This window comes from Acomys russatus, chromosome 18 (genome assembly GCF_903995435.1).
Source record: "Acomys russatus chromosome 18, mAcoRus1.1, whole genome shotgun sequence".
Taxonomy (NCBI): domain Eukaryota; kingdom Metazoa; phylum Chordata; class Mammalia; order Rodentia; family Muridae; genus Acomys; species Acomys russatus.
The window spans coordinates 55,014,414-55,086,502 of NC_067154.1; the positions used below are offsets into that span (position 1 = coordinate 55,014,414).

Genomic DNA, 72,089 nt, shown 5'->3' on the forward strand with positions numbered 1-72,089 from the left:
CAAGAAATATTTATGCAACCTACTAAAATACAGTCTAAACCATTTTTTCTGCATGGAAAACCATCATTATTTAAAATAGAAATTATCTACATTGTCTACTTATTACAGCATTCCTCCCATCAAATAATTGTTCCACTTACACATCTTTATTTCTCTTTCTATAAAAGTCCCAGCAAGCTAGGCACTGCCACCTTTGAACAGTTGGTGGCTCCAATGCTTTGCAACTGTCTCAGTTTGGTGATGAAGTAGGAAGGCTCTCGTCTAACTATTCAAAATGTATTTGAAAACAAAAATGCATAAGCAAATACAGTGCATTTTATCAGAAACTGAAAGGCTTATAACATATGAACTTAAAAGAAGAATTTTTGACTCTCCTAACTTCAGACTGCATGTTATAATGTGAATTCCTGTTAGTAATTTACTAAATGTACTGAAAGATCACAAATATTCTAACAATGATGTAATGTCACCCACACTTGCAGTAAACATTTCTTAGGAGTCATGCTTAACAAGAATACAGAGAAATAGTTGACCAATATTAGCAGTTTATCTTGATCATTTCAACTGATTAGTGCTCTGTGTGTGTGTGTGTGTGTGTGTGTGTGTGTGTGTGTGTGTGTGCGTGCGTGTGCGTGTGTGTGTGTGTGTCTGTCTGTCTGTCTGTCTGTCTCTCTCTCTCTCTCTCTCTCTCTCATCTCCAACATCCAATGTACAGTTTGGAGTGGGGACACTACTGGAAATTAGTGGCTAGTACCAGTAAACTCAGACTTCAAACAGTGAAGGGCAATCCTTTTACCCCGATTAGACAGAATCTATGAATTACTGGCAGAAAGTCACTTTCACTGCATGAACTTAGCTTCCAATTTTGATGAGATAAGAATGAAGTATGTACCTTAGGTAGCAGCATCTTACTACTGTGGTCTCAGCAATGTGGAGCTTTGTGGTATTAGAGTTCTTGGTTCAGTTTGGAGTCTAGAGTATCCTTTAGTATTTGACACACCAGACAATTTCTCCTATGTTTGACTTCCGAAGTCAGACTATTCTTTTTCATATTTCCACATTAAATGCATGTATTCTTTTATTTGGTATGAAGTCTACTGGCCTCAGTGTTCGCCGCCCCCTACCCATTATGGGCAGCTGTTATTACTGGGTTTAAGGGGCCTAGCCTTAGAGGCAGACTAACTCAGTTTGTTTGAGTCCTGGGTCTACCATTGATCACCTTGTGAATCGTGTAACATCTGGAAACACTGAAAATTACAATACCCAGATAATGGGCTGCAGTAATGATTAAAATGGCTATGGTAGGAGCTAGAGAAATATCTTAGTGGTTAAGAGAGGAACCAAATTCTATCCTAGTTCTCACACTGCTTGCCAGCTACTGGGGATTCAACGTCTTTCTCGGCTTCTGCAGAGGCACTGGTATATATGTGGCACTTACACATACATGCATACATACACTATACGCATATATATACATACATACACACTATACACATATACATATATACATACGCACATACATACATAGGCATGCGCACACACACACACACACATACACACACACACACACAGCTTTGGTAACACCAGGTAGCTAAAATATGGTAAACAAAATATTCACCATTCTGTCCATGTTTTTGTTCAATCAGTAGATCCAGAAAACATATCAGAATTCCTGCTTATCAGTTTTATAATACTTGTCAAAATAACTGACTTGGTGCCAAACCTTTCTTAATTTATTTTGTTTCAGAGTGAATTTACTGTTGGAAGTTGATTTTTAAATTTTTTATCTTATTTTATTTTTTTAATGTTCACAGACAACTTAGTAGAATACTCTGGGCCAGTCTTTCTCGAAGTAGGGCAGGAGCTTCTGTACACTTCACAAGGGAGATACTTAGGAAGTGCAGAGACCAAAGCTCGTGGCTGTGAGCGGCATTTAAAAAAACCTACACTTTCACAGAAAATGCATAGTTATCTCTCTCCCTTATGCCAATTATTGTTATGTAGCATCTAACCCCAACCAACCAACCAAACATCTTGCAGAATGTAGCTGGTCCATACAGATTATATCTGTACAGTATATCTACTGCATAACTATGGTGTACCTGGGACCATGCTTGTGATGCTGGGATAACAACAACAACAACAGCAGCAGCAGCAGCAACAACAAAGCATGCACTTAAAACATTTGAGTAGAGAGGATTGGCTTTTCTTTTTGTAATCTTGACACAAGCTGAAGTCATTTAGGAAGATAAAGCCCCAGTTGGGAATTGCATCCATAAGTTCCTGTGGGCAGGTCAGGGGGGGCAGTTTCTCGATTGATAATTGATGTGGGAGGGCCAAGTCCACTGTGCACCTAGCATGGATAAGAAAGCAGACAGCAAACCACAAGGAACAAGCCAGTAAGCAGCATTCTTCCATGGCCTCTGCATTAGTTCCTACCTGCAGGTTCCTGTGTTGGTGGCCTGCCCTGACTTCTCTCAGTGATGGACTGTGACATGAAAGAGTAAGACAAATAAACGCTGCCCTTCTACAGTTGCTTTTGTTCTGTACGTTTTATTACAACAACAGAAGGTAAAGCAAGACACAGAGAAAACCAGTTCTGGATCTCGCGGATATAAACTAAATTGTTCTGAAGCCAGTTAAGCAAGATTATTACCTTCCTAGTTGTAAACTGGTTTTCACACAAAGAACAGAATCTGGAACATCTGGGAAAACTAATTAATCTCCACATCTGCTATTGTCTAATTCAGGAATAATGATATGGAGATGAAAAGGAAATGAAAATATGAAATCAGTAACAATGCTTAAAAAAGAAACAGCAAAATCTCCAAAAATGCTAGAGAAATATTTGAGTAATCAGCATTTGAGATTTCTAACTGATAAGCATTTACAATGTGTAACCACATTTTCTAGGTATGCTTTTGAACAGTAAAAATTTGTAATAAATCAGAAACTAAAACACACCATGAAGAATCTATAGAATAACAAGGGAAGTTGCATAGTAATAATCCATTGCGTTCCTGTTTCAACTCTTTGTTCCACTGGAATACCAGCATGGAGATAATCCCTCCACATCCAACAATGTATAGACACCTGAGATCTTTTAACTCCCTTCTTCAGCAGATATTTGGACTTCTTGTGTTTAAACACCCCATCGGTTGGTTGAAGGGCCAGGTTTCGTGGCTGCAAATAGAGCCCTCTGTGCAGAGTGGGCCACAGGTAAGGCAAGACTGGGTTCAGCTGGATATAGGAAGTTCATGAAATGTTAATCTCAGAACATTTCTGACGGGTGGACTGGTAACATAGCAGTCGCCATTCTCCAGGCAGATGTATTCCACAATCCTCATTGGCTCCAGTATTTATGGCTATTTTCAAATTCTATTATTTAGTGTTTGTTGGCATCTTCACTAAATGCATATCAGGCTCCATGGTGGCTATAGCATTTTCAGTTTAAAGTATTTGAGAAAAACTGCCATAAAAATTTATGTTCCTTTTCTATGATTTCCAGGGTACATTTGTTCTTACAGCAAACTTCAGCACCCTCAGAGTATAATATCCTTCCTTTCCTCATTACGTTGAGAACTTTACCCATTTCACACCAGAGAAGCACTCTGTGGCTTCCATTAATCACATCCCAGTTGCAATGTCTCTATTATTGTGCTTGGGACCATGGTTAAGTAGAATGGCATTATGTGAACACAACACTCTGATTCAACAATGATGGATCTGATCACTGGGGTGGTCATTGTGTGATAGGCAGGCAAGTAAGGGATGCAGTGTGACTTAGTGGACACAAGGATGTTTAACAGCCTGGATGGAGGATAGGAGGTTTCATCATGCTAATGGGCAGGTATGTGGCTTAGCTTTATGAATTGTAGATTTCTAGAGTTATGTACTTGAGGTTTTTAGACCATAGTTGATATCAAGTAACTGAAGCGTAAAAGAGGGAGGTATCTGTGCACTGGGAGGCAGGTCCTGTATTGAGAAGTACACATCACTAGTGCCATAAGACAATGAGGTAGCTGCTGCTCAGTCCAGATCCTGCTGACAGGAGAGGCATCTTGACAGAGTGTCTCTCTTTTTCTTAGTAGTGAGCTGTAATCATTTGGAGACTAGAAAGCTGTTTGAGAGTTTGAATAGAAAGTGGAGAGGTTTCTGGAAAAGTGGGCAGGAAGGCAGTTTGAGATTAAACTGACATGTTGTGAAGTAGAAAACAAAGGCCAGGCACCAATACTGAATGAAAGTGGTTTCTGTTTGCTTTGCTTTTCATTTTGTCACAGCTACTACACTACAGAGCTCCGGGTGTGAGGGCAGGTGACTCTGCCAGCGCATTCAAAGTTCATTTGATCCCCCAGTTTCTGTTCCTAGTTAAATCTGCTGGTGGGAAAACAGTTTCAACTCTCAAAGTACTTTGTTTAGACAAATATTTTTGCTATGCTACCGCTACCATATTTATGTTGAGTATTAGGGATTAGTCAGAGAAGTAGATGCCATAAAAGCTGTACAATGACTTTTTGAAGAAAATTTAAAATTATTACATACAATATTTTGTCCACAGCATTAAGTATTGTGAGAATTAGGAGTATAAAATAGAGAACTCAGTAGGACAAGATGACTATGCACTTCATATTTCACTAACAGTAAACCAAACCCAAATGCGATCTTCTCAGATTTTTCTCTACATGACGACTTGAGATGAGTGTATGTGTCCATGCATATTATTTGTGTATTTCCACTCTTGAGAACTTACTGTAGTTTATATAACGCGCTATGGGCCTTAAAACGGAGCATTTGTTTTAGAGCATTTTTCCCTTTAAGGCAGGATTTCCTGCAGCTCAGGCTGGCCTTGACATGTCTGGTGGCTGAGGATGTCTTTGAACTTCTGGTATTCCTGCCTTCACCTCCCAGGTACTGAGATTGCAGACATTTGCCGTCATGCCTGGTTTATGTAGTACTCAGATGGAACAAAGGGCCTCACGTGCTCTAGACAAGGACTGCTAGGACAGCTGCATCCCCTGTACGGAAACTTCCTGTGTATTAGATGACAAATACTGTTCTGATGCTTTGAGGGTGTGCAGTGTGCTCTTGGTTGGCTCATTGTGTGTACAAGTTCACTTTATGATAAATCAAAACATGTGGACCATAATCCTCAGTAACGATGTGATAAAGGCCACATAAGAACAACAAATACGTTTTAGAAATTGAGGAAAGGATCATGGCACCATGAAGGCAAACTGGTATCATTTTGAGAATAAGGGTCTGGATGAACATTCTTTGGAAGAAGTACAAAGATGAGAAAAGGAAACCATTTGGTTTCTATGAAATGCCTGTAAAACAGAGCAGTAGATCTAAGAAAATGGTTCAGTTAGTCACATGCTTACCACACAGCCATGAGGACCATAATTCACACAAAAATCGATATGGAATTGTATTCAATACACAAACCAAACAAGATACCAGACACAACAGCAGCAGCAGCAACGACAACAACAAATGAAGCCGAGCTTCTTCATGCTTGTAGGTTTGCAGTCGCAGCACTTCAGTTCCTTGTGGCTAAGCCAGCTCTGCGACTGAGCGACTTCCAGGACACTGAGAGATCCTGTCACGAAACACAATGTAGATGGCTCCTGAAGAATGCATATGCATCCATGCATGCACACACACACACTATGACCACACCACCACCACCAGCAGCAGCAGCACCACCAGCACCAGCACACAATAAATAAAATGAAAATAGAGGAAACAGCAGAAACTGTTCTGATGAGCTAGGGTGGAGGCTCAGTTCAGAAGGACTCCAAAATGGAAGGCTAGACAATGGTATGTCACTGGGCAGAATAACTGTAGTTAAGAATACACTGTAGTCTGGTTCTGACACTCACTAGGTGCTAGGTAAGGTACTTAACCTCTCTGAGCCTTGGTTTCTTTCATTTGTGTAGCAGGGGTTGTAACCATCTTCCCTACAGGCAATAATGTGGGTATAGTGGGAGAAAATGAGCATTAAAATGCCAAAACTTGTGGAATGAAGTAGCTTTCTAAAAAGGCCATTGCTAGTTTCAGTATTGCTTGTTTGTACTAAAAGAAGATCTCATGTTTGCACTATAAGAAGATCTCATGTTTGCTTCTGTGCAATGGTGTTCGTTCCTTATTGCCCAAACCCTCAAACGTAACTGCTCACTGTCATTTTGTGGCAGCCTAGACTTGCTCTGTTGCTACCGACACTGTCTATCTTGCACTATATATATGGAATAGGAAGATAAAAATCAGTTATGCATATGATTACTTCAAATAAATTTTAATTAGAGAAAATAATTTGTTTTGAGTGGCTAAGCCTTTTATGCCTTCTGTTTTTCAAGAATATTTACACATCCCTTTCCTCAGTATTGCAGATTTTCATAGCTACCAAAGACATACAACCTCATTTAGTACAGCTCCTCCATAAAGTCTAGAAGACCTGAGTAGGGTATGGCTGCTTCAAGGCTCCAGATGCTAAAAATGCAGGGACGTCTTGAAATTCCACTTTTCTACTGAGCTGTTATTTCTCCCTTGTCATGATCTTACTTTTTTCTATGGGAATCTAATTAAAAATGAATTACTTTTTCTAAGATGCTTAACACACACACGTGCACACACACACACACACACACACACACACACACACACACACACACACACAAACACTGTTAGGGATGGCATGAGGAATCACTGTTGTAAAATTATAAAATAATAGGAAAATATTTTCCTTATTTATGTTAACTAGCATACAAACAATCAAAAATGTCCAGAATATTTGCCTTCTGGTCCCCTTTGGTGTTTTAAATAGTTATTAAAACTTATTGTTTGTAGTCCCACATTAGCTGTTCAGACTGGTTTTCTTTGCTGCCTGGCCCACTCTGTCAGCCAAGTGACTGGAGGGACGAGGAACGCTGAGGCCACGAGGGTCAGATCAGAGGGACATTGTGGAGCAGAAGAAACCTCAGGTGAGAAGAGCAGATGGAGACTTCATAGTTTTAATTGTCTAAACAACTAATTGAGCCTCCGAATAAGTGTTGTCCTATTATTGACAGTCTCCTGAGATTGCAGTAAGGCACATTAATTAATTTGGATATGAAGACTTATATTTACTAAAAATTTCTTGAGCCACAAAATGTTTATCCTTAAGCTTTGATGTAATATCAGAAAATCTCCAGGGCTGGAAGGTGAAGAAGTGCTAGCTGGTGTTTTGGTGCTTTTCTCTTCTTCCGTTGTTACTCTTTTGTGTTTCCTTTTCTTTCTCTGATGTTACGGGTATGTAGAGTTTCCTTGGAAGGACAATGTGAAATTTTATTTGTATTACTATTTTCAGATCATAAATGTAAATTTGGAAGATACTTGAAACCACAATAGGAAAGTAATAAACATAGATGGGTAGTTAGTACATTTCTATCTTTCCTCTCTCTACGGAACTCAGTGCAGCTGCTTCTGTGCATCCTGCACTTTCTTACTCAGCGCCCTCCCATCCAACGTTCCTGGAGAGATTTCGAGCTTGTAAAGCATACTTTTTATTGACTGCGTTCCTTTCCATCACATCGTGGGTGTGGTATGCAGATTGTTTTTATAAGTGCTATGAGTGAATAATGGGGCTTCCCAAACACTGTCTTCCAATATCCTCTCTATCTAAATGACTTATGATGAGATGCTTACATCTCATGTTTAATTTTGCTTGATTAGATTCAACTTTGCAATATTAAGGATGCATGAAAATAACGAACCTGGGGAAAGGAGCTGCTTCTTCTACATCATGCCTGGAAGCCACTGTCGCCTTCTTTGTATGCTGTGAACAGGGCAGATTTATCCCTTTATGGTACTTACTGGTTTATGTGCTGGTCTAGCCTTCTGAATTGTAAATTTTGAGGGCAGCCACCGTATTTGATTTGCCTCTTTATTCCTAGTTCTAAGCCTGGAATGAAGCCTGGCAGGTAGGTGCTTTGACATTCAAGTGAGTCATTGAGGTGATTTCAAACATTGGGGGAGTTGATATAGAGGTCAGTGCCTCAGTGCTCATTGTGCTCAGCTGTTAGCAGAGTTAGCGGAAGGCTCTGGCTCTCTTTCTCTGTTTCACACTATGAAACATCTGAGGAGTGAGAGCAGGGAATACAGAATGCAGGGAATGTGTTTGGAATCATGGTTTGTAATTTAAAACTTCTTTTTAATTTTCTTCTAAGAGAAGGATAAGGCTATTAAGGAAGGTGAAGGAGCAGTTTAAAGATGTTGTTCCATTGTTGTGGAGAAGGTTCCTATGTTATCGCCTGTGCTTCCACATGGATTAAAAACATAGAGATTGGCACAGTGTGTGCTTGTAAGTATTTCTCTAAAGATTGTTTTCCTCTTCAAATAATATAGCAATACAAATTAATTTGTATTTAATTTCTATGACTAATATATTATGGACCCACATGAATGCAGCGATTTATGATTAAAACATGGTAATGTATTTTGATGTGGCCTTCATTTTAAATTGTACCTTAATTGGTATAATAATTATTTGATGAGATTGTTAGTTAAATTTTTTAATATTCAATGGTTATTAGGCTAGTAGATATTATGATTTGAAGTTGCGGTTTACTTACGTTCAAATTCTGAGAAGCAAACAAGATACTTGGTAATATTAGAGTTCTCATCAGCCAACCTTCACAGATGTATTCAAGCTACATGAAGAGGAATATGTGGACTCATCCCCATTCATTTATTTTCTTTTTTAAAATAAAAATTTTTTATAATTTTATTTATCTTCATCATCATCATTGTGTGTGTGTTTATGTACATGGTGTGTGTGTGTGTGTGTGTGTGTGTGTGTGTGTGTGTTTGTTTCTCTCCTACTTTTATGTGAACTCCAGGCTTTTGTGGCAAGCTCCTTTACCAGCTGAGCTATCTTGCCAGATTCCCCTATTAATTTATTTTCTAAGGAGGGGTTATGTATCCTAGTCTGCTAGGGTCATTGTTAATCCTTTCAAGGTTCTATCCCAACTTGTTCTTTGATGGATTCATTCAATAAATTTATGAGAGGTATAAGTGGGCTATATTATGGGGGAAGCTTAAGAGTTCCTTAGGGAAACATAATGTTATGATAACCTAAACAACAACACATTATTAATCAGCTAATAAATGACTGACAAAATACTACTCTTGAGATGGAAAATATAATGTGAAATGTATGATAAAACATCTTCAGGAAGAATCAGAACTGAGAGACATAGGAGGAAGGAATTTTAGACTTAACTGTTGTTTAAATGTATAATTGACCAAGACATATTGTAGAGAAAAAAAGATAGGAAAAGTGGGTTTACGTCCAAATAATAGAAGCTCACTATATTTGAATGTTGAGCTTTTATAAACCTTTAAAGGGAATTAGTATGAATCCCAAATGAAGAATACAGTTTTGTGTATGACCCAGAAATTGGTGTTCTAATACCCTGGCAAATGTTACGGGCATTCATTGGGCTGTACTGAAGAAACACAAGGATACAGGCTAAGGTGTGACAAGGGCTGCTGCTATGACTTAGACCAGAGAGGGACTTATGGTTAACATCGCTTTCTGGGAACTAATGGAGCTCACTGGGACCTCGATAAGAAAGACTAAGGAAGTGGGAATGAAAACAATGAGTATAAAAGACAGATGGACAAAGTGTCAAGTCATAACTTATATCACATACACTCATGAAAGAATAGAGGGCAAAAAAATTTCTAGGCTCGTAAAGAATGTTTTTATTAATGAAAAGAACAGAGCTCAGACTGTGTTTGTCAAATTAGCAAATTAATCAATGGGTGAGAGATTATGGGCTAGAGTGTAAATATTGTAAAATCTTCCTTGTATAAACAGAGTTCATAGCCATATATGGTGGTTTATACCAGTAATTCCACCACTCCAAAAGATAAGTGACAAAGGGGTTCTTTTTTTCTTTCGTCCTTCCTTTCTTTCTCTCTCTCTCTCTTTCTTTCTTTCTTTCTCTCTCTCTCTCTCTCTTTCTTCCTTCCTTTCTTTCTTTCTAAGTCTGGGATGGTGACAGGATACTGACATTAAAAAGAAGAAGGGATAAATGAGGAGGTCGTTGTGAAGGAGAATCTGTATGAGTATTTAGTGCAGAGGACACAAGTAAAGGCAAAAGCAGCAAGAACCTCAGCAGTAGTTTCCCTACAGTGCCCAGAATGCCAGTGGCATGTCATAGAAATGCATCCTTTGTTGGTGCAGGTGTTAAACAGTCTGCCTCTCTTTGCAGCCAGGACAGAGCCATTCCAGCTTTCCCTCTTGGCTTTAAGCGAATGTCAGCAACCACTGCTAATCCTGAGTTGTAGGAGAATCACCCAACTGTGCCTCTGTCTTCACATCGTCTTCTTCATTGCTTCCCTGTTATTTCTTATTAGCTACCATGGCTCACACTAGGTTCAAGTGATGTCTTTAAGTGCATCTGCAAAGACTTATTTTCCAAAACCATCACATTTTGATGTTTAAAATTCAAGAGTGAACATGATTTGGGGAGAGGGCAGTATTCAACTCAACAACATCCCAAGTAATAGTTTGAAGAAGAAGAAGAGGAAGAGGAAGAGGGGGAGGGAGGAGGAGGAGAAAGAAGGAAACTCTGATGTGTGAGGAAAGAGGCGAACAGGCAAAATAGTAAAGGAAATGTGACCAGAAAGCTTGGAGAGTTAGCACTGGCAAGAAAGCTGAAGAAGGGAGGGACTCTGGGAAACAGGGAGTGTGAGGTGCCAGGCTCAGCAGACCCAAAACAGCTCTGGCCAGTGCTTTAATTATTGATTATGGGCAATAGTAGAATAGTTATGAGATCATGGAGATAATGGCAGTAAAAGGAGAGTCATGACAAGCTAGGATGCTATGCAGAGCTCAGGTAGAGGAAGGAGGTAGGGGAGTATTACTGTCCACTCGGGGCCAACTGTTGGCAGTGAGGTACAGTGCCAGAGAGAAAACTATTCTCTCTCCTCACAAAGTTTGGATCAAGAAGAGAATTCAGAAGTGGCCAGAACAAGAGATTTCTCTTTTTAGCTCAGGAGCATGAACTGCTTGTACCTTTTCATATGCAAATATAAAAAAAACCAGGCTGAATGCTAATGTGCAAAGCCACTTGTAAAGTAATATTACTTTTTCAGATGGTTATTAAGGATACTACATGGACCTTATTTATACGTAGTAAAGATTAAACATATGATAAGAAGAATATTTACATGAGGCAATTAACGATCAATTATGACAATGGTATATAGCAGTGAAGCCTCTGGAAGAACTTCCTTTTCTTTAATCAGAGATAATTATCAATTATGAGGCTTAATCATTACTAGACTCTCTATATTTTGCATTTTAAAAAACCGAAGATAATTAGTCTCCAGCTATTGCTCCAAGTGCTCATTATGTTTGGAGAGGAATGACTTTTCCTTTTAGAAGTGACTTTTAGCTTGTAACCTTGAGCAATTTAAGAGTGCCTTGTACCAACAATGAACTTAGATGGGATGCTCAAATTTTTCCTGTTATTCAAAACAACTTACCAACTTATTTGAAAACTGCATATATACTAAATAAAATAAAAATTTATGGCTTTTAAAAATAGTTGTTGTTGTTATTATTATTATTATACAGAGATCTGCCTGCTACCTCTGTCATTAGGAGGAGAAAGTTTACTGTATTTATGGCATTACTTATAAGCATGGATTACTGTTAGATATTTTTTCAGTGGAGAACAATAATGTCTATTTACTGAGTGAACCTGTGAACCAGTATAAACTCCATACATATCTTACTCTATTTAAACCCATGCAAAATGTTACCTCATGAACATTGTATTCCTGCCTCATTGCCTACAGTAATGAAAACAGGTATTAGAGTGTCCTTAAACACTTGACCAAAGTAGTACAGATAGCAAGCAACCATTCTAGGGTATATTTTATAACTAGTATTAACATTAATTTTACCCAAACATATTAATATCCGAGCTATTATAATGTCTGTTGTGAGAAAATTTAGTAGTGTTATTAATGTTTCAAGATACCTAATTTATACTTTTCCTTATATTTATACTTTTCCTCTAAATATAAATGAGAAGTGAGAGAGAAAGTCAGTGAAAGTGAAGTACCACGTGAGGCATTGACCTATAATACCCTTAGCTGAGAAATGACAACCTGATTTTTAAAGTGTTTATTGAATTATTTCATCAGATGGTAATCTGTAAAATCCACAGATTAAGTTAAATGTAAAAGGTGGACTCCTAGTTAAGTAATAAAAACCCAATAACCCCCCTCAAAAAATAAGATACACAAGAATTTGACATATAGGAACTAAATCCATTCAATATATCTCCCCAGTCCCTGAACAAAGGATAAAGATGGCTAGAACAGGTCATCTGATCTCCTAGGCTTTTATGGGCCCTTACTTCTTATATTTCATGATCAGCTCAAACAGTATAAACTATTCATATTTTTGCATAATTTCTGGAAAACATTTAATTTAAGAAAAATATTTTTGCTGATGTGAGTAACAAATTTATTCTTTTTGTGTGTGAAAATATTGGAAAAATTGCAATTAATTAGGGTATTGGATCTCAGGTGTGAATTGATTCGTGTAAAAACTTAAAAAACTAAAATAAATAAATAGGCTTAATAACAGTTGGTGCCAAATGTACAAATGAAAGGGAAAGAAATTTATACTGTATTAATTTCTGTTATAACATATTTTTGCTTCAGTAATTACCTGGTGGAGAGGTGAAGTCAGAAGCTTGAAGACTGGGGGGGATAGAACTGGCACATCTGATAAGGGATCGGTCAACAGGGATCCCTTCTTCCTGGGTGAGGAGCCAGTGACAATAGCATGAGAACTCATGCTTTGTATCAGGGACTTTGTATGGCTTAAATATGACAAAAATGTGGTCATAGTTCACTTGAGGTGCTGTTGGGCCACAGCTAGACACTCTGTATGACTCCGAGATGTCATAAGAGAGAGAGGCACAGCTGGCTTTTCATTGATACCAACAAGCACTAGGCCTCTGGTCATCCGTGAGTGAATACAAGGCACTGCAACTTTACTGTCTAGCTCAATAGTAGCAGAGACGTGCTGTTAAGGAATAGAGAGATTATTCTGACTGGTTTGGCTTGTATTTGGACACCATTCATGTTTGTGTCTTGTAGAAAATTTTTAATCATTTCCTTCCTTTCTTCTTTCCTTCCTTCCTCCTTCCCTTCCTCCCTCCCTCCTTTCCCTGCACCGCCCCCCCCCATCTCTTTCAAGTTTGGTTAGTAGGGTAATAACAACTGTCATGGGTTGGTTGAAGTGTTTATTACAAGAGATGATAACTGTAATCCTTTAAAGTTAGTATTGTTACTTTTAGAGCAACAGTGTTAGCATATCAATCATTGTTACCATATCAATGTTAGCTATTATCATTTACTGAGTCTAGAGGTTACTCCAACTAACTTCTGAGCATGTTTTAGTTTTATTTATTCTGTTATTATAAACTGTCTGACAAAAAGCAATTTAGGGAAGAAGAAAGGGTTTATTTGGCTTACAGTTCCAGGTTATAATCTGTTATATCAAGCAAGTCAAGGAAGGAACTTAAAGTACCATACCCATAGCCAAGAGTAGAGAGGATAAACACACGAATCCTTGCTTGCTTCCGGCTCAGTTCTCAGCTAGCTGCCTCTACTCTTATACAGCACAGGATCTCCTGCCTAGGGAACAATGTTGCCCACAATGGGCTGGGTCAATTAACAGTCAAGACAAGCCCTCACATTCATACACTTCAGGCAAATCAGGCCTGGGCAGTTCCTCAATTATGACTCCTGTTTCTGGTGATTCCTAGTTGTTAACAGTTAAAATCAACCAGTACAGAGTGTGAGCTCTTCAGTGGTCCATTTTGGCCTAGGGAAACATGTAGGGTGAAGACTCTGTGATCATTTCATTTCACCAGTGCACATTATTTACTCTTACAGCGCCCTGCCAATTTGTATGTTTCTTTACAAGATCTTGTGTTGACAAACCATGAATGGTTACTGAAAAGTACTAGGGCTGCTTCTCATTTAGAGATTACTAAAGTTAAGTTGTAAGTGATGGCCCTTTAAAGATTTTTCCTATATAAGGACACTGATATTTGAAAGTAAAGCACAGGCTCTATTCTACAAAGTGCTGATTGAATAGCTTTCAAACGTGGGGCATTATAAACATCAAAGCATTGGCATCTTCTCTTGCTTCGTTTGTAGTATCTATGAATAAATTGACCCAAAGACCAGTGATAATTCAGTGTCTATAGATTGTTCTAGGAATGTCTATGTAAAAAGCATGGTGGTATTGTATTCTGGTTGGAAGATAGGAACTTGTCTTGAATGTTCTCAGAATGGAAATTGAGCTATTTGTTTGGGTGGCATAAAAATACTGAGAAGAAAAGCAGCCTTCCAAAAACACTTGTTAACTTGTTCACTATGGCAACAGGAGGGGACAAAGGTATCAGCAAAATGTGTCTTTTATTTATGAATGTGGACCATTTGTTTAGGCTAAGGATATTTATTTTCTCATTAGAACCCATTCAATTTCTGTGTATGCTTTCCCCAACTGTTTTGTTGAAAGTATACAACTACTGAGAACTTGCTTGTAAGTTTCTTTAGGCCTAGTTAAGTTTTATTGGAACTTTTAATATCATATGTCCAATCAATATTTGCTCCTCAAACCACCACTATGTCTTAGTTGTATGTGTGATTTTATTCTTTGGAGAAAGTATTTTGGAGACTAGAGTTGAAGGGATCAGACTGGACAGTGTGACTGCTTTTAATTCTATGGTCTATGATGATCAGCTCTAACATGGGGAAATTATAGTGGAACTAAGGAAGTTTGGGGGAGACTTAGAATTTCATTTTATATCAACATATGAAAGGATATGAAAGAACAGATATATTTCTATTTTTTAAAAGTCTGATGGATTAATAAATAGTCTTTAATCTTACTCAGTGTAACTGCATAGGTGGTTAAGTGGAGCATGTTTCTATTTTCCTAGGGAGAAACTCCCCTGAGCACTAAGAGAATAAGATGGACTTCACCTTCATTGTGATATAAAGAACGCGATAGTCTTTCAGAAAAGTCATAGTTAATGTTACCAAAAAAAAAAAAAAAAAAAAAAAAAAAAAAAAAAAAAAAAACTCCAAAGCACTAAAAGCATAAAGCTTTTTACCAAATTTTGTAATTTAAAAACATAAAGCATTTAAAAATAACTTCTTCAGGATGCTTTGAAACCTACGTGTTATTAGGTCTCTCAAAACCAGCTTTTGTGTTTCCTCTTTTTGCCGCGGTCCATTTTGGGAAATTTGAATACAAATTCCTATGCATAGAGAACCTTGATTAGTAGAGAAATATTTCATCTCATTTCCAATCCATGTTTCTCATCTCCTGCCTTTTCTAATTCTCTTTATACACACTTTCTTTTCAGCAGGTGAATGTTTTCTAAAATGAACCGGGAGGAAGAAGATGAGGATCCTTTCAATTAATTTGGTTCTTCTCTGAGGTCGCCAAGCCCGGCTGCAGCTAGGCTCCGCAGGATCTGGGTTGAGGCGGAGCCGGCGGCCTGCGGGCGGTGTGGCTAGGGGCGTGGCCTGTTGGAGGGGCCGGCGAGTGGTGCTCAGCCCAGCTCCACAGGCCGACACATCCCAGGTTAGTGGCTGCAAGCCGAGCCCACGGTGGCAGCAGCGCTAGTGGCCGGTGCCGGATGCTCGCCGGTTCTCTGCTTCTTCCGGGCTTGTGTTCTTCTCGCGCAGTGCCAACCCGCCCTCGTTCGGGCCGGACCCCGGCGATGCTGAGCATGAGAAGTCCAGCGTCTCAGCCTCGGAGCTTCAGAGGAGAAAGTGAAGCTCTTGCAGGTGAAGCCTCGGTCCGTTCGCGTTTCGAACCCCAGCCAACCTCCGCCACGCACCTTCCTTCGGCGCCGCCGGCGCTGGGCACACGGCAGAGTAGGGACCACAGCGGGAAAGACGCGACCCGAACACCGAGAATGGATGCCCGCACCTGGCGTCTGGGCTGGCGCTGTCTCCTCCTCCTTGCTCTCCTTGGATCTACCCGGAGCGAGGGCGTGGAGAGCTGCGAAGAAGTTCGGAAACTTTTCCAGTGGCGGCTTGGGGGAGCTGTCAAGGGGCTGCCGGATGCGCCGCGGGCAGGTAAGAGCGGCTGCTTGGCCCGGCAGTGTGCGGGCCTCGGCCGGAGACCTGTAGGCTTGGGACCGCGTACTTCTAAGCATTCAGAGGTGATCCTGGTGAGAAGATGACCTTTGGGATCCTCCACCACCACTAAGTGATACCAGTGCTTGCGGCAATAGGGCAGCTTCAAGGGGGCTCCTTAACTGTATCTAGGGTTCCTCGGAGCTCTGGAGCATTTGCTTCCTGAAGGAAGTCTCCAGTGATGTGTTTAAAGGACTAGTAAAGAGGAGGCTTGTTGACCCTGTGGCAACTCCGCGGATCTGTTCCCAGAGAATGTCACCAGGGTTCCTGGTTTTTCTGTTTCCTCACAACCACAAAGGAGTTGTGTTGGTTGCCGCAAGTTTGTTGATAAAATCATAAACCTTTTTATATTCCTTTGCTGCACAGGCACAGCCGATGTGTTCTGTAATGAGCACCCGACCCAGTGCACTCAGACATGACCTTTAGTTGCCCCTCCGCACCCTCGCACCAAACCTTCCTACAGGAATTAGAACCTCTCTCAGTGTGTCTCCCACACCCAGAAGTAGTTTCAAGCCTGAAAAGCTTTAGGGCAACAGGCGATCAAACCCTGTATTTTGGGGGCACTGAGCACTGATGAGGTATACCATAGATTCACAGAGAAAGACTTAACGTGGCAGGTGGAGACCATGCTTTCTATAAGCCCCCTTTGCTTGCATTCATCCTTTGTGTGCTATCCTAGCACTCAAACTCCTGGCTGCTGGTGTGAGAGCAAGTACACATTCTATCTGGAAGGGCAGGTGTTAGTGAGCCAATGCAGTGTCTGCAGCTAAGTTAGATCACAGTGGAGAACCCTCGCTGTTGCTGGAGACAACAGAGAGGGATGGATTTGAGGAGGTTGTTGCACAAAGAATTTGCAAAGGATGGCTGAGTACAAAATACATCCTTTTTCCAATCCAAGGAGGCTTGCCTTTAGCACTCCCCAGTGGTAGCACATTTGCTTGATTGCTTATCTGGCAGTTAACTCAATTCTTACTATCCCTCCTGGGTGTCTGGGCACATGAAACCCATCAGCCGGCACTTATATAAGCCCTCTGAAATACACCAATGTTTATTTGAATACCTATTCAGTAGGACACTAGACACTCTTTCCACATTTGACACACATAGTTGAAACTTCCAGCTTAGGGCAATTCTTGTTTCCTAAAAAAACAACACACACACACACACATACACACACACACACACACACACACACACACACACACACACACACACACACATCCCCCAAAACCTAAGTGTATACTTATTTCAGTGTATTTTTCTCAAGAAAGACTTCTCATTTAGCTGCTTATTAAACTAATTGGTTTGTGTGCAGCAGGTATTGAGCTGTGAAACCCTAATACATATTATGAGACCTTGTCTTCTGAATGCCATAGCTTTGTGTGTAGTTGACAGCTCCTCAGTAAGGCTTTGATTCCAACACCTTCTCACACTCAGTGTTTCCAGTGCCTCCTGAAGACAACACATTGTGAAAAGGTGTTGAGTTTTGTTTCTAGAGCCTGTATATGTCATCTCTTTTGACGAGGACCATTTTAGAGCATGGCCACTGTGAGAGCATTTTACCGTGATAGAAGGGAGTGTTGAAGTTCTACCCTACAGAAAAGCAAACGCTTGTCATCATTTGCATTGGGTACACATGGCACAGCTGAAGTGCCAGGAGGGCATACACCTTCTTCTTAAAGTCCTTCTGGGTTGTTTCCCTATCGCAAACACCTTTCCTATCTGTGGCTTAAGGTAAAGGAGCAATCAGAGCAGCTCCCACTAAACCAGCTGGGCCAGTTATGCTCTTGGAGACATCAGTGGTGCTCCTGGAAGAACTGCTAAATTCCTTGGATATTAAGACAAACCTAGTAAACTCATTCATGTAAACATTTGGTATAAAACTGAAATTAGCTTGTGTCATTCATTGATTTGAATGATTCAGTCAAATGCTTTGACATTGATTTATCTTTTTTCCCTGCTAAAAAAAAAAAATCTCCTTTTCAATTTGCATAAATCACATATAGCTAATGCTTAACAGTTTTATTCTTTTTTTTTTTTTTTTTTTTTTTTTTTTTTTTTTTTTGTCTGGGCAAAATGGCTTTATTAGAGTGCCAGGATCACAGTGGGACTTAGGAATTAGCATTGGGGCCCTTCTTCTTGCCAAAGGTGGGCACGACATTGACAAAGCGACGGTTGTACTGCATTCGCCGCTTGGCCCGGCCTGTCTTCTTCTTCTTCTTCTCCTGTTTGGCCACCTTGGGAGTTTGACCTCTCACTTTTCCAGCACGAGCCAGGGAACCATGGACTTTACCTCCCAGCATGCGGCCAGCCACTTCCAGAGTGGTCAGGGCCTCTACACCACACTGGCCTAGGGTGGCCTCATCCTCCAGCGGCGAGCCTGCCAGAAGCATGACTTGCTCTTCGGGGGCAATGCCTTCCAGTGAGGCCACATGAGCTTTGATCTGGGCGACCGTCTCCTGGCCGGTTACCTCGAGGGTGTGTAGTTCCTGGGCGCGGACAAAGAGCTGCATGTTGGCGACTAACCCGCGGACGGCGATGCTGCTACCGCGAAGATGGAGTCAAGAAAGAGGCTATTCTTTTATATTTATATAACAGTTATATTTCCTAACTATATTTATAATAGTTAACATGATAAAACCAGTGGGTGGCTACTTAATTTTCTAAAAATACACCAGTCCCAGAAGAGTGTACACTTAGCATTTAGGTAGTCATTTCCAAATGAGAATATAAATAGTGGCATTTTTAAACATTCCTGAGCTTATTTAATATATAGTCTTCCATTGGCTAAAATAATAAATTTAGTTTAGTACTTTTTAGAAGTTTATTATTTTATCATTTTAAAAATTTCTTGTCCACAGTGCTTAATTCCTTCAGTGTCTAGTTAAAATGCAATTTTTGTAACATAAAGGAGATAGAATAACTTTCTGCAGTTTCTTCTTACACTTCTGATTTTTATATCTTCTGCAAAATCTTATCCGATTTGGAGTTATTAAAATGGTGTGGACAGCCTTTTAAGCTGTCTCCCAGATTTCTCCACGTTTGTTCTTTGCACTGCTCCAGTTCCTTTAAGCCCATTGAGCTCCTAAGAATGTTTGGATGAGAAATGTGAAAAAAGAGAGAAGGAGCAGATGTGATTAGAATTACAGATTTCCCTGTGTTCCACTTTTATTTCCTAAGTAGTAGTCAAGGTGCCCTTTGCTCTTGTTTATTTTATTCAGGGAAGAACTGTTAATGGGACATCTTTAAAAGGCCCTTTTATTTTATTTTACTCATTGGGGAGGGAAGATAATAATTTATTCACATACATGTGCCTTCTTTCAGAGGATGGTTAAAAGATTTATTTAAAAATCAGCTATCAGATAATTAGTATATAACTAATTTTAATGGGCGCTTATCTATCCTAAATATATACTTTTAATAGCAAAGTTTGTGGAAGATAAGTGTTAGTCAGCTTTTTATGAAGCAATTATGTTGCAGAGAGATGAGATTTGCTTGGGTTTATGGTTTAGGGGGCTCCCTGCATGCTTCCAACTTGGGCTTCTGTTGAAACAACTTAGGTGGTTGTAGGTAGGTAGGCGCTGCAGATTACACACTTCATGAACCAAGGCAAAAAGGCCAGGGTGCAGCAGCCCCTTTGAAGCCATAACTCCAATGATCTAATGCTCTCCCACTAGATTTTATGTCTGAAAGCTTCCACTGCACCTCCCAAGACTGACACTCCTGGAACCAGAGTTTTCATATAAGACCTTTGTGGGGCGCTTAGCGCCACAGGTGTAGTAATCATTTTCACCTGGTAGGTTTTAGCTAGAAATAGAATGGTAATCAATTTGATGTGGCAAATCCCAGAATTTTAATACTATGTAAAACTTTAAAATAGAACTCTGCATAGTAGTTTTGGCTCTTGGGTTGCTTTAAAATACTTTGGCTCATTCATATCGTAAAAGGTCAGTTTGTCTTATTGTAATATGCAGGAACAGCAGTTGACCTTATAGACCTGGGCCTCAGAGTTGTGTGTCCACAGACCTGTGTGGGGAGAGTATGTGCCAGGGTGCATTTATAGATTTGGGGCTCAGAATTGTGTGCCCGCAAGCTTGTGTGGTGAGAATACGTGCCAGGGTGCACTGGAAGTAAGAGTAGACTTTTGGGAGTGGCTTCTGTCATTACATCATGAGGTCGAAGGGCTTGAAGTCAGGTGGTCAGGCACACAGGGCAAGCATTTTCACTCACAGTCACCTTGCCACCCAGAGAGTCATCTTTGAACCTCTCTTTAAATTCTTGTCATTACAAGAATTTTAATACCTTTACTTAATACCTTGTTTTAAAATTACTTGATTTTTTTTCAGGATGACATGTCATTGTCTTATCTCTACACATCAGAGACTTTAAAAATAATAATTGACTTTTTCATCCTCAAATAGTTTTAAAATTAGGAAATGTGTCTGAAATGACATTATTTGCTTATTGTAGTTAATATGTGTCTTATGAATTACTATACATCTAAGAAACAAAGTTGTTCTCCTGCTGGCTACAATGCACAGAGCCACAGGTCTGTATCAGCGTGGCAAATGCTATAGGGCCAACTATAAGTACGCTATCAACTATAAGTATGTGTGCTTCATTGTCCCTGGTCCCTCTAAGCATCATGGTGACTTTTTAACCTGGTGTCACAGTCTTCTGTTTGTATGATAGATTCAGGATGGTTAGAATTTGGAAGCTAAGAGGAACATCTGTGCTCACATCCTGTGTTCCATTTGCTAGACTGAAGCCAGTTCAGAATTTCTGGAATGTTAGTTTGCTAGCCCATGATGTGTGTGTGTGTGTGTGTGTGTGTGTGTGTGTGTGTGTGTGTGTGTGTGTGTAATATAAATTATCTAGATTTCTAACTAGATATCTGTGACTATATCATTGATATATTCCACTAAGTCACAATAGCAATTAGTTTGAATGGGAACTCACACACATGTGAGTGGAGACAAAAAAAAAGAAAGATTGAATAGCTGACTTATTTGCATGCTTCAAATTTCAGCTAAAATTAACATGTACTACACTAAAACATACCAATTACTATTGGAGAATGCATTTTCTTTTGTACATGGCACTTATTACACACTCCTTTTCTCTCAGCTCTACATCTTTCTCCATGAGATTGTGTGCGTAATGAAAACAGAGAACATATCTTCTGGGGACAGTGCTATAATCAGTGGTCAATCTATACAGTAACAAGACAGAAGCCCACATTCAGAAGGATCTCATGCCTATTTTAATGTACTCTTGGCACCATATTGAAATTTGAACACTGGGCTTCCATCTGCTTCTGGCTTGGGGTTCTGAAAGTCATACAGATGATTGGGCCTGATTTGTATCTTGTTTTTTGAATATGGTTTGGTGCATAGAATAGGGCTTGATACAAAATAAGAGTTGCAGTATTTTATTTAGTTAAGCTGAAGGAAGCTTGTTGGTATATATTTTGGCTCTCTTTGATTCTTAAACCATAGAAGGAAGTCTTGAGTACTGAGTTCTAAGACACTGCTATCTATAAGCTGTGACTATGAATGTTTTAATTGTTAAATACATGGCTCTGAGCTAGACACTTGCCTTGGTTCTTTTTTTTTTTTTTTTTTAACAGATGACTGGAACCATTACAGCAAAGCCCAACATGGTCTAACTGAAAGCTTTAGACATATAGTTGCTTTAAATGTAGCTCTGAGAAAGGTAATTCTAGCCACTTCCAAGTTGATACTTCACATATACCACAAACTTTACTGACATCGAATGGCAGAGTTTCAGGAAGATGGCTCAGTGGTTGAGAACAGTGGGTGCTCATCCCGAGATTCTGAGTTCAATTCCCAGCACCCACGTGCATTTTACATCCATCTAATAACTGTGGTCCAATGGGAACTGATAACTTCTTCTGGTTCACAGATTTACATGTATACAAAGCATCCATATCCACCAAAGAAATAAGTCTTAGAAAAACATAAAAAACAAAACAAAACAAAACAAAACAAAACAAAACAAAACCAACCCAGCAACAACAACAAAAAAAAGAAATCCCTAGGCCTATTGTGTGGTCGCTCTTTGAGAACTCAGAACTTCCTATCTGATTGTCACCATCTAGATACAAGAGAGTTCCCTCTCCAATTCTTATTTTTAAAAGAGGTATGTATGCTTACACACACACACACACACACACACACACACACACACTTGTATGTGAGGAGGCCAGAAGAGGGCGCTGAGTCCCTTGGAGATTGAGTGTTTGGAGTCTTAGGAACTGGACGCATGTCCTCTAGAAGATCAACATCATGTGCCTTAACACCCAAGTGTCTTTGTCACTTCATATCTCCGGTTTTGTGGTGGCCTTGCACACTGTCCTGGGAAGGACTTCCCCTGCGAGGCAGATTGCCCCAGCTGTGAGCAGGTAAGACACAGGTGTGCTGCTTCCTGCTTACGCATGTGTCTTTCATGCTATCACCCCTGAAGTTTCCCACTCACCCACCGTCCATGGGCCAGTACTTGGTGATTTATAGCACAGTGACCCACGTTAAATGTATTTCCATTCTTTAGCATAATATATCAGGAGAGAAGAATCTGTAATTGATTTTTCACAGATCAGCACTCATACATAGACTTTGATAAATAAATTATTTTTTTATTTTATTTTTTATTAATAGTCACCTAATACTCTATTTGTTGTAATTTGAAGAAGGTAGACAGCATAGTTGTTTAGATGGTCTGTGCTTGGCTCTGTTGCAAGTAAATTGTTTCCTCAGAGCTAACATTTTCTTGTGTAACTTTGGCACAGATTCTATAAAGTGACCCAATCTTACTTGTAATGATTCAAAAATATAAGATGATAAGATAATACGATGCCATGCAACAGATAGTATATTATATGAGGTTTATTAAGTGAGTATGGAGAGAGAAGGAAATAAGGGAGGGGTACAGGGAGAGAGAGAAAGAGAGAGAAAGAGAGTGAGAGAAAAAGAGTAAGAGGGAGGGGTGAGGTAGGACTGTCCTTTTATATAGCCCTGGACAGGGCCACGCTCCTGTGGCAGGTAAGCAATGAAATCACATGTAGGCAGACTGAAGCAGAATTCTAACACCATTAATTTTAAATTTAAAGGATTTAAATGTAAGGTTGTTTCATCTAGGAATTTTGAAATGGAGTAAGTGGACAGCTAGAGAAGTATCTGCAAGAGTGTGCTCTCTGCTGTTCTTCAGGAACAGGAGAAGTATTTGACAGGGTTTATTTGCACCCTGCCATCATGTGATCTCACAGCTTTATTGACTCGTAAAGAATGGAAAGAGAATGGAACAAAATACAATTTGCATTTGGCCCTGTATTTAATTGGCTTATATTTTATTTGGGTCTAATTTTTTCAAAATGGAATTTCTTCCATGAAGAAATTACTAGTAATGACCTGTGAAGTGAATCCTCTTTTATTCTTCCACCCTGTTAATTCCTTGCTGAGAGTGACATTCTGAATGACATTAATCATCTATGGAATAGCTCCTGTATTTGTTGAAGAGTACTGTAATGGTAGTATTGATGGTCAGCATGACAGGAAGTAGAATCACCTAAGACATACATCTCTCTATAGGTCTAGACTGGATTGGCTAAGGTGTGAAGACCTACCTCAGGTGTGAGTGGCTTGGCTAAGGTGTGAAGGCCTACCTCAGGTGTGAGTGGCTTGGTTAAGATGTGAAGGCCTACCTCAGATGTGAGTGGCATGGTTCTACAGGCTGGTGTCCTGGACTGGATGAAAAGAAGGCAAGTGAGGCCTCAGCATTTGTCTCTGTGCTTTCTCATTGCACATGCAATGTGACTGACCAGCTGTGGCAATGCCTTCCCTGCCACGATGATCTGTGCCAATCTATGACCCCAAAATGAGTTCTTCCTTAAATCTCATTTGTCTGGCATTTTGTCACAGTGAGAAAAGGAGTCAGTGGAGGTTAGGACAGCAGGTGGACATAGCAGAGTTACCTCAGACTTTGAGGATGAAAATAATTGTTAGTAAATCACAAACCATGCTGTATTGTAGCAAGCATGTGGAATCTGTAAAGTATTTCCAATAAAGACTTTTTTTTTTTAAATTTTCTTTTCTCTTTTTTTTCCTGAGACAACATTTCTCTGTGTAGACCAGGCTGGCTTTGAATTCACTGAGTTCTCTGCCTCTGCCTCCCAAGTTATGGGATTAACAACATGTGCTATCATGGCTCAAATCGGTTTATTTTAAATTACTGACATGAAATTGTTTATATTTATTATTTAGAACTTAATTTTTCACTATACATACTGAAAATGTAACTAGTATATACACATAATGCATGCATGTGGTAAAGTGGCTAATACTAGCTAAATAATATACATGTGATCTCACAATGGATCATTCTTGGTGGCAAAAAATCTTAAAAGTCAGTTACTTCATTTCCGAAGAATGAGTGTACTAGTACTGTACTTATTAGTTCATTGTACAACAGCTCTGTTGAACTTAGTTCTTTCTAACTATAATTTTGTATTTTGTGATGAGATCTTGGATTAGCTGAGCCTGTAGTAAACACCGCTTTACTCTCTGTTGTTACAAAATCAACCTTTTAGATCATGTAGTATTTTTCTCTTTGTACCTTACCTTTATTATTCAAGATGGCATCTGCAACATTCATCCTATGGCTGCAAATGACAGTACCTTATTTCTTATAGACAAGTCATATTCTATTGTGTGTCCACACCACAGTTTTCTCTATTCATCTATTGATCGATGGACACTGAGGCTTATCAAGTCTTTAAGACCTCTTTACAATGAAAATTTGTATTTTTTCTGCATATATGACGTATGTGCCATAATTTGTTCACACATCTTATAAGAAGCATGAAAAATTTCCCTAAACAGAAGAATTATTGTGTCAGTGCTAATGAAACGCACATGTATATTTTGATTTTGCTCAGCTCTTCACTTAAATATGTTTAAAAATAGTCATGATCTAAAAGCTAGTAAGCATTCCTTAGTACATGATTAAATTTTTATTACTCATTAGGATAAGGAGTTTGAATTACTATTTCTTTTCCTTCAATGATATGCTAAAATTTAACTTAGTTTTCATAATTCTGTATAAGCAACATAATTAATCTCTGAAGCTGAATTCTTAGAACTCATATTCTGCTGCCTTTTCACTCATGTTAGGAAAGGATGAAATCTTAGTAAGGAGTTGGTCTGAAAGCACAGCAAGAGTGTGCCTGCATTGATCAAATAAAATGAAGGAGGAAAAATTACACGGGGATATCCTGTCCATTGCATATAGATTCTTTAAGTGGAAATTTGTCAATATTAAATTACCAGTTCAAATTTATTTGCTTTTTGAGTAACTCTGTTATTCAGTAAGGTTAGACTAAGTTACATTTGGCTCATTTTCTTTAGATCATTGAGATGTCTGTGCTTAACGAACTGAGACTGAAGCAGGTCAATAAAAGGAAGACATTAATAGTCCATTCTCACCAGGCTTGGAGCACATTTCACTCTGGGTTTAAAAACAAAACAAAAATCCAACAAACCCAACTCATATTTTTGAAAAAAAAAAAAAAGGTTTTGATCAACTTAAAAGGTAAGGGAAGTAGAAATAACACAGTGAGATGCACACAGAAGAAATCAATGACCTTCTTTAGCTTCTGAGTATCGGGTGGACCTGTGTGGATCTATGCCTGCTCAGCTAGGAGCTTTAGTCTGAAACATAAAGCTAAGTTTTCTTTTTTTCCCCCTTGGAAGCTCACTTGTGGAAAAAAAAATGCTGCAGGTCATCAAATATTTAACATTTAATTCATCTATGCAAATGTCTTGTAGTCATAATGAGAAAAAATAAGTCTGACAAAGCATTAAAATGTTGTTTTGGGATGAATGAATGAAAAAATGAGACATATTATCACAATTTGTCAAATGTTATAGTGTAGAGAAATGGATTTATAGTTTTGAATTGGCTTAGTTTGCCATTCCGTTTATTAGATGTGTGACATTTAGCAAATGACTCAACTTCTCAGATGTTTTGCTTTCTTCTATACAGATACTGTATATACAGGTTTCTTGTCTCCTCTGGTGTGTTTTCAGAACCATGTTATGCTGATACTGCTTGAACACATCTCCACAGATATGCTTGTGTATTGTATAGTTTTATGTGAACTTGACACAAGGTAGAGCTATTTAAGAGGAGGGAATGTCAATAGAAAAAAGATCTGGCTGCAACGCATTTTCTTAATTAGTGATTGATGGAGAAACCACCCAGTCCATTGGTGCCATCCCTGGGCTGGTGATCCTGGGTTCTATAAAGAAACAGGAGCAAGCCATGAGGAACAAGGCAGTAAGCAGCATCCCTCCATGGGTTCCTGCCTCCAGGTTCCTGTCCTGCTGGAGTGAGTTCCTGCCCTGACTTCCTTCAGCGATGGGTTGTAATGTGGAAGTGTAAACCAAGTAAACCCTTTCCTCCCCAAATTTCTTTCTTTGGTCATGGTGTTTCATAACCCAACAAAGACTTTCAGTATCAGTTACAGTTACTTCTTGTGACAAAGTCAACTTAAGGAAGGGTGATCTTACTCTTAGAGTTTGCAGTATGGTCGGTCTATTACAGAAGGGAAGACATGGAAACAGGAGCCTGAGACAACTGGTCACCTTGGGTCTGCAGTCAGGAACTACAGAGATGAATGTTGGGGTTCCTCTCAATTGCTTCTTTTTATTGAATTCTGGGCCCAGCCTATAGGACTAAACTTCCCTCTGTGTGGATTTAGAATTGTTTTTTTTTTCTATTGCACACCAACCTTCTGCACATGTCAGAAATGCAGCTGTGTCGTTTCTCACAAAAAAGGAACTAAAGCAGTTCTCTGGTTTCAAATTTAAAACTTTCCGAAAGTTGATCCTTTATAAAAAATTTCTGTCACTGCTGCCAACTACAAGGGTGTGGGGAATAGGTGGTCCCAGGAAATCTGTGCAAGGCATCATTACCAATCCTGTGGTGCTTGCTAGGCAGCTGAGAAGAGACATCGACATTCCCCAGAGGTCATGTGGAAGCTTAAGTTCCTACATTTGTTGTTGCATAGTGGATCATCTTTTGGGTGTGTGTCCAGGAGTGGTATAGCTGGGTCTTCAAGTAGAACTATTCCTAATTTTCTGAGAAACTGCTGTATTGATTCCCAAAATGGCTGTACAAGTTTGTACTCCCACCAGCAACGGAAAAGTGTTCCCCTTGCTCCACACCCTCCCCAGCATGTGCTGTCACTTGAGTTATTAATCTTAGCTAGCCTGTGACAGGTGTAAGATGGAATGTCAGAGTCCTTTTGATTTGCATCTCCCTGATAGCTAAGGTTGCTGAACATTTCTTTAAGTGCTTCCTGTCCATTTTAAGTTTCTCTGTTGAGAATCCTCTTTTAGGTCTGTACCTCATTTTTAATTGAGTTATTTGGTTTGTTGGTGTCTAGTTGCTTGAGTTCTTTATATATTTTGGATACAAGCAAGCCCTCTGTTAGATGTGGAGTTGGGGAAGACCTTTTCCCATTCTGTGGGCTGCCATTTCTTCCTTTTGAGTGTGTTCTTTGCCTTACAGAAGCTTTTCAGTTTCATGGGGTGCCATTTATTAATTCTTAATCCAAGTACCTGAGCTGTTAGTGTTCTGTTAAGGAAGTTGTCTCCTGTTACATTTTCTCTTCTATCAGGTTCAGTGTATCCAGTTTTATGTTGAGGTCTTTGATCCGCTTGGACTTAAGTTTTGGGCAGGGCGATAGATGTGGATCTGTTTACATTCTTCTACATGCCGACATTCAGTGAGACAAACACCATTTGCTGAAGATGCTTTCTTCTTCTTTTCATTGTATATTTCTGGCTTCTTTATGAAAAATCAATAGGTATGTTGATTTTCTTAATAGTCTTTGATTCCATTGATCATCTTGTCTGTTTCTATGGAGTTTTTATTACTATTGCTCTGTAGTAAAGTTTGGAATCAGGACTGATGATACCCCCAGAAGTTCTTTTATTGTGCAGGATTGTTTTAGCTATCCCGGGCCTTTTCTTTTTCAGTATGAAGTTGAGTATTGTTTTCTAAACGTTTTTTTTTTTTTTTTTTTTTTTTTTTTAAAGAATTATGTTGGAGTTTGATAGGAATTGTGTTGAATGTGTAGATTGCTTTTGGTAAGATAGCATTTTTACTATGTTAATCCTACAGACCCATGAGCATGGGAGATTTTTCCGTCTTCTGATGTCTTCTCCATTTTTTTTTCTTCAAAGACTTGAAGTTCTTGTCTGATAGATCTTTCACTTGCTTGATTAGAGTTACCCCAAAATATCCGATATTATTTGTGAAGAGTGTAGTTTCCTTAATCTTTTTTCTCAGACCTTTTGTCATTTGTATACAAGAGTGCTGCTGATTTTTTTAAAATTAATCTTGTATCCAGCCACTTTGCTTAAGGTATTTATCAGCTGTAGCAGTTCCCTGGTAAATTTTTTGTATGCTATCATCTGTGAATAGAGAGATACTTTAACTTTTTCTTTCCAATTTGTATTCTCTTGATTTCCTTTAGTTGTCTTATTGCTCCAGCTAAACCTTCAAGTACTATATTGGATAAATATGGAGAGAATGGACAACCTTGTTTTGTCCCTGATTTTAGTAGGATTGCTTTATTTTTCTATCTAATTTGATGGTAGCTGTCTGCTTGCTGTATATTACCTTTCTTATATTTAGGTTTGTATCTTGTATCCCTGATATGTCCAAAAGTTTTATCATGAAAGAGTGTTGGATTTTGTCAAAAGCATTTTCAGCATCTAATGAGATGATCATGTGGTCTTTTTCTTTCAGTTTGTTTATGTGGTGGATTATGTTGATGGATTTTCCTATGTTGAACCATCCCTGCATTGCTGGGATGAAGCTTACTTGATCGTAATGAATAATGTTTTTTGTTGAGTTCTTGGATTCAGTTTGTGTATATTTTATTGACTATTTTTGCATCAATGTTCATGAGAGAAATTGGTCTGAAATTGTCTTTATTTCTTGAGTCTTTGTGTGGCTTAGTTATCAGGATGACTATGGTGTCATAAAATGAATTTGGCAATGTGTCTTCTGTTTCTATTTTGTGAAATAATTTGAGGAGTATTGGTATTAGCTCCTCTTTGAAATTCTGGTAGAATTCTGTACTAAAACCATCTGGCTCTGGGCTATTTCCCCCTTTGGTTGGGAGAATGTTAATGACTGCTTCTATTTCCTTAAAGGTTAGGGGTCTATTGAAATTGTTTGTGTTGATTTAACTTTAGTAAGTGGAATCTATAGAGAAAAATGTCCATTTCTTTTAGATTTTCCAATTTTTGGAGTACAGGTCTTTGAAGAAAGAACTAATACTCTTTGGATTTTCTCAGTGTCTATTGTTATGTCCCCCTTTTCATTTTTGATTTAGTTAATTTGGATATTCTTTCTCTGCCTTTTAGTTATTTGGGGTAAGCATTTGTCAATATTGTCGATTTTCTCAAAGAACCATGTCTTTGTTTTATTGATTCTTTCTATTGTTCTGTTTGTTTCTATTTCATTATTTCAGCCCTGGGTTAGGTTATTTCCTCCTCTTGTGTGCTTCTTTTTGTTGTAGAGATTTCAGATATGGTGTTAAATCACTAGTATGAGAACGCACAAATCTCTTTGTGAAAGCATTTAGAGCTATGAACTTTTTGCTGAGTACTGCTCTCATTGTGTCCCATTGGCTATGTTGTGCATTCATTTTCATTGAATTCTACACAGTTTTTAATTTTTTAAAAATTTCTTCCTTGACATTATTGTTGATGAGAAGAAATTTGTTCAGTTTTCTTCAGCCTTTAGGCTTTCTGTTGTTTCTGTTGTCCAATTTTAACCCATAGTGGTCTGATAAGATACAGGGGTTATGCTGGGTGGTGGTTGCATACGTTTTTAATCCCAGCACTTGGGAGGCAGAGGCAGGTGGATCACTGTGAGTTCAAGGCTAACCTGGTCTATAAAGTGAGTCCAGGACAGCCAAGACTACATAGAGAAACTCAGTCTCCGAAAACAAAACAAAACAAAAAGATACAGGGGTTATTTAAATTTTCTTTGTATCTGTTGAGACTTGCTTAGTGACTGAGTATACAGTCATTTTGGAGCAGGTTTCCTGATGAGAAGAAGTGATATTTGTTATGATTGAATGAAATGTTTTGTAGGTATCTATTACTTCCATTTGAGTCATAACGTCTGTTCCATTATTTCTTTGTTTAGTTTCTATCTGGATGATCTATCTATTGGTGAGAATGAGGTGTTTTGAAGTCTCCACTATCAATGTGTGAGTTTGTTGTGTGATGTAAACTTTAGTAATGTTTCTTTTTCTTTTTTTTTTTGAAGGAAAATTTTTTATTTATTTGTATTTATTTATTTATTTTAATTTTTACATATACATTAATTTTATTATATATATATGTATGTATAATAGACTACCTATAGCAAGAAGAACCATGGCACAATCAGGAATTATATAAATATTGCATTCTTAGTGTTTTGGCTATTTGCATTTAACAGCCTTGAAGAAAACATCTTTCCTATCTTGGTGCATCTAAAATTTGAATGTAAATCAATCTCTATCAAATATTGTCATTATCAACTTAAAACATCTATCTAGACCTAAAAACATCTTAACCCCTAAACAACTAAGCGTCATTGTAAAACTAAGTTACCTGGTCTTCAACTCCATCAGAGACTTGAGAGGGAATAAACTTGATTACCTCAGTATGCCAGAAGTGCAGGATTGTGGCTTTCTAAATGAGAAGATGACAGAGACAGTTTGCTACTTGAATAGTCACCCAAAATTCTCTATAATGTTGGAGTATCTTCTTCAGCCTTCTGGCCCAATATATCTGACAGACATATTTGTGAGGACTTGTGTAGGCAGGCTACAAACCCTGTGTAGGCAGAGTTTGGCCATTGACTCTGCCTGCATCCAAGCTTGCCCTTTTCTTAGGCAGAATTCTGTCTGTGGTAGTAATAAGGATATTTTGCCAAGTGGCTTGTTTGCCACATTTGAAGCCATCTCCATAAGGAGGTTTTTTGATGCTCATCATCCTCTTTGAGTAAGGTTGGGTGTTGCCAGGAGTTAACCTGTCTCACTGTCAGTGAATCTTTAAAATAATAATTAAAAAAACATTTAAAATGTCATATCCTGCATGCCTCTGATGCTTTTGAAGATCTCATCTAACCCTCCTACTTTATCTTAGTAATATTTCTTTAATGAATGTGTGTGCCTTTGCATTTCAGGCATAGATGTTCAGAATTGAAACATATTTTTGGTGGATTTCTCCTTTGATGAGTATGAAGTGTCCTTCCCTATCTCTTTTGTTTGATTTGGTTGAACGTCTATTTTGTTAGAGATTAAAGTGGCTACACTAGCGTGCTTATTGGGTCCATTTGCTTGGAAAATCTTTTTCCAGCCATTTACTCTGTGGTAGTGGTTTTTTATTTATTTTCTTATTTTATGTTGAGGTATGTTTCTTGTGTGCAGCAGAATGATGGATCCTGTTTTCACATCCACTTTGTTAACCTATGTCTTTTAATTGGGGATTTGAGTCCATTATGTTGAGAGATATTAATACCAATGATTATTAATTCCTGTTAATTTGGTGTTGTAGTCACTGTGTGTGTGTGTGTGTGTGTGTATGTATGTATGTATGTATGTATGTATGTATGTATGTACGTGTTTCTGTGTTTTCTCTTCTTTTGCTTTTGCTGGTGTGAAATTACATATTTCCTGTATTTTATTGGGTGTGGTTAACCTCCTTGGGTTGGAGTTTTCCTTTTAGTATCTTTCGTAGGGCTGGATAGATATTGTTTGAATTTGGTTTTGTCATGGAATATCTTGTTTTTTCTATGGAAATTTAAAGTTTTGCTGGGAGTAGTAGTCTCAGCTTACATTTGTAGTGTCTTAGAGTCTGGAAGACATCTGCCCAGCCTTTTGTGGATTTTAGAGTCTCTCTTGAGTAGTTGAGTGTACTTCTAATAGATTTGCCTTTTTATGTTACTTGTCCTTTTCCCCTTGCATCCTTTAAAATTTTTCTTTGTTATGTACGTTTAATGTTTTGATTATTATGTGGTAGGGGAAACTTTCTTTTTTAAAATTTTATTTAATTATTTATTCATTTTACATCCTTATTTAGCCCCTCTCCCAGCCCCTTCCCCTATATCCTTTTATGATTTTGTTGCAAATATTTTCTGGACGTTTGAGCTGGGAGTCTTCTTCTATTTCTATTATTCTTAGGTTTGGTCTTTTCATAGTATCACAGATTTCTGGGATGTTTTGTGTCAGGATCTTTTTCGATTTAACATTTTCTTTGACCACTGAATCTATTTCTTCTGTCATATCTTCAACCTCTGAGATTCTTTCTTCCATCTCATTTATTCTCTTGGCAATTCTTGCATCTGTAGTTCCTGTTTGTGTACCTAGATTTTCCATTTCCAGAGTTCTCTCAGTTTATGCTTTCTTTATTGCTTCTATATTTCAATTTTCAGGTCTTGAAAGTTTCCTTCACCTGTTTGCTTTTTAATTGGGTTTCTTGGCATTCTTTATGGGATTTATTAATTTCTCCATTTTTTTTCATTTGTCTTTTCCTTTGCTTCTTTAGGGATTTTTTCCCATTTCTTCTTTAAAGATTTCTATCATCTTCATAAAGTTGATTTTATGGTTGCTTTCTTGTCTTCAGCTGCATTGGAATACTCAGGTCTTGCTGTCATAGGATACCTGGGCTCTGAAGGTGCCAAATTGTCCTGGCTCTTGTTGGTTGTGTTCCTATGCTGGCATTCAAGCCTCTATGTTTGGGGTGATTATAGTTCAGGGTGCTGATTTCTGAGTTTGTATTTGTTGAATGGGTGTTTTCTTCCTTTGCTTCTATGTCTTCTTGGGCCTTTTGGCCAGGATGTCTGTCAGCCTGCTTAATATCTGAGCCACTAAGGAATGTCTTATCAGGTTGGGTTTTGACTTCTGGCAACTTGTTTGGCCTTTCATGCAGCAGGGGGTCTCTTCTTATGACTGGTGTGGCCTGTGTCTGAGAAGCTAGAGTCTCTTCTAACTGTTGTGGCCTGCACCTGAGCAGCTGGAGTCTGCGGGAATGAGGGGAGGGAGTCCTGGTGACCGATGTTCTATTCACACTACTTACCGTGCTTCATATGCTAGCTAATTTCATGCCTACTTGACACAAACTAGAGTTGCTAGAGAGGAGGGAGTCGCAGTTGAGAAAATGCTTCATGAGGTAGGATTGTAGGCAACCATGTTGGGTATTTTTCTTAATTAGTGATTGATGGGAGAGGGCCAGCCCTGGGATGTTGGTTTTGGATGTTATAAGAAAGCAGGCTGAGAAAACCAGAGGGAGTGAGCCAGTAAGCCACACCCCTCCATGGTCACTGCATCTCTTCCTGCCTCCAGATTCCTGCCTGTTTGAGTTCCTGTCCCTGTCTTCCTTCAATGGTAGACTGAGATGTAGAATTATAAATTCTTTCCTCCCTAACCTGTTTTTGGTTATGGTGTTTCACCACAGCAATAGAAATTCTTACTGGGACAGAAATTGGTACTAGGTATGGGGTATTGCTGTGACAGACCTGACCACATTGTTTTGAGGAGTGTTGTAGAAAGACTTAGGAACTTTGGGCTAGAAATCCATTGAGTGTTGAGAGCTCAATGAGATGTTCTATAGGATCTGGGAAGATAAGAATGTTGAAGGCAATGCAGGCAATGGAGGGCTGGCTTGTAACATTTCAGCAGGATGTTTATGACTCTATCAGAGCCATTTGTTGTTTGAATTAAGATTCTGTGGTTCTGGACAGTGGATGTGGAAGAGTCAGTGGTGATTAACAAGAGACCAGCACCATTAAAATGAAACCTTTGCATTGCTGTGACAATTAATCCTTGTCAGTTGGAGCTGAGAAATTAGCAGTGATTAAGAAGAGGTCAATATCTTTGAGGTAAAACGTTCTGGGAAACTTCTTTCTCCTCTAGGTTGCAGCCTCTAGCATTAACAAGAGAGGAGGTGCCTAGTCTTACTACAACTTGATATGCCATGGATGGTTGATATCCATGGGAGGCCTGCCATTTTCTGAAGAGAAACAGAGGAGTGGATGGGGGCGGGGGGAGGAGAGAGGGGAAGTAAGGGAGGGACTGGGAGAAGGGGAGGGAGGTGAAACTGGTCAAGATGTTAAAAAATGACTAAAAAGAAAAAAGAAAAATATATTCTAGGGAGTGTTTCTCCTGACTTAGGACATATAAGCTGTGTTTGAGAGACTACCAAGGTTGTACCTCATACTGGCAGCCAAAATTGGTAGTGTAAGAGTCATTCAGGTGGTACTGGTTTTGAAGTCATGAAGGGATCATGGATAGCAGCTGAGGCTTGTCACTAGGAAAGACCAGGAGAGGCCACTGGTGAAGGTGAAGGTGACACCTCAGTAGCAATTAAAGTCCCAGTATTAAGTTGGTCATAGAGAGAAGTTGAGGCTTAGCACCATGAAGAAAGCCTAGGAAAATATATTGGTGAAAGTACACCCAGTTCCAGCAGAAACCTAAGCATTTTGAAGATGCCAGTACCATGGAGCACCTGCCAAGCACAACAGTCATAGAGTGGAGCTGGCCTGAGGTTTGAAGACAATCTATGTGGGTGTCAGAAAATGGAGCTTGAGAAGTTAAGTACTTTGGAGGAGCCCAGAAGATGGTGAGTGGATCCAATACCTTGGACACTGAATTATTTGTACATTGGAGTTTAGTTTTGCTTTGTTAAGATTGTAATTATGTCCTGTTTTTTTTCCCTCTTGAAGTAAGAAAGTATTTAGTTTATTTTATAGGCACCCACAGTAGAGAGACTTTGGATTTTTTAGCGGCTGTTCTTGTTTAATGTTTGAACTTGTAAGACTGTGAGACTTTTAAAGTTTGTACAATGTTTTATACTGTGATGCTAACATTAATGTGTGGTCTTGAGGATAAACAAGAAAGGAAAGGTTGCGACTTAACAGGGGTTTGTTGCTATGTCCAGTTGACAAGGGGTCAGTTGTGCTGGATAGTTTTATGACAACTTGACTCAAGTTAGAGTCTTTGGAGAGGAGGGAGTCTTAAGTGAGAAGATGCCTCCATAGCATGGGGCTGCTGGCAAGCCAGAAGGACATTTTCTTAATTAGTGCTTGATGTGGAAGGACCATCCTTGGGCTGGTGGTTGTGGGTGCTATAAGGGAGGAGCCTGAGCATATCAGAGGGAGCAAACCAGTGAGCAGCACCCACCATGGCCTCTGCATCTGTTCCTGCCTCCAAGTTCCTGCCCTGTTTGTGTTCCTGTCCTGCCTACTTTTAGTGCTGGACGACAGTGTGAAAGTATAATTTGAATAAACCTTTTCCTCCCCAGCTTGTTGTAGTCATGTGCTTCATTACAGTAATAGAAACCCTAACTAGGGCTCTTGAGTCTCCAGTCTACTCCCAGACTCCAGTTGTGGAATCCCCCAGAGCAATCACAGTTCCAACAGTATTCTCAGTCTGCAGGCCTGCATAGACCCAGCAATTCATCCTAGGTGCATTCTAACCCATTTGTTGTCCTTATGGAAGGTACTCTTCTTTCTTCTCATTATTTATGTCTTACCATATTTGTTCCTCTTTATATCAGTTTTATGGTTTGAGAGCAGTTTAACTACAGTGAAACCATTTTTTTCTCTTATTGAGTAAAAATATTTTCTACCTTGTAAATACTTCACTGTTTATTCAAAGAAGCTATTCAAGTGGCTTCTCAAAGACTTTTCTGGCTATTCCTCTTTGTTTCTCCAAGAAGATACAGTTTCTCGATGCTCCCAGAAACTTTAGTGCATCTTTCATGACATCTTATCACATTAAGATTTTGCAAAAGTGTCTCTTCATTATCTGAGCCCTGGAGGGAAAATTATATTTGATCCTCCTTGTTAGCCTCAATAACTACACAATGTCTTGCACAGAACAGGTGCTTAATCAATATTTGATGAATTCATTTGACTTATTAATCAAACTGAAGAACAAGAGATTACTCTGCAATTTAGTGCAGGTGAGAGGAAGCCATGGCAGTTCCTGAGAAGGGTGATGGAGGGTCACTCATGCTCTGGGCCCCCATTCCTGCCCAAATATAAGGACGGCAGCTTGTTAGTCCTGATGTCATTCCTGAGAATTCTGCTTGAGTTGGCCCCAGGAGGACAAGCAGCAGAACCCAAGCTTTGTGGTTCATGCCTCATGCGTTTCACGCTGCTGCTTAGTGGGTCTGGGCAAGTGCTGCTCACTATACATGTTCTCATATAAAGAGCTGCTACTTGAGAAGTTTAAGATTTGTGTCATTGAGAGAGCCAGTATATTTGCACAGGAAAGAGTTTTCTGACTTACCTCAGCTTCTGGCATCTATCTATCTATCTATCTATCTATCTATCTATCTATCTATCTATCTATCATCTGTCTTCTAATTAAGTTTTACCAGTTAGAGATACACTTGTATAAAAAGTGAATGCATCAAATGAAGGTCTTTACAAGGCGGAATTCTTAGGATTTCTGAGGGAGAAGCAAGTTTCATATATGATTGCCGGGATTTAGTAGATTTTAGGTACTACAAGTCCTCTTTGGAAAGGAATGACAACAGCAACAACCTAGATGCTAATGTCGATGCTCCTGCACACGTGGTTGAGACATCTGCACAGAGAGGTGCAGTGTCCAAGCAGAGGGGGTAGGAAAGGAGGGAGGGATGCAGTGTGAGTGAGTACAGACAAAGATTGGCAAGCCATTGGGTGTGAGAAGAGGGAAGAATTTTGAGACTTGCTGAGTATGTACTTCATAAAGAGGTTAGGGTAACTGGATATGGCATCTACAAACTATGGCACAGCTAATATTTAACTTTTGGATTAACTTACAAGTGAAATGGAGATGTGGAATTCAGTTAACACATTCACAAAGTTTAATTCTATAGAAACAACTCTATTGTCTGGGTTGTAATCCTTGCATTTGTTACCTTTGCACAGGGCACACTTGCTGACTGGGTGGATGAGGAACAGGCTAAGAAATTGATGAGGCAGGCAGCAATCAGAGACTGGGCTTCTTGCTTTCCCTGGACAGACTTTCCAGCACAGTAGCACCATCAAATTTGCATTTAAAATTTTTTTCTGGCCTATAGTGTGTCCATTTGACTTCTTTTTCTAGGCGTGAGAGAAGAATGGCATTAATACAGTTCAAAAAAGTCAGTTTAAAATGGGTTTACGAGGCTAATAATGCCTGTGTGATTTCTTTCTTCTGATTACTTACAGAAGGGATGTGATAGGAACTCCCCATGCAATTCTTGCTGTACGTCTAACTGAACTTATAGAAAACAAAGAGTGACGTGTTTTCCTTGAATTTATGACCATGGTAAGGCTTTGGTTATAAAGCCTCTTCTGTTGTACATACTTCTTCATATGACATGTGCTTCTCTGCATAATTAATGCAGGATTACACTGTAGGCCCTTCCTGTCACCTGTGCATGATTTACTGACTTTTTAAAGTGCTCATAGTAAAAGCTAGAAGGAATAAAGCAATTCAGTTCCACATGTTAACTGTAAATCGTTGTTTTTACACATATATTTGTATTTTCAGCTATTTTAATATTTTAAAACAAAATTGAAGGGGAAGTAAACCTATGTCTGTTTTGATCCCAAGTGTGGCATAGAGAAGAGGGCAGGATGTTTACCACTTAGATGTGAGAAAGCAGGATGTTTTTACACTTAGAAGTTGAACTGCTTTGTCGGGGAGCTTGGTGAGAAACATCCTTGAACAGACTGAGAGGATATTTAAATAACTTACTTTTTTTCCCCAAATTAAAATAAAAATAATTTAAAAATAAATTGTATATATTGTGTATATTTTATTGAAAAGTATAGTGGAATAACAACCAATGCCAAAGGAGTTGATAAATTTCTACACAATAAAGTTCTTGGAAGGCAGACTTGTACAAGAAAGTTTGTTCTAGAAATAGCAGACATTCCCCTCAAACACCGAGTCATTTATTCTGTCAAGTCCCCAGGCAGCAAGGGCCACAGGCTAGTAGATAGCAGGGAAAATATTGACAGCATTGATGCTTGTTCAGGTGGAATTCACAAAGCCATACTCTACGAGGGCTGCCACGTGGCACTAATCAAATTCTTGATAAAGTTGTCCCAGTGAAGGCAGGGACACTGTTTAGAGAAGAACGGTTACCATGGAGACCACAGAGAACAGGGCAGAGCCTTGGCAGCTCCCCTTTCTTAGTATCTTCCTGAGGCTGATAGTTTCCTTTCCAAGATCGATTCCTGAGACTATCAGATCTAAAGAAACATTGCATAAAACATTTAACATTATTTTCTGGGCCAGGAAATTGATAACAATCCTAGGAGTTCTGACAAACTGGAATTCATCCTCTAATACTTAAAAAAGATAACTTCTTGAACTTATTGATCTAGATTATTTAGGAAAGGTAGTTAAAAAAACAATAGACTATGGACTACACGACTTGAGTTTGGTCCTCAGAAGCCAAGTCAAAAAGTCTGCAAATGGTGGCATGTGCTTGTGGTCTTAGCACTGGGGAGGCAGTAGGGTCCCTGAGGTTTGCTGGTGATCCATCCTAATCTGATTTGTGCGCTTTAGCTTAATGAGACATGCTGTCTCAAAGCAGGTGGATGGCTATTCTGAGGAGATGCCTTTCATTGTCCTCTGTCCTACACATCACATACCCAGCTCACACTCAAATATTTACTGCACACATACCTACATAAAATGTAGAATAATAGGGCTTTTGCCATGGTATAGTTATCTATTTCCTAGATAAGAGAAGCATGGGAGAATGGCAAAGTTGAAGGATCCAGAGGATCCTAGAAACCTACAATAAGAACATTATGATAGGCAGATTTGGGCCCAGGGGTCCCTCTTAAACTATGGCACCAGCCAAGGACAATACAGGCTGTAAACTTCAAACCCCTACCCAGATCTAGCCTATGGACAGAACATTCTCCACAGTTGAGTGGAGAATGGGATATGACTTTCTCACGTACGCTGGTGCCTCACATTTGACCATGTCCCCTGGAGGAGGAGACCTGGTGGCACTCAGAGGAAGGACAGCAGGTTGCCAAGAAGAGACTTGATACCCTATGAGAATATATAGGGGGAGGTAATCCCCCTCAGGAACAGTCATAGGGGAGGGGAGTAAGGGGAAAATGGGAGGGATGGGAGGAATGGGAGGATACAAGGGAGGGGATAACCATTGAGATGTAATATGAATAAATTAATAAAATAAAATAAAGCGAATACACTTTTACAAAAAGAAAAAAGTGTAGAATAGTTTATAAATAAGCAATGGTATTGCAACAGGCTTATTTTTTCCTTCAAGTAGCAGATTATGCTGTTGTTGGGTGGCGGTAAAGGTAGAGGCTACCCTCTCGTTCCTTCTGGTTAACACCTACAGAGTGTTAACTGTTGACTCCAAATTCATGACCTGAAATTTGAGAATGTGTCATAAGTAGCATGACTTTCCCTCTGCTTCATGAAGCAAGAATATATCCTTTCATATAAGACGTGCCTACTATTGACTGTATAAGGATTTAAGCATGTGGTTTTTATGTGAACATTAATTGGCCATCTCTAGGCAAAACAAAACAAAACAAAACTCTGAGCACATTCTGTATAGGAGACACAGCGACACTGTTCATGTATATGAAGGATATAAAGGACGCTGTGAGTATCCCACCTAGGAGCAGTATATTGACTATATTTGCCTGAGTTTGCAGAGTCCTGAGCACTAATTTTTTTATTGAATAAAGCACTACAGAAACTCATAATCTCTGAGATACTTAATAATATTTTAAGAGTTTTCACTTTTATGAATGATATCTGTACATACTTTTATAGAACAATGAAAATATTGTATAAAGTAATAAATGAATCTGTAAATTATAGTGACACTTTAATATGAAGCATATTTGTAAAAATGTAAAAACAATAACCACAAATACTATTTAATACCATTTATTGAACCAGTTTTTGATGTCTGCAGCAATATGTTCTTCCTAGATAGAATGTTTCTGAAGCTCTCTCATTAATTTTGAGCTAAGACAGCGCCTTCTCAGATTTATTACAAAACACTGTATGTGCAAGAAAGAACGAGAAGAAAATTGTTAATATTCTATGGAAAATCTTTCATCCTGGGCTTTGTTTTAGTTGCTTACAGTATGCTTGAGACAAAAAGGATAGGAGGAAACAAAGCTTGGAATAAACCACTGTCTGCATCCTGTGGGAACTCTCCCCCCCTTCCCCCGCCCCTGCCACCATGACAAAGTTTCTCTGTGTAGCCCTGGCTGTCCTGGACTCACTTTCTAGACCAGGCTGGCCTTGAACTCACAGAAATCCACCTGCCTCTGCCTCCCTGAGTACTGGGGTTAAAGGTATATGCCACCACACCCAGCTTCCTGTGGAAACTTTAGTCTCAGGAGGAAGTAAGGCCAAATAGTATACATGCACACACACATACACACACATGCACACACACATGTATTTGCACACACATAAGCACACATACTAGAAAATTCAGACACACACAGAAGCACACATGCATATATGTAAACATACAAACACGTGTGCACACATAAGCATGTGCACATAGACACATGATATAGACAGAAATTAGAAGAGATGTTTATTACATAATTAAACAGGCGTTAGTAAAGCAGCTATCAATGAGTTCGAGGTGACCTTGCAGGGTCTTAAATACAATGTGACTGTCTCTGAAGTAGATGGAAAAACAAACAGACAGACAAACAAAAACCAAACCACTAGCCAAGACCATTCAGATCTTCGAACAATATAAGCTTCTTGACAGTGACTAATGTGAATTTGAATGAACACCCAATTCCCAGTCTTGAGTAATGACCACCCTTCCATTAATTCTTCCTACTGACTTGGCAGAGTCTGCTCTGCTTCTGTGCTGTGTGGGTGTGGAGGGGCAGACTGAGTGGTACTGAGTGCTCCTGTGCTGTGTGGGTGTGGAGGGGCAGACTGAGTGGTACTGAGTGCTCCTGTGCGGTGTGGGTGAGGAGGGGCAGACTGGGTGGTACTGAGTGCTCCTGTGTGTTGTGGGTGAGGAGGGGGGCAGACTGAGTGGTACTGAGTGCTCCTGTGCAGTATGGGTGAGGAGGGGCAGACTGAGCAGTGCTGAACACTGAGTTCAGAGTTCCTGCTCTTCAGATCCCTGTTCCTGTTCCTTCACTTACATCCCAGCTGTTGATTTTCTAGCTTCCAGAAAGTTGGGGAGTCTACTGGACTTTAGTCAACTTATACATGGAATATGGTCAGATCCAGAGCCCAAGATGGGAGCCTAACTGCGTGCTTTCCCTGTTTTCAGATGTTGCCTGTTTCCTAGTGCCTTTCCTTTTCCGCTCATTTCTGTGGTTTTAATTGATTCATTTGTCTAGGTTTAATTCATATACATAATTAATGCATATGGCTAATTAAATCAAACTTCTTGAATTGTACAGACACAATTTGTCTCCACTTTGACAGAGGGACTTAGGCACCCATGTGTAAAGTCTCTTTAAAGTTCTGAAGTAAAATAAAATAAAATGGTGTGGCTTTGTCCTTATTCCAAAAATCTCGTTGCTTGTGAATTAGCTAGCCATCTCAATGTCGCAGGCGATCGGATTGTGTGGTAGATGCCTTTCTCACGGTGATGCAGAAAACAACTGTGGTCTCTGACGACCTGAGACCTTTGACCTTCAATTCACATTTAGGTTCTGCAGAAGAATTAAAGCGTTGTTCTCCAGGCCCTGGCACATACCTTAGTGCATTTAGTTTTTGTGACTGGCTAGTTCTGAAGCAATCATTGCATTGATGGAATACAACACTATGTTTAAGCCCGTGTCCTATACTGTCTGGAAAGCCAGGAACCAGAGACAGGATAGCATACAGACCTAGGGTATAACCAAACAGGTCTAGTCAAAAAAAGCAATGCTATGATTCATAACGACGTTCTATACTTATAGATCAGTGGCTTCCCAGTAGGCATTGGACAGGCTCCCTCTAGCAGCAGGAGAGAGTGGGTGCAGAGACACACAGCCAGACATTATGCAGAGTCTAAACTGGAGGTCTCCCTTTGGTCCCTACAGAAGGGAACAAAGATTGTGGAGTCAGAAAGGATGGAGGATGCCAGGAGAACATGGCTCATTAAAACAAATAAGAGAGGCTCGCATGGACTCACAGAGACTGAAGCAGCAAGCGCAGGGCATGTGTGAGTCTGTACCAGGTCCTCTGTGCAAATGTCGTGGATGTTAGCTTGGTCTTCTCATGAGACTCATAATCTCGTGGGATGGGGTTATCTCTGACTTTGCGTGCACTTTAGATAGGTTTTCTCCTATCGAGTTACCTTGTCCAACGTCAGTATGAAGGCTTTCACCTTGTCTTATTTTATCTTCTTTTGTTCTACTTGTCTCTCTTGGAGGCCTGCTCTTTTCTTAAGAGGAAGCAGAAGGGAGTGAATCTCGCTCGGGGAGAGGGGAGGCAGTAGGAAGCTGAGAAGCATGAAGGATGGGAAAGTGTGTTTTGGATATATTTTATGAAAGAAGAACTATTTCAATAACAAATAGTGATTGCAAACTCTTCAAGGCATTGATTTTATAAAATTTATGATTTTTCACAAGACAATTTCTCATGTGTAGCCACTAGATGACCACTGGAAATCTTGTGTCAGGGACTGAGTATGTCTCTGCAAAAGTCATGTTAAAGCATGCTGAAGTGGCTGTGTTGGAAGATCTTGACCTTAAGGAGGCAATTAAGGTCCACAAGCAGGGACCTAATGAGTCTGAATGCTGCCCTGCCCCATGAGAAGAGGAAGCAACTTTCAAATGTACATGATTAGTAGGTACAGGGAGATGATGCCGTTCGTTGCCAGGGAAAGACCAGCTGTGTTGGTAGCTGGATTTTGGATTTCTTCTCTTAAGAACTGTGAGACAAGGCATTTTCATCCAATAAAGATGATAGGACTTCTCTGCTAGCAGATGAATATGTTTTAAAGCAGCTATTACTTTATTTAGTTTATGCATCAAAGCATTTTTTATTTTTCTAAAGATTTATTTTACTTTAATTGTGTGTGTGTGTGTGTGTGTCTGTCTGTCTGTTTGTCTCTCTTTCTCTCTCTCTGTGTGTGTGTGTGTGTGTGTGTGTGTGGTGTGCGAGTGCATACACCCGGGTGAGTGTGCACAGGTGCACATGCCCACACATGGGAAACGTACGCGGGAATGCAGAGGCCTATGGCTAGAAGGATCATATCTTCTGGAGCTGCAGGGACAGGAGAGTGTGAGTTTCTTGACATGGCTGCTGAGAACCAAGTTTCTGTCCTCTATAAGCACAGGATAGACTCTTAACAGCTGAGCTGTCTCTCTAGGCCACAAGCCCTCTCTTTAGGAGGCCCGATTTCCTCTTATGGCCATGACTGGGGCACTGGGACACCCTGCTCTACACTGAATTACTATTTGTAGGCCTTTCCCAAGACACTAGGAAATATACTCCATAAAGATAAAAGTTTTGGTGGTTTTTATTCATACTCCAAATTTAAGATTACAGGGTTTTACTTAATCTTGTTTTTATTACATTTGTATCTCTTCCACATGAACAGAGTCCTACCTTCCAAGAATGTAGGGTAGAACTAAAGATAGAATTTGAGTATTGTACAAACTCTCGTTTAAACCAATAGTAACACAACGCTCTCAGAATAGCATGAGATGTGGTTTTAAAATCTCCTTGTCTCCTATAGGACTCACATCTCTTTTTAATTTTGTTGTTACTGAATTTCCAATCCTTTCTTCCTTTTGATTTTCCACAGTCCTCCTTTTTCCTCCCATTTCCTTTTACAGCACTCCCTGTGTGTCACTGCCCCTGCATTTCTTCCACATGACTCTTCACACAGAAGTTGTTTCTCATCTTCATTCTTCCCCGAGTACTGTCACCTGAGTTGCCAGGTTTTCTAATTTAATTCATGTCATTCCTCTGTGTGGTATAGCATTGTCTTTTACTGGATCTGCAACAACACAGCTACCTCTCTACTCCGATTCTTGGGGAACCCCTTTCTGAAGTGTGCTCTTTGTGAGCGCTGTTCTCTGTCCCTCGTTTTATTATGATGAGTATGTATGAGATTTGATATCAACATTTTCTGTTGCTCTTTTTTTTTATTTGAACATTTGTTTAAAGACATGCTCATAATAGCTTTTCTAATTTTAAGTAATTCTTTTTCTATTGTTCTGTGTAAGATTTCATCGTATGGCTGCTTGAGCAGACGTGATGGTACAAGTCAGTAACAATAAAATTGTGAGACAGAAACAGGAGGATTGCCATGAGTTTGGGACCAGTCTAGTCTACATAGAGAATTGTAGAGAATTATCTGAACACTGTCATGAGACCCTGTCTCAAAAGTCAAAATGGAGAAATAAATAAATAAGGAAGGAAGGAAGGAAGGAAGGAAGGAAGGAAGGAAGGGAGAAAGCAACCAGGCAAGCTCAATGATGTGATTATGTGTTTCTGCATGTCCTCGGTTGATTCATTTTCTTGCTTTGATAATTAGGCTGCCCAACATTTTGGCATTCTAATAAGACATTACTGTGTACAGAGTTCACCTTCTAGAACATTCTTAACTATTCATGCCACATGTGGCTGGTGCGCTGCCAGTTGGAAAACTGCATAGCCTTTTGCCTACTTTTGTTTCTTCTGCCCACTTACATTTTGATTCTACTTCTAGAGCTTTTCTATCAAGTGTGTTTTGTCCCAGGCAGCTTTAGCAGAGTTTGTCAGGTCAGGACTGCTCTGTTCATTGCTGCCTCCCTTGAAGGGGTTGTCACATACATTCCTAAACTGGTCAGCTGTGTTTTCCTGTATCTGTTTGCCACTGCTGTGGTCTGTTCTTTATCAGCTGTTTCCTTTGCCGCCTCCTCCCCCCTAGATCCTGATATTGCAAAGATCTTGTGGATGTTAGGTTTTCCTTTCTTGTTTGTAGTTTAAAGCTTGGGAGATGTCATATTATATGGTGCGTTTTGAGAGGTTTTGCTTATTTGTTTTTTCTGTTGTTTATTTTTTTGATTTTTTGTTTTGTTTCATGTTGTAGATTTCGAGACAGGGTTTCTCTGTGTAGCCTTGTCTGTCCTGGACTCACTTTGTAGACCAGGCTGGCCTCGAACTCACAGAGATCCACTGGCTCTGTCTGGTTATATGTGAGGATATAGTAACAGTTAAAAGCCACACAGTTACCACGACTGTCTTAGCAGAATGTCTCCCTGTGCTCCTGGTTAACATATTGAGCATGTGCTTCAGCAGGCTGGTGGCTGTGAGTGTTTTCTGTTGGGAACAGAGAGGAATTAACCAACCCGTTGTTCCCAGATGATAACCTACAGTAGTCCTGGCTCTCTTGGCTGACAATTCCTTCGGTGAAGTACTTGGTATTTTATGTTTAATTTTGTTTTGTTGTTAGCTTTCCCTGCAGAGTTTGAATGTGCTGTTCAGGTGCAGGACACCTGCTCTGAAGCCTGGGCTGTCTTGCCATTCCAGAGGATGTTGGGAGTATGCCATAGTCCTTGAAGCCAGGCTTTGATATCTTTAAAAGAAAGAAAGATACTTGCTGTTACCTGTTGTATGTGTTTGTGTTCTCTCTGGCTTTGCTTTCTTCTGATGCCTGTTTTATTTACAGTAGGGGAACTGCAGTGTGGGCTTTGTTCTTAACAAGTGTCTTACCATACACTTCCTACTTGCACTGTGAGCAGGGACCGTCTCATCTTTCCCTGAGGATTTAATTTACTTTAGAATCTTGTCTTTTTTGGACAGACATAAGAAGACAGACATAAGAAGAAAGGGATGGTTCTTTTTTAAATCAAATCTTGTTCTCTCTCTCTCTCTCTCTTTCTCTCTCTCTCTCTCTCTCTCTCTCTCTCTCTCTCTCTCAACATTGATACTTCAATTTTAAGTTGGTGATAGTGATTGAAGATGCTCCAGCACACAACAAGAAAATTTGCTCAACCATGTTCATAGCAGCCTTATTCATAATAGCCAGAACATGGAAACAGCCTAAGTGTCCCTCAGTAGAAGAGTGGATAAAGAAACTGTGGTACATATACACTATGGAATACTACAAAGCTATTAAAAACAAGGAATTCCCGAAATTTGTGGATAAATGGATTGAGCTAGAAATGATCATAATGAGTGAGTTAACCCAGAAGCAGAAAGAATCAAATGGTATATACTCACTTATATCTGCATACTAGCCCAAGGGGCATGTCCCACAAAAGCCTTCACTTACCAGGAAACTGGGACAGAGGGGAAGGCATCCTATTGGGACTCTAAATGAGAGACGCATGGGAGAATAGCAAAATAAAGGATACAGAGGGTCCTAGAAATCTACAAGTAGAACAATATGATAGGCAGATTTGGGCCCAGGGGTCCCGCTCAAACTAAGGCACCAGCCAAGGACAATACAGGAGGTAAACTTTAAACCCCTTCCCAGATCTAGCCAATGGTCAGAATATTCTCCACAGTTGAGTGGAGAGTGTGATATGACTTTCTCACGTACTCTGGTGCCTCACATTTGACCATGTCCCCTGGAGGGGGAGACCTGGTGGCACTCAGAGGAAGGACAGCAAGTAGCCAAGAAGAGACTTGATACCCTATGAGAATATATAGGGGGACGTAATCCCCCTCAGGAACAGTCATAGGGGAGGGGAATAATGGGAAAATGGGGAGGGGGGGAGGAATGGGAGGATACAAGGGATGGGATAAACATTGAGATGTAACAAGAATAAATTAATAAAAAAAAGTATACAACTAAAAATTAGCTGGCATTTGAATTGTGTTATCATAGTTAGCTTGGAATTTAGCTTTATGTTGCTGTTATAAAATTTCAAGATTGTAAATGAAAGCTTCAGTCAGTGCAGACCCTTGATAACAAGGGAAGGCATATCCACCGAGAGATCAAGTACACCCATGCTGACTGGGAATTGCTGAGTGTAACGAATTCTCTCCTACATGTTTAAAATAGCAGTGTGAACAATTTGCAGCATCTTTCTAATTGTAGTTTCCATCACTTAAAATTGGACAAAGAGGCAAATGACTACTCTATAACTATATCTTAGACTATTTTATTTTGAATAAATCTTGTTTGATAGTTCCTAACCTTAAATTTATTATCTTGCAGCTTTCCAAACAGATGCTCCCTTTCTAAGTAGAGAGAGGAAATGGCCAGTTATGTTCATAAACCAACCAATTATAGGTTTAAGACTTGCTTTCCTCTTCGTAGAATAATGGTGGCAATTATGACCTGGGAATCAACTTGCTGGTTTCCATGCTTCAGCATTGCTATTTTGTAGTCTGTTGGTGTGTGAAACTGGATAATTATGTTTTTTTCCTCTTTCCTTCCTCCCTCCATCCCTTCCTTTCTTCTTTCCTTTCCTGAGACAGGTTTTTCCCCTATGCATCCCAGGCTAACCTGGAACATACTATGTAATTCAGACTCACTTTGCATTTGGATTCTCCTCCTGAGACAGGTGTGTGCTACCCAGCCCAAATAATATAAAAGATCTTTTTTTTTTTCTGAGGGTTTGGAGATTAAACTAGGGTATTGCATGTACCAGGAAAACACTCTAACCCTGAGCTATATCCTCAACTTCAAATAGTGAAATTTGAAGCCTCATTTAAACTCGATTTCTTTGTACATGAGATGTGACAGTAATGGTATATATGTCATAAAGTTGACATGAGGATTAAAGGACATAATACATAATGTTATTGACTGCTTATGATATACTGTGCATGTCCTGGGTGACTGGGATAATTGTCAAGTGGAAAATGGCCCAATTGGAACTTTTCAGTGTTAGTGGGAAAGCTAATTAATTAGGTATCACATAAAAGAATATAAAATTTTAAGCATGGTAATTACAGTGGAGACATGTATGTACCCTTATAGACATATACTGAAAGGACTTGAGCTGTCTGGGAGGTTCTGAGATCCCTCCGGAAAGACGAAGCACATATCTAAAGAACTGTGTGTAAGAATGAACCAGAGAGTCACACAGAGGGAATAAGAACCTAGTGAGCCTGAGGAACTAAATGAGGCCAGACTCTGAAGGGAAGAGCACAATGGTTTATGGTCCTGGAGATGCATCTGGGGAGGGAGAAACAGAGAAAGGTGGGGTCTTAGTCATTACTCTATTGTTCTGAAGAGACACTATGACCAAGGTAGCACTTTTGGGAAAAAAAAAAGATATTTAATTGAGTGTTTGTTTGAAGTCTTGGAGGTTAATGTGCTGTAATCAAGGTGGAAGCATGGCATGTAGATGTATGCTGGAGCAGTAGCTAAGAGCTCCATCATGGAGAGGGGGAGAGGGAGGTGGGGGAGGGGGAGGGGGAGGGAGAGAGAGAGAGAGAGAGAGAGAGAGAGAGAGAGAGAGAGAGAGAGAGAGAGAGAGAGAGAGATGGATGATTTAAAAAGAGCCTTCCCTTTCTTCTTATGTCTGTCCAAAAAGACAAGATTCTAAAGTAAATGAAATCCTCAGGGAAAGATGAGACGGTCCCTGCTCACAGTGCAAGCAGGAAGTGTATGGTAAGACGCTTGTTAAGAACAAAGCCCACACTGCAGTTCCCCTACTGTAAATAAAACAGGCATCAGAAGCAGTGTATGGTAAGAATTTGCTTTTGTATAAGGCTAGGGAAGATAAAGGAAAGAATGCCGACCTAATACCTATGTGATGTCTATAAATATTTGATGTTTCTTAGCTTTGTAAAATGCTCAGATACTTTCATTTGTTGTTTAACTTCAGCAAACGGATGCCAACATTATGAGAGTTGTTGGCACCCCATGTTGGCTGAAAGAAAAGGGTAACTTCACTTGCATTGTCTTTTTTGAGAACTTTCATAAAGAGCCTTCAGACTATCTCTATGAATGTGGAGGAAGAGGTGTTTCATTGGCCCAGTGCATATGTGCGTATGTGTGTGCATGTGAACATATTTCATTTTTACTCATTTCAATAATAACATCAATAAATGCAGAGCTAATGTGGGAGCTCGAAGCATTATACGTCAAAAAGAAAAAACTGTTATTAGGCAATTCAAACTTGTAGTGAGCATTACATAAAATCCAGGCATCCTAAACTATCAACGCTTTGTGCTAAAATTGAGTGCAAAGAGAAATACCTTTATGGAGCAGAATGGTATGTCTCTAGGCATCTCAAGGATACTGGACATTATGTGGTAATAATGGATGATAGATAAATTTTCTGGTAGCAAATGAACTTGAGAATCAATTTCTCACACTGTTCACAAACCTCTAGCATACAGTATTGGTCATAATGTTTGCTATGTAATATGCCATGTTTCTTAAATACACTGATAGTCACCGTGGGAAATACCATTTGTTTTTCAGGACCTGAACTTCAGGTTTGCGTATCCAAAAACCCAACATGCTGCACCAGGAAGATGGAGGAGAGGTACCAGATTGCAGCTCGGCAAGATTTGCAGCAGGTGCTTCAGACATCCAGCTCAACATTAAAACTGCTAATATCTCGAAACGCAGCTGCTTTCCAAGGTAGATGGATTTGAGTTCTGGCACTAATGACTAGCCCTATTATGCCATTTACTTGTGATAGGAATATTGGCAAACTTGGCTAGCTCTTTTCTTTGTAATTGTGCATCATTCTGGTATAAAATGAAGTTTGATTTTTTTTAAGCCATTATAAATTATGTATGGCGCTTTCCTCAGTGAATATTGAGGATTAACAGAAGGAAATGTTGTGTTATTGAAATAATCTACTGGAATGTAAACCTTTATAGAGGTCTTCCAACTTCCCATGATTTTCATTTTACCTGATCATCATTTTACCTCAGTGGAAACACACACTTACTACATCCCATGCTAAAAAAAGTACCATGAATACTTTTTTATGGTACCATAAAGGGCCCATGTTTTTTACCTGGATAGTCATAGATTTATTTTTAAAGATATGAATTGAAGAACTGTGTGTCTTGAGTTTTGTCCTGGCAACTGGTCATACAATTTTTGTAAGAATACAGGTTTGATGTTTTAAGTGCATCCAAGAGTGGTAAATAATAAAGTAGGATATATTAATTGGTATTTCAGGGTCAGCTAACTTCAGAATTCATCTCTAACTGAAACAGCATATTGACATATGAAATTAATGAATTATGAAATTATTAGACAAATTATTAGGATAGATGGCCTTTTCCTTACCTTAGACTTTTCTGTAATATTTCTTATTATTGTAAAAAACAGCTCAATTTGTTTTCTTTCCGATAAGGCATTAGCTATTGTCACTATGATTAAAATGAAAACAACTTCCCTTATATGGCTTTTAAGCCAGTTTGCAGCTTCTGAGAGGCTTTAGAATATAGTTTTATTTCTGTTATGAAATTTACTTATGAGACATTGTGGGGAGAAATTTATTGGTATGCAACTTAAACAAAGATTTGTGATTGAACTAGCAAAATTAGAAGTGTAAGTAATATGATTATTTGTCATGATAATGACAGCATGTGATATAGAAAATTTATTTTTCATGTGGGCAGGAAGTAGAAAAGGCCAAGCCAAATAGGGAGTTTCTGGTTGTCAGTCATATGCTTAAGAGGGTCAGGCCGAAGTTGGAAAGAAACCCTAGAACATGTTTGAAAGAGTCAATGAAGACGTAAGCATGGGGAGTATTACCTATGCATTCTCTTCATTCTTTCAGAACAGGTGGCTAGGGAAGGTCATGATACACCAGCCCACTCTTAGTGGCATTAACTGCCACTAGACACAAGACACGTAGTAGTTTTTCCTTCAAAGGTAATTTAATAGATTTTCGTTAATAAGATATTCCTGAATCAATAAAGATCAAAAGATTATGGAACCTGGAATGTATCGACCGTTAAGATGTGTTCCACTGCTGAAAGCCTTTGATGAAACTGCTAAAGGGTGAGTGATGTCAACCCCAGTAGCAAAATGGGTATTAATGTTCAGGATCATCCCTCCTGTCTGATGTCACTTAGTGTTCTGTGGTCTTTTGTTACTTTCTTCTTAGTGAGTTTCATGTGCTGCTGTTAGCAAGATGGACTCAGGCTTTATGATTACTTATAAAAGTAATCAAATCAAAACACTAAACTGAAAGCCATAATACATATGCAAAGGACCTGTTTAAAAAAGAGAGGAAAAATACATACATAAATTAAAATAACCTTTTGAAGAAAGAGCCATGACATGACATTTTGAGGCACAGAACCTCCCCTAATGTCTGTGAGTTTGTTTTCTGTTGGTCATCTACTGTTGGCATGCAGCCTACCTTTAAGAATGGTTTGTTTATGCAGTGAAGTAGTTTATCCATGGGAAGAAACTAAGATTTCATTTGCCAGTGGTTATCACTTGGGGATTGCTTCTGGGTTGGGGTTGGGAGGCATGTGTCCACTCCTCCTTTCAGCTCTAGGGGCCCACCTGGTGAAGACCAGTGCACGCCTTGTGCATGCTGTCTCTATCTCTGTGACTCATATGTGTGTGGATCATGTTGAATTATAGGGCCATTTTCTCTTGGTGTCCTCTATCCCCTCGGGGTCTTACATTTTTTATGTCTCCCCTTCTTCATGGCTCCCTGAAGTATGAGGGGAGGAATTTGATGGAGACATCCAATTTAAGACTGAACGTTTCAAGGTCTCTTACTTTCTGCATATTGTCTTGGTGTGGGCCTCTGTATTTGCCAATGTCTACTCCAGGGGGAAGCTTTTCTGATGATGGGTGAGCAAGGTGCTGATCTGTGAGTAAAGCAGAATGTCATTAGGAGTCACTTCATTGTTACCTAAAAAATCAAAACAAAACAATAGTATTGGTTTTATCCTAGGTCTCAAGTTCTTGATCACTCAAGCAGTTTTTGAATATGGGTTCTGCCTTGTGGAATGGGCCTTAAGTTAAATCAGATGTAGCTCAGTTGCCTCCACAGTCTTTGTGTCACCCCTGCACTAGTTGTCTTGCAGGCAGGACACGGTTGTAGGTCAAAGGGTTTGTGGTTGGGATGTTTCATTTCCATTAAAAAAATTCACTTACTTTGAGAATTTCATTCAAACGCATGGCACCTAGATTACCCCCACACCTTCCTCTCTGCCCTCCAATATCTCTTCAGTTCCCTATCGTCCTCCTAAATTAATGAACTTTAATTGTTATTGTTGTGTATATATGCATTTATATATGTATAATGAATTATTTATTTTTCCATAGACATTTAAAAATGTTAATTTCAAAATAATAGAGTAGGAATATATGAATATAATGTTTAAATATATTTATATGTCATATATTAGGTATATTTTAATTTTTAAAAATTTATTTATTCATTTTATATCCTGGTCATAGCCCCATCCATCTTCTCCTCCAAGTCCTTCCCCCTCACCCCCGTATCTCTTCCCCTATTCCTCAGAAAAGGGACCCCCCCCCGCCCTTTCCAACCACCGCAGCTCATCAAGTCACATTAGGACTGTGTGTGTCCTTTTCCCTGGTGTCCTGGAAGGGTAGTTCCGCCAGGGGGAAATAATCGAAAAGCAGGCAACAGGGGCTGGAGAGATGACTCAGTGGTTAAGAGTACTGGCTGCTCTTTCAGAGGTCCTGAGTTCAATTCCCAATAACCACATGGTGGCTCACAACCATCTATATTAGAATCTAAATCCCTCTTCTAGTGTGCATGAAGACAAAACACTCATATACATAAAATAAATAAATCTTTAAAAATATGTCCCTCAGTAGAAGAGTGGATAAAGAAACTGTGGTACATATACACTATGGAATACTACAAAGCTATTAAAAACAAGGAATTCCCGAAATTTGTGGATAAATGGATTGAGCTAGAAATGATCATAATGAGTGAGTTAACCCAGAAGCAGAAAGAATCAAATGGTATATACTCACTTATATCTGCATACTAGCCCAAGGGGCATGTCCCACAAAAGCCTTCACTTACCAGGAAACTGGGACAGAGGGGAAGGCATCCTATTGGGACTCTAAATGAGAGACGCATGGGAGAATAGCAAAATAAAAGGATCCAGAGGGTCCTAGAAATCTACAAGTAGAACAATATGATAGGCAGATTTTGGCCCAGGTGTCCCGCTCAAACTAAGGCACCATCCAAGGACAATACAGGAAGTAAACTTTAAACCCCTTCCCAGATCTAGCCAAAGGTCAGAATATTCTCCACAGTTGAGTGGAGAGTGTGATATGACTTTTTCACGTACTCTGGTGCCTCACATTTGACCATGTCCCCTGGAGGGGGAGACCTGGTGGCACTCAGAGGAAGGACAGCAGGTAGCCAAGAAGAGACTTGATACCCTATGAGAATATACAGGGGGAGGTAATCCCCCTCAGGAACAGTCATAGGGGAGGGGAATAATGGGAAGATGGGAGGGAGGGAAGAATAGGAGGATACAAGGGATGGGACAAACAATGAGATGTAACAAGAATAAATTAATAAAAAAAAAAATATCAGGCAACCGAATCCATGTTAGTGACAGCCCCTGCTCCCCTTATTAGAGGACCCATATGAAGCCTGAGCTGCCCACTGGCTTCATTTGTGTAGGGGGCCTAGATCCAGTCTATGCATGGTCCTTGGTTGGTACTTCAGTCTCAGCAAGCCCCTCTGGGCCCTGGTTAGTTGACCCTTTTGGTGTTCTTGTGGTGCTCTAGTCACCTCTAGGCCTTTTTCTCCTTCCCCCCACTATTCTACAAGACTCTCTACACTTTGACCAATGTTTGGCTGCGAGTTTCAGCATGTGTTTCAAGGCACTGCTGGGTGGAGCCTCTCAGGATAACTCTGCTGGACTCCTGTCTGCAAGCATAGCAGAGTATCCTTAAGAGTGTCAGGGGTTGGCTCCCTCCCTGGGGTTGGGTCTTGGGTTGGGCCGGGCACTGGTTGGACCTTCCCTGCATCTCTGCTTTATCTGCTCTGCCTTTATCTCTGCACATCTTGTAAGCAGGGTAAATTTTGGGTGGAGGTTTTTGTGAGTGGGTTGGTGTTCCCACCTTTCTACTAGGAGTCATATCTAATTAGAAGGTGTCCTCTTCAGTCTCTATGGTCTCTTCCACTAGGAGTCTCTGCTAGAGTCCCTCTGATATCCTTCCCTCCCTGACTTAGGTCCTCAGCTTGTCACAGAGATGCCCCTGCCCACACTTTCTCCTTTCTCTACAGGCCTTTTGTCCTCACTCCCCTGCTCTCCCCAGGTCTGATCTCCATCCTCATATCTCTCTGTGTTTCCTCTCCTACCTTGTTTGTTCCATCTGTTCAACCACTACCTCTGTCTATTCTATTTCTCCTTCTGAGTGATATTTAAACATTCTCCATTGGGTCCTCCTTGTTGCTTATCTTCTTTGGGTCTGTGAATTTTAGTATGGTTATCCTGTTAAACTATATGGCTAAACTCCACTTTTAAGTAAGTACATACCATGTGTGTTTTTTTTGGATCTGGGTTACCTCACTAAGGATGATCTTTTCTAGTTTTAATCACTTCCCTGCAAATTTCATGATTTCTTTGTTTTTAACAGATAAGTAGTAGTCCATTGTGCAAATGTACCACAGTTCACAGTTTCTTTATTCATTCTTCAGTTAAGGGACACACACACACACACACACACACACACACACACACACACACACACACACATTTAAAGGACCTCTTCCTTAGTGAGGAGGCATCCATGTGAGTTCCTTTTCCATTCCTCCAAGCCTTGGGTCTGACTGGAATATGTAGTGCCTGTAGCAGTAGGGTCTAACCTTCAGCTTCCAGAGGGAACCTGAGAGCCATAGCAATTCTTATTTCTCTGTAGTATTTGCTAAATATTTCAGTCTGTTTGTATTGTGGGAAGTTTATCTTTTCCTTCAACTGTGACTGATAGTTTATCAGAACAGTCTGGGCTGGATCGGTGAAACCTTAGAGCTTGGAGTACATTGCTCCAGGCTTTTGTGGCCTTAAAGTTTCCATGGACAAACGAGCCGTTATTCTGGTGTGTTCTCCTTTATATGTCACTCTGACTTTTCTCTTGCTTCTTTCAATACCATCTCTTAGTCCTGTATATTTAGCATTTCAACTGCAGTATGTTGGGGGAAGTTTCCATTTTGGCCCTGTCTGTTTGGTGCTGTGTATGCTTCTTGTATCTGTCTAGGTATGCTTTCCCTCAGTTTGGGGAAGTTTCTTGATCATCCTGTTGAGGGGCTGGTCTAAGCCATTGGCCTGGTATTCTTCTTCTATTGCTATATTTCATAAATTTCATCTTTCCATGGTATCACAAAACTCCTGCATCTCACTTTAGTGTGTTTTCCCCCTGTTTTAAGTATTCTTTGCTTAAGCCATCTAGTTTCTCTACTTTATCTCTGAATATCTCTGATATTCTATCTTCTACTTTACCCATTCAAGTGGGTAAGACTTTTCCATGGGTTTTCTAATGGAATTAGTTTTTCGATTCTATGTTTGTTTCAACATGGCCTTTCTTTTGCATTTCTATCTCTTTACTGAATTCAGTGTTCACAGTGTGAATTTTCTTTCTTATTTCGCTAGGTGCATCATTGTACCTTTTTGGATTTTGCCTAGGAGTTTTCTCCTTTCCTCAGGTTCACTGAGATGTTTGTTCTTGCCTTCTATAAACAGGCTGAATTCTTTGATCACATTTATGATGGTTCTTCTATTCTCGCATCCTGGGATTTATCTAGGTATTTTCCATTGGAGATCATTTCTATAGGCCTGGTGCTAAAAGATAATGGTTTTTTTTCTGTGTATAATACACATTGGCATTGGAATCTTCTACTTGTATATACCATGTGTAGGCTATTAGGCTAGAGTCAGCTTCAGTAAACTCTACTTTTTCAAAATAAAGAATTTACTGGAATTCATCTCAATGGCATTTTCTCAAGACACACCAAATTAACAACAACCAAAAAAAAAAAAAAAAAAAAAATGTTTCTGAGAGAGTTCTGTGAGATGGCTCCGGCTGTCACTATTTCTAGAGGCAGCCATGCTTGGAGCATTTTGTAACCTAAAGGGAACAAGCTGATGCTCTCAGTCTGCTATGCATAGAACATCAGGATTGTCTTCAGAGAGGGATGCTGCCCTTGTCATAGTACAGTCACTGTGCCTCATTTGCATAGGCTCCAGCACGCTCATGAATAGAGCAGGTCAGCCCTGGGTAACTGAGAGTGTGTGTCCCTTTGGCTTTTGATGATGGCTGTGATTACCTGCTTTAAACATATTTTGAAGACTGTTAAAATAAATGTTTTATTTATGTATGCACTGAAGTATAGTGGGACTCATGCAGCAATAAGGAAATGGACAGAATATATCGTGTTCTGCAAAAAGCAATGCACACAACTCTCAGACTTGTCAATTTCTTAGTGTCTGCTCCAGCAAAGCCATGGCATTTAGTTTTACAACTTAAAACTATCAGGACTTTCACTGTCATTTTTAGGGATGAAACTCAGTGATATGTTAATTAAAGGACACATTAGAATTTGTGCTCCATATAAATGTTGAGCTGATAAGACTAAGAAATGGAATCTTTCCTTCCTGATGTACTGTTTCCCACTTTCTTCACCTTCAAATATATTTAAACATTTCTAATAAAACTAAGGTTTATTTCTTGTCTGTTTAATACTGTCTGTATTGTAGAAAGTTCCCAATGTCATATATGGCATAAGAAATGAACATTATTATATAATCTCAGTGGTTAATGATCTGTAGAACAGAGTCTCTTACATTTTTGTTTATGATTTCATTCTCTTGCTTTAATAAAATTTCATCCCTTAATTATGAATACTTGAAAGATTGACACACTTGTCTTTTCTATTTGAAAATCTAAGATCTGGAATTAATAAAAGTACATTCTTGTATTTTCTGAAATGTTGGAGTATGTCCAAAATTAAGCATTCCACTTTTAAAAATAGATTCATTTATTTTTATTTTATGTGTATGTGTGGTTTTGTCAGTGTATGACTATATATACTTATATGAGATGCTTCTAGAGACCAGAAGGGCCACAGATCCTCTAGAAATAGAGTAACAGATGGATGTGAGCTTCTGTGTAGATGCTGGGAACTGAACCTGGGTACCCTGAAACAGCACCCATTGCTCTTAGTTGCTGAGCCACCTCTCCAGTCCAAATATGTTATTTTAAAAAGCAGGTGAAATGAAATGAGAGTGTCTGTGAAGAGAAATATATGGAAAGAATATTTGAATAATGATCTAATTTTCAAAATTCCCTTGAGCTGGGTGTGGTGGCACATGCTTTTAATCCCAGCACTCAGGGAGGCAGAGACAGTATGATCACTGTGAGTTCGAGGCCAGCCTGGCCAACAGTGCAATTCCAGGACAGCCAGGGCTACACACAAAAAAAACCCTGTCCCCCCAAAAATGTTTTTCCTTTGTTTGTAGGACTCTCATAAACATAAACAATAAAATGTTCTACCTACTCTCATTTCCCTCCAAGGCCCCCACATCCTTTCATCATGTTCTTTTTTTTTCCCCCTACCACGTCCGGTTTTTGAGCTGGCCATCCACTGGGACAGGGGACCCCACTAGTTTCCATATTCCATACATACATACATACATATACACACACACATATATATACAAATACATACATACATATATGCACGTACATACATACATATATACATACATATGACTGAGTAGATTATATTTAGGAATATCAATATAAACACGGTAATGAAAAAGCGGCATTGAAATTGAAGGAAGGTAGGGCTTAGTAAATGGGAAGGTTTAGAGCGAGGAGGGGAAGGGAGAAATATTGTAATTATAACCTCAAAAAAAAAAAAAAGAAGAAGAATGAGTTAAAAAAAAAAAAAAGAAGATCCTCTCTTCCTCATAGCCAGCATCTCCTCAGTAAGCAATGTGGCCTCATCTCTCTATCCCTTGAATTTGGCTGCCTCGATCTTGTATAGGTTTTATACATGTAAGCACAACAGCTGTGAGGTTATGACTGTGTCAATCATTACACAGCAAATCCTCCTTTTCTCTGGCTATGAAATGTTTGCCAGCTCCTCTTGTGGAATGTTTCCTGAGCCTCAGTGATGCTAGAAATACGCACATTGAGCAGCCAACTATGTGTTCATCAAAGTTTCTCTTCTGGGTAGCACAGCCAGGTGACAGTCCCACCCATTGTTTGGGTGACTTGTCACTTGGTCACTTTCTTCCCACACAGTAGTGTCATGATTTTGAAAGTTAAGTGTGATAGACACAAGGTGATACTTTGGTTGGAACCTGGGGGGTTCCCTGATAATGACACAGCATGAGTGTTTCTTTTTCTTTTTTACCTGGGGCCTTAGTTTTGTGCACTCTAAGCCTTTATGAATATATCATGCACACACATCTATACACCTAGATAACAGATATCACTTTAGTTTCCTAAATTTGAAAATTCTCATGTAAATAATTGGCACTGTTTTTCATAAGAATGCAGGTCCTGCACATCCTGAGGATGGACGTCCTGTGGTCACTCTTGCCCTGACTTTTTATTTGTTGCTCCTTATTTCTTTCCTATCAAATTAATTCAGCATAACACATATTTTATCAAGTCCCAGCCCCATGAATAAATACATATGCCAACTCAGACCTATCTACACTGTGTGCATATGTAAATCTCACTAGCTGACAGCAGTGGGTGGGTGGAGACGGCAGTTTACAGACCACAGTTTCACACTGAACACCAGCTATATCTGTGTGTCTTTTCCAACACCCCCAGGCCTTCTGCTTTTTCCTCTGGGTCATAGACCGTCTGGGATGGAAGACTCTCACCTTCACCCTACATAGTAAGATACTGTGCATCTTCCAGTTTCCAGCACTTCTTATCTGAACACAGAAATATTAAATATCTACCATGTGGCTCTCAGTGTCAATGTGAATCAAGGGCTTTTGGATTACTCTCATGCCTATTAGAGATTGTGAGGATGATTAAATGTACAAATTAATGAACACGTAAAGCACAGAAATCTTTATAAAGTAGAGATGAAGTGCATGATCTTCTTGTTATTATGTCTATTATATATTTTTAAATATTAGGTTTTGTGATAGTCCAATGACAAGAAATAAACAGTTCTGATCTGCTTTTAAAGTATAGCTTATTTATTTTTACCAATGTTTAGTTTTTAAATCTTTTTTATGGATTCTTTGTGAATTTCAGGTTATGTGCTCCCATCCCATTCATCTCCTCATCCATTTATATCCACCCTCTGCCTGTGTATCCCCAAGACAAAACAAAAGAAAGTCTTGCCATGGAATCTGCAGTGTGTCACAGTGTGCCTCAGTACACCCTTACACCGTCCAGCTTTACTTGCACATGTTCATTGCAGTGAGTCTGGTTTGAGGCCTCTGGCTTCTGCTAAACTATCAATAGTGGATCCTCACCTGGACTCCTCTTGGGTATCCTGTTGTTGCCTTGTTGTTGTGGATATCCTACAGATTTGGATCTGCAAGACTGGTCCCTTCACATGCTCCAGCAGTAGTACACAGATGGGATGAATGTTCAGAACCCCGCATCTGGGCTTGGGTGGCAGTTGACTTGGGCAGCCCACCAGCTCTCTCTTTCCAGTGCCACCAGGGCCAGCTCTCCCACTTTGCTTAGGCAAGGGGCAGGGCCCACTTTCTTGCTCTCTTGCCCTCTGGGCTGGCTCTCCCACATTTATGCAACCAGTGCCAGCTCTACTGTGCTGCCTAGGAGAGGTATGTGCCCTCTCCCAAGTGCTGCAGCCAGTGAGGGGTGGGGCCAGTCCAGCGCAGCACTTGAGCATGAACATGGCCTCAGGCAGCAGGTAAGACCAAGGACATCGAATGGCCTTTAGTAGTAACACAGGCCTCAGACATCAATGCAGACCCTGGTTGTGATATGACCATGAACCCAGACATGGCCTCCAGTGGCAGCCTGGGCCCAGATATCACCATGACCCCAGGTGCTTGCTCAGGCTCCTCATACCCACGTGTCCCTCACCATCATCACGTCTATAGCTCTACCTCTCCCCACAGTGCAGGAACCACTTGGCTTCACTTTCTCTTCCATCTCTCATATATTCTCTCTTTCCCATCTCTCCATCCTATAGTCACTCATTGTAGGGCTGCCTACCACTGGGCCCTGGGGCCAGGAGCTTGGGTGTCTCCAAAATGTTTACTTCTAAAGAAGCAATAATTGCTGGCAAACTTAATCATGGATTTTCCTAAAACCCAAATCTATTTTGATCAATGTTTATATTATTTTCTTGTGACTGCATATTTAATGGTGAAATAGAGGATGTTAAAAAAAACTTTTCCTGAATATTGTATAGAAATATATATTAAAGCAGTTATAATATAAGCACTACACATTTTATTTTTATAATTTAATAAGATAAATTATTCAGAAAAAATTTACCAGATGGAACAAACAATAACACGTGAAACTGTGTTCAGTCAAATTTATACTTTTTGTGAAATTTATACTTTTTCCCTGGTTTATTTCTATTCAACAAATATCTGAATATTGGTGTTTTGTCAGTTGTTTGAGTTATCATGTTATCATGTGAGTACGGGTCTTATAATTACAAGTTCTATAAAACAAAAGCTTTACTATTATAAAGGAAGTTATAAAACACTGCTTCAGGGACCAGAGAGATTGTGTAGGGGTTAAGAGCATTTACTGCTCTCGTAGAGAAGAAAACCTACACAGTAGCTTATAAGTGGCTATTCACTCCAGTTCTAGTAGGCATTCTCTTCTGGTCTTCATGGGTGCCAGGCACACATACGGTACTCTTGCATACACTCAAACACATAAAATTAAAAGCAATACTGGTATCCTGCCCCTCCGTTTGATTACTTTCCCTTGGTGGGGAGGCTCCCCTTCCCCCCATCTAGTGGGCACACAGAGGAAGAAGATGCAGGCTATCCAGATGAGACCTGATAGGTTGTAGTCATATGGGGGGAGAGAAAGTCCGCTTCTGTCAGAGACCTAGGTGAGGGGAATAGTATGAAAGAGGCAGGGAAGGTGGAAACGGGAAGAAGCAAGCCAGAGGATAAAATTCAGGATGTAATCTGAATACATTAAATAAAAATTTTAAAAAGAAAAATAAAATGAAGAATGTAAAAAATATTAAAAGTAGTACATCTTTAAAAATAAATAAAGAGCTGGCAGAATATGGAGAATGAGGCTCATCTGAGTGTTTCTTAATATATTTTATATACAAGACAAAATTTTAAGTAGTAAATACTTCTTTTATTGTAAAATATTACTAACTTATAGCTATTATAAGTCAGTAGTGGACCAAATTTCTTTGAATGTTGTCTTGGTGGACTATATGACTTATCAGCATTTCTCAATAGTTGTTTTAGTGTTAATTTGTTTTAGTATTATGAAGAGTCACTTAACTCTGAGGAGTGTACAATGTAACTAATTAGTTTAAAAAACAATGTCACCAATATTTTGGGAGTTCATAGTTTCATGATCTTTAAGATCGTACAGAAATTTATATATGAATTATAATCACTTCAGTTTTAGAAGAAATATAATGACACTAAAATATTAAAGAAATTACCTGGGTATGTGTTTCACTCCTTTAGTTCTCCCAGAGGTAGAGACGGGTGGATCTCTGTAGTTCCAGGATAGCCTGGTCTACACTGTAGTTACAGGACAACCAGGGTTATGCAGAGAGACCTTGTCTCAACAATATTTTTAGAAATTTAAAAATTAATGTATAATTAAATGACATGTTTTCACTTTTGAATATTATAGCAGTTTTTATGAGCTGCTGATTTATATTTGAACATGATTACTTTGTAGTATATGTTTTATGGAGGACATTTGCTCCTGTTTGCCTTGTTGATGAGTGTCTTCCAGTAGAGTGCACCTAGGACAATAAACCCTGCTGTAGTGATAGGGCATGATGGAACATGAGGATAGGAGGTAGTTACAGGGTTTGAAGTAGTGCTTACGGACAGCAAGAAGGGAAATTAACAACAACAGACAACCTAGCTCAACACTTGAGGCACCTAACTAGTAGTAATATTAGTATGTAGGATGTCTGGCTGTTTTCAATGTTAACCTTCTTTATTTACTTGGCAGAGGTTACAGGTGATGTAGCATCCATGGATATGTTTGAGCAGCTGCAGTGAAATGTTATGGGTGACCGAAGACCCATCTATTCATTTCATAGATATTCATGGGGGAATGAGCAGCCTCTATTTTCTTGACCCTGAATGAAATAAAGAACACTTGCCTTATAGAAGTATAAATCAGGGTGCATTAAATGCTTTTGATAAATAAGGAGGACTGGGTGAAGGGGAACAGAATCAGTTCAAGGTTGCAAATTTAGATTGGGTATTCAGAAAAACAGGCAATATTACAGCTAAGATTTGAAGTGAAGGAGTTAGTCATGTGACTATCTGGGAGATACACATCCTGGAGGCAGGAGAAACCTCAGGTGCCAGAGGAATAGCAGCAAGGAGGCCAGTGCAGCTTATCTACGTGAGTGACATGTGTGACAGTGATTAGAGGGGATACCATAGAGGCAACAGGGGGCAGGGCAGGTGGGGCCGTCTAGGGTCTCTCTGCAACAAGAGGTTTTCCACATATGCTCTTGAGTTTAAAAATTATCTGTGGTCTTTGGACCAAACCATGCTGAGGCTGTATTGAACCTAAGCCCAGCTGGGAACTTATAGCCGTAATTCAGAAGAGACATCATAATGGTGTAGACCCAGCTGCTGGCCGTGGAGGCAGTAAGCAGTAGGCAGATTCTGGACATATGATCACCAGTGTCCCCTGGGCATGGTAGAAAGGAACTGAAGACAGAAGGGGCCTGGGTGTGGTGAAATATGTTGGGGTGTCTGTGCATTTGCCGCCTAAGGTGCTGGGGAGTCATGGGGGCCCAACTGTGGGACTGTAATTGCTCATCTATGACATAGATTTGATGAATAATTGTGTGGAAGAGCCAGCAGACTGCTCTATTGCCTGGCTTGTAAAATGATAGAAATACGTCTATAAAATCTCATGCTAATTGCTTACCTACACACTTGAAAGCTCTAGAAAAGCAAGAGAAAATAATACCCCCCAAAAATTAGGTAGGAAGAAGTAATCAAACTCAGGACTAAAATCAATGATATAGAAACAAACAAACAAAAACCTGCCTATATATAAAAACTAATTTTGACAAAATGACTCATGATTTTATGATTCTATATGATGGAACACTCTAATATTTAGCATAATTTAAAGATGAAAGCCATAAACAATGAATAGTACACACAGTCAATTTAAGTAAAAGTCTAAAGCAAGGTGAGTGGTTATACAGAGAATTCATGCAACTAGGCAACATTGAATAAAGCTGAATATTTGTAATTAAGCTGAAGATCAGGAGTTTTAAATGAGACATTCATTTTTAGGGAAAGAGATATACTATAGATACAAAAAATAAAAATAAAATAAAAAAGTTACTTACCAACTCAGAACATAAATTTCTTTGATAGTTTAAGTCTCAATGAAGTCTATTTTGAAATATTGGCAAGATAGTCATAAACCAAGGCAACATTTGCTAGTTTATATAACTTGAGAATGAAATAATTTCTGCTTATCAAGCAATATTAATAGCTGTCAACATTTAAATGATAGGCTTTCCTTATAATTTCCTTTATCTATTACAAATAGTTGTCATTTTAAAATTAATAGTTTCTCAGATTAAAACAATTTACATGGCATTGCAATTTATTATAAACCATTAAATACATTTTATTAAAATATATGTAAGTTATTAATATTTGAACTGATGTTTGCTATAGCCTTGGGGGAAGAGCAGATTAAGATGAAAATATTACACTATCATTCATAACATTCAATTGAGAAAGTGATAAGGCATAATAGAAAATGAGATAACTCTCTCTCTCCTCAAATAGAGGACTTAAATTTTATAACTGTTCTCTGGTGTAGCTGTTCATGATGGAAAATTACCCACGCATATCTTTGTGCTTTCAAAATAAAATATATCTAGCATTAAATGGAATATAGATACTATAGCTTTGGTACAGAAGGCAAAGGGCTTGAAATGGTCCCTCAACACCCAATGAGTCATAACAGTAAATAAATAAAGGGTAATTGCTCTGCTTTTTTTTTTCCTAGAGTAATTTTGCCTATGGACAAACTTTTGTATAAACAAAGATAATTGAACTTTTGCACCCTAAAGGCTATTGTTCTCTTTTCTAGTTATTGGACTTCATTCCCCTAGCGTGTCAGCTTGACTTGGATGTCAATTTAGAAAAAATATTCAATATTTTTCTTTAAGTAGGAATAAATTGAAGATAATCTGAAATAGAGGACTGCTCTTTGTGGTGGGAAAATTTTTGTTGTGAATGGATGGAAAATATGCTTAGGAGATTAAGAAACTGGACTAAAGAGTTTGGGAGCCCAAATTTAGATCTTGTCTTTAGATAAGCTATAATCTTTCTTCCTTTATAATAAAAATATTCAGTCTCTTAGATAAAAAGAACAACACACAACTATCTTCTAGTTTCTACACAAACAGGCAGGCAGACAGGTGTGCATGAGCACCTCTGTCCTTGAGGTCCTGTGCAAGCACACAGGGCCAAGGAACTTTGGGCTGAAAATCTATAAGGAATAGAATCTTTAAAACCGTGAAGCAAAATAAATACTTCTTCTCTGTTATTTTCTAGAATTTTTATGTTTTAGTCTTATTGCCTAGTGCTGTGATAAAATACTCTGACAAAAACAGGGTGAAGGATTTATTTCAGGTCACAGTTTCAGATTGCAGTCCATTACTGGGATAAAATAAAGACAGCAGGTCTTGAGTCAGATAGTCACACCTAGCCCCCAAAGCACAGAGAGTGAACGTGTGCTGCTTTGTGTTCAGCTTGCCTTTCTCCATCCTTATACAGTTCAGTATCCCTAGCTTAGAGAGCGATGCCACCACAGTGGGAGTTCATCCCATCCTCAATCAGAATAATCACACATAGACATGCCTACTGGCCAGCTTGATCCAGGCAACCCCTTATTGAGACGATGTTTCGAGGTTGTACATGTTGACAGTTTAACTAATCACCATTTGTCACTGTGACGAAAATTTGACACATGACACAATCAAGGTAGAGAATATTTTCCTTACCATATGAAAATATCATTTGTCCTCTTTCTTCTGCTTTCCCTACAGCATTGTGAAAATTGAGTCATTCAGCATAAACTCCACTGTGATGGGCTTCTGCTTTGTCACCACGACTTACCTAACATTAACTTAGAGATATTGATTTTTTAAAATAATCATTTGTTTTATGGTTTATTCTTTTTTCCCGCTAATTTATTTAATCACTTTAAAGCCTGATCACAGCCCCCTCCCTTCTCTCCTCCCAGCCCCACCCTTACACTCCTCCCCTATTCCCTCTCCACTTGACAAGGCAGCCCAACTAGGGAAAGAGATCCAGAGGCTGGCAACAGAGTCAGAGAGCCCCTACTCCCATGATGATCAAGCTGCACATCTGCTACATGTGCGGAGGGGGTCTAAGTCTAGTCTATGCATGCGTTTTGGTTGGTGGTTCAGTCTCTGTGACCCCCCATGTGCCCAGGTTAGTTGACTCTGTAGGTCTTCTTGTGGTATCTTTGACACCTCTGGCTCGCTCCCTCAATCCTTCCTCCCACTCTTCCACAAGACTCCTGGGCTCAGCCTGTTGTTTGGCTGTGGGTCTCTGCATCTGTTTCCATCAGCTGCTTCATGAAGCCTCTCAGAAGACAGTTATGTTAGGCTCCTGTTTGCAGGCATAGAAGAGTATCATTAATAGTGTCAGGGATTGGCTTTCTCCCATGGGGTCTCAAGCTGGGCCAGCCTTTCCCTCAATCTCTGCTCCATCTTTATCCTTACACTTCTTGTAGGTAGGACAAATTTTGGGTTGAAGGTTTTATGAGTGGGTTGGTGTCTGCCTTCCTCTACTGGAGGTCCCATTTCAGGCTCCATATGCCCTGCATCTAGGAGTCTCAGCTACAGTCACCACCGATAGAGTCCCAGGAGCCTACCCATTCTCAGTAATTCCCCCCACTGAACTCCCTTCTATCTCCAGTACTTTCCCTTCCACGCATCTGATTCTCACCCTGTCTCCCCGCCCCCCCTGACCCGTCTCCTGCTTAGTCCTCTATCCTCTTCATATGCCTATTTTATTTCCCTTCTGACTGAGAGTCAAGTATCTCCTGTGGCCCCTCCTTGTTATTTAGCTTTTTGGGGGGTCTATGGATTGTAGCATGGTTATCCTGTACTTTATGGCTACTATCCACTTATAAGTCAGTGAGAATTTTGAGCAGAGATAGGATAAGATATGAATAAGCAATTTTTGTTAATTTTCTCGGTCTGGGTTACCTCACTCGGCATGATATTTTCTAGTTCTATCCATTTGCCTGCAAATTACACAATGTCTGTTTTTTAAGCTGAGTAGTATTGCATTGAGCAAACGTACCACATTTTCTTTTCTTTTTCTTTTTTGAGATAGGGTTTCTCTGTGTAACCTTGGCTGTCTCGGACTCACTTTGTAGACCAGGCTGGCCTAAAACTCACAGATATTGGCCTGCCTCTGCCTCCCTGAGTGCTGGGATCACAGGAGTGTGCCTGGGTTTTTTGTATCATGTTTTATTTATCCATTTTTTTTTTTTTTCAGTTGAGGGACACCTAGGTTGTTTCCAGTTTCTGGCTATTATAAAGCTGCTGTAGTCTTCTTTCCAACAATACTTCCCCACCACAGTTTCCCCTCCTTATACACCGCCCTGGCTCCCCTCCACCTCCTCTCTCTTACGTCTACTCCTGTTTCCCTTCAGAAAAGACCAGGCCTCCTATGAATATCAACTGCATATATCCCAATAAGTTACAATAAGTCTAGACAGAAAGCCTCATATCAAGGCTGGATGAGGGAACCCAATAGGAGGAAAAGGGTCCCAAGCATAGGCAAAAAATATTAGAGACACTTTCCACTCCCACTGTTAGGAGTCCCACAAGAATACCAAGATAAACAACCATATAAAGGCATTGAATTTTTTCTATTTATTTATTCATTTAATTTCTTTATGCCTTGATCCCAGCCCCTTTCCTCCTTTCCTCCCATACTCAGCCTACCCCCTCCTCCCATCCTTTCTCTTCCTCCCAGAGAAGGGGAGGCCCCCAATTGGTACTAATCTACTCTGGTATCTCAAGTCACTGCAGCACTAAGCACACCCTCTCCTGCCTGGGAGTGATAAGGCAGCCTAACTGGGAGAAAGTGACACAGAAGAAGGTAGAAGATTCAGAGACAGTCCCTATTCCCATTGTTAGGGGATCCACATGATGACCAAACTTCATATTTGCTACATATGTATAGGGGTCGAGGTTCTGTCCATGAAAGCTCTTTGGTTAGTGGTTCAGTCTCTGTGAGACCAAGTGGGTCCAGGTTAGATTACTTTGTAGGTCTTCTTGTGGTGTCCTTGACCCCTGCAGCCCCCTCTATCCTCCCTCCCACTCTTCCATAGCACTTTTAGTTCTGTCTAATGCTTAGCCTTAGGTTTCTACATCTGTCTCCATCAGCTGCTCGATGAAGCCCCTCAGAAGACAGTTATGCTAGACTCCTGTCTGTAAGCATAGCGGAGTATCATCAAGAGTGACAGTGGTCTGCCCTCTCCCTTGGGGTGGGGTTTCAAGCTGGGCCAATCATTGGTTTGCCGTTCTCTCAATCCCTCTTCCATCCTTGCCCACATGACTCTTGTAGACAAGACATATTTTGGGTTTAAGGTTTTATGTGTGAGTGGGTGTCCCCCTCCCTCTGCTGGGAGTTCCACCTGGCTACAGCAGGTGCTGACTTTATGTTCATTAACACCCATTGCTTGCAGTCTCTGTTAGGGTCACTACCATAGACTTCCACTGAATTTTTTGGCACTTTTTCTTACTGTATTTGAATGTACTACTACTTTTAATTGGCTTCTCTTTATGGACCACTAGGTGCTACAAATGAGATTCTTTTTATTTCCACTGTACCTTATGACCTCTAGGCTAATTACATTTAACCTGATTTTAAAATTCTAATATTTTGATTTCAAAATATCTAAATATTTCACCTTAATATTTTCATATATATGGCCTTTTCTGTTTTCAACTTCAGTAAGCTTCTTTAAAATTTTACCTCAAGGGAGAATCTTCATGATTTTAAAGAAATATTTTACAAAATAGATAAGCTATAAATCTTAGACATTCTCAGTTCTAATTTAAATCAGATTAAATCTATGAGCACTATTTGAGACCCCACTGTTTAATGATTACAACTCCTCTCCGGGTCTCTGCTTTTAGTTGGAGGGATAGAGTTCATTTATTTTTTCTTGAGATTGGATTTCTCTGCGTAGCCCTCATTATCCTCAAACTTGCTATATAGTATAGAGCAGGCAGGTCTTTATCTCACAGAGATCTGTCTGCCTTCCCCTTGGCAAAGTTTTAAAACAGTTGTTGGTGTTTTCTACTTGAAATATTTTTTTAGAAGTCCAAGTGATTTTTTTACTGGCTGTAGGATGACTAGTTTCGGTGAGAGCAGAGGCAAGATAGTAAGTTTTAGTAATGATGACGGAGTAGGAAAAGATTTTTGAGTATGTTCAAGTGGAAGGCTAAGCAAGAATGTTTAGAGCAGGATCAGGCTGAGGGAGAGACAGAGAAGGAGCAAGCACTTCTTTATAACAGCACATTGCCCTTATTTTATTTTCAATATCATTTTTATTTCTTTTCAAAATATTCTATTCAATTTTAGTTCTATGAATAACCTACTCTGGAAAGCTCCTTCACTCCTTCATGAGTGTATAATACATAAGAATGCTGTACTGTGTTCAAGCAGTCCTCACTTGCACAGCTTTGTGTCACCTGAAGCTCCTGCTTAGCTGACCAATGAATGCCTTTCTCATGTGGTTCAGTTCACCTCAGTTAGGAGGGGACTGTGAAAACTGAGGACAACCTGTGTTTCATCAAAGGCTAATCTGAGAAGTATGATTGTTCTCAAGCAGCTCACCATCGACTATGGATGAGGTGCTACTGGTTACAGTCTCAGGGTCTTTGCTGTGAGGGCTCTGGGAGGTCATAAAGAAGCCTCTGGCCTTGGAGTGCTAACATTGATGTAATGAGGACAGTTCCTGTGCACTGTGGCAGTAGGTGATTCTGGTTGCCACAGAGGGAGAAAGACTCCATGACTATGTATTTCAGGAAAGCTTTACTCAGATGTGAGCAGGTGTGAAGACTGGGGAGTTTGGGAAACTGAGTCAAAGATGTGCAATCCTCGGCAATGTCTAATCTCGTAACACTAAGTTGGTATTCTTTCTCAGTCCCAAGTTTTCTCTTTTTTATTCCTGTTTTCTTGTTTTTTTTTGTTCTCATCCCACTTTGTCACCTCTCTACTCTTCATTTTCTCTAGCTTCCTTTCTCCTTCTAACATCTGTTATAATTATATTTTAAAAATAATTTTGCATTCGTGGGACATGCCCCTTGGGCTAGTATGCAGATATAAGTGAGTATATACCATTTGAGTCTTTCTGCTTCTGGGTTAACTCACTCATTATGATCATTTCTAGCTCAATCCATTTATCCACAAATTTCGATCTAGCCAATGGTCAGAACATTCTCCACAGTTGAGTGGAGAGTGGGGTCTGACTTTCACACATACTCTGGGGCTTCACATTTGACCATGTACCCTGGAGGGGGAGACCTGGTGGCACTCAGAGGAAGGACAGCAGCTTACCAAGAAGAGACTTGATACCCTATGAGCATATACAGGGGGAGGAGGTCCCCCTCAGTCACAGTCATAGGGGAGGGGAATAAGGGGAAAATGGGAGGGAAGGAAGAATGGGAGGATACAAGGGATGGGATAACCATTGACATGTAACAAGAATAAAATAATAATAATAATAATAATAATAATAATAATAATAAAAAAATAATTTTGCAGTCATTTCTCAAGAGCATTATTATAGACCTTTATGTCCTTTAGCCCTTTCTTTTAGTAAATAATGTCCATTTTGATCTTTTAGAAATGTGTTTTTAAAAACACATTTAATGAATTAGGTGTCTAATTCATTAAGATAGCTAGAAAAAATTTAAAGTTTAAAGTTGTATTTTTGATAATGAAAGTCAAATAAAATTTCCTTTAGTAACCATTTACTGTATAGCTTAGATTTTTTTTTAACCTATAAAGTAATTTTCTCATTGCATTTTATATAGTTTCCAATTTTACTATTGGTTTTTCTTTTTTTTAAGTTACTGAAATACTTTTTGGCAGCTTCTGAGGAAATTTACTATACTTAGAATGGCATTCAAAGATCAGTGGTTCACCTGCAAAAGAGCCCAGGTTTATCTGATAAGGAATGTCTGTCCTGCCTTGGCAGAAGGAGCCTAGTCTGAGATGTTGCTGTAACAGAGCGGAGGGAAAGGTGATCTTGGGAGTGACTCATGCCCATGTATGTTACTCTCCACCATTCCCACGGGAAAGGAAAATATTCTTTGAATGAGGGTTTCCAATATTCTCTAAAACTTGTTTGTCTGTGTTGAATTTCCCTCCCCCTAAATTCCCCAAAGGATATGTGAGAACTTGACCTCTTAGTCCAGCTCAGGTATTATTGCTTCTTTCTACGGAGACAATTGTGTTAAAATGAAATCACTAGAATGGGCTTTTAATTGTACCTGGCTGATGCTTCAATTTAACAATATCAAACAGTAAGCATGCATGTCAGTTCACAGAGTTTTACTAGCAGGCTCAGAGCTTGACACAAGTAGATAAACCAGGTATAGTGGCTCATGATTGTAATTTCACTGTTTCGGAGCAGGGGGCAGGAAGAATAGTAGTTTAAGTTCATCTTCTTTTGAGACCAGGCTGAGAGACACAAAGCTCTGTCTTAAGGAAAATAACAAACAACAACACAATTAAATCTGGACACAGACAGATGTGCTGGCTATTTTCTGTCAAATTGACAAACGCTAGAGTGGTCTGAGAGAAGGGAGCCCTAGTTGAGAAAATGCCTCCATAAGACCTGGCTGTAGAAGCTTGTAGAGTATTTGCTTAGTTGCTAATTGATGTAAGAGGGCCCACCACATAGTGGGGAGTGTCACCTTTGGGCTGGTGGTCCTGAGTTCTATAAGAAAGCAGGCTGAGCAAGGGAAGAGGAGCAAGGGAGTGAGCAGCACTTTCTATGAGCTCTGCATCAGCTCCTTCCTCTAGGTTCCTACCCTGTTTGAATTCCTGCTTAGATCTCACTCAGTGGACTATGAGTGTAGATGTGTAAGGCAAGTAAACTCTTTCTTTCCCAAGCTGTTTTTGGTCACAGTGTTTCATCTCAACATTAGTAACTCTAACTAAGATAAGAGAGATATATACAGATAGATCATGTGATGCTATTGATAAGCTGAGCAGTTTCTGAAGCCAGAAGTTAAAAGAGGGACATCAAATAGATTCTTCCTCACATTTCTCTAAAGTAATCAAACCTAATTGCCTTGGCTTTAGACTTCAGCTGTGAAAACCATAAGACAGTAAATTATACTGTGTAAACTACCCATTCTGTAACACCTTGTTATAGTAGCTCCAAGATATGAATCAATTATTTCTAATTTCTAATATACATATTTAAAAATTTCTTATTTACTTCTAATTCATTCCATTTTATTATAAAATTTAGCCAATTAACATCTATAGTGTAGGTTTTTGTTAGGCTATCACAACAAATTTAAATTTTGTTTTCAAGTAGCAAATTATGTTTGAAACAAATTTTGTGCTTATTACAATGCTTTCTACTTAGGAACTTAAAGAAAATCTTATGATTTTCTAATAC

General features: G+C 39.5%; 2 protein-coding genes across 2 annotated transcripts; one reads left to right on the forward strand and one right to left on the reverse strand.

The window, feature by feature from the left end:
* Positions 1–15,671: 15,671 nt before the first annotated feature.
* Positions 15,672–50,066, forward strand: LOC127202262 (glypican-5-like). The gene is made up of 2 exons (XM_051160958.1): positions 15,672–16,173; positions 49,665–50,066. Exons 1-2 carry the CDS (start codon positions 15,729–15,731, stop codon positions 49,838–49,840), a joined length of 621 nt encoding a protein of 206 aa, XP_051016915.1. The 5' UTR covers positions 15,672–15,728; the 3' UTR covers positions 49,841–50,066.
* Positions 18,282–18,761, reverse strand: LOC127202263 (FAU ubiquitin-like and ribosomal protein S30). Its single transcript, XM_051160959.1, has one exon. The coding sequence runs from the start codon at positions 18,744–18,746 to the stop codon at positions 18,345–18,347; it is 402 nt and encodes a 133-aa protein (XP_051016916.1). The 5' UTR covers positions 18,747–18,761; the 3' UTR covers positions 18,282–18,344.
* Positions 50,067–72,089: the final 22,023 nt, after the last annotated feature.

Coding starts and splice junctions, on each gene's coding strand:
- LOC127202262 (XM_051160958.1), top strand. CDS start 15,729: ATGCTCGCCGGTTCTCTGCTTCTTCCGGGCTTGTGTTCTTCTCGCGCA. Junction 16,174..49,664: donor GCCGGATGCGCCGCGGGCAG/GTAAGAGCGGCT, acceptor TTTGTTTTTCAG/GACCTGAACTTCAGGTTTGC.
- LOC127202263 (XM_051160959.1), bottom strand. CDS start 18,746: ATGCAGCTCTTTGTCCGCGCCCAGGAACTACACACCCTCGAGGTAACC.